Here is a 54,619-nt window from a genome sequence, read left to right as displayed (position 1 = left end):
GCTGCGCCCACCGCGCCCGGGAGCCGGCGGGCGGGCGGCGGGAGGCGGGGAGCCCGGGGCGGGGGAGGCCGGGGCAGGGGAGGCCCGCCCAGCCCGCGCCGCCGCCCCGCCGCCCCGCGCCCGCTGTCAGTGTGAGGCGGGCCGGCCGCCCGCAGACACCTCCCGCCCGCCCGCCCGGCGGCGGCAGCAGCAGCAGCAGCGCAGCCGCCGCAGCGCCATCGATGGGGTCCGGCGGCCGCCGCGGCGCGACGGGGGCGCGGGCGCTGCCGCTGCTGCTCCTGCTGCTGCCCGCGCCCGGCGCCCCCGCCGCCCTGCCGCCGCCCGGTGAGTGCCCGCTGCAGCCCCGGACAGCGGCTGCCCCCGCGGGGCACCGGGCGGGCGGCTTTGCCCTCGGGGCGCCCGGCCGTCGGTGCCGCCGCCAGCACCCGTGGCGGGCGGGCGGGGGGGGGCCGTTGGCGGAGGGAAGGGCGCAGGCGGTGGCGAGCGGCCGCCCCGGCGAGGTGCGGCGCGGGCGAGCGGGGACCGTTCCCGCCGGGGGGTGGCTGCCGCACGCCGTTTCCCAGCGGCTGGCGGGGGAGCCGGGCTGAGCGCCGCGGGCCGGGCACGGGGCTGCCGTCCCGCTGTGCCGCAGGAGCGGGGAGCCGTGCCTCTGGCGGCCGGGGGCCGGGCCGGTGCATCGCTCCTGCAGCCGCCGCCGGGGTCAGGGCGCCGATGTCCGCCCGCAGCCTCTTCCCCCACCAAGGGTCTTCCTCCAGCTCAGGCTGCTGGCCCTGCAAGTCCCTTGCTCCCTGTGCCTGCTGGTTTATTCCCCACCCCCGCCCCCAGTCCTCTGCTCTGTGCTTCTGTGTGCGTTAACGCTGGGGTTTTTGCTGCTGTTCTTCCCCGCACATCATAGAGGAATAGTGTAAAAATAAAATAGTAGCACGGCCGTTTTGCCAGCGGTGTGTGATCTAGTTGATATCTCAGTGTCATAGCCTTGAGGGAAGCCCCCTCCCTGCCGTGTGCCTCCTGGGTCCCCCTCGCCGGGGCAGGGGTCCCCGCTGCCCCCCTGGCCCGGGCAGGACTGGGAGCGCTTGCCGTGCAGGAGGCACGCTGCCAGCCTGGGCTGCTAACGCGCCTGCCCTCCCCTGCCTGCCCTTCCCTCCTCCCATCTACCTGCACCCCGCTAGCTGGCGGCCCCTCAGCAGCTCCCTGCACCCCTCCCTGTTCCCGCAGTTCACTGCCTCCCGTGTTTTTTGATAAGCCTGACTTTTCTGCTTGGAGACACGGTGGATTTCGCCACTCTCCCTGTTCGTTTTCCACCATCCCCCTGCTTTCTGGTGGGACCCCATCGCTGTTCCTGCTTCTGTGTGCACCTGAGAGCCTGGAGAGCACCGCTGCGCTAGCACTGGCTCTTTGCCTTGTTCCCCACTGCTGGGCACCGTTCGCAGTTAAACCCGAGCAAATACTTTCTGCAGTTGGCAGTTGCCGCGGTACCTACAGGCATATTTTGTGACTGGGGGAAAGGAAAAAAACCCACAAAAAAAAAAAAAGATGAATGCTGTAATTGTAAATGGGAGACGTGCTGGCTGAAATTCCCCTTTAAAAAGTGATCCCCATTATAAAAAGTGGCTGACTATTTAAGTAGTCACCTTCTGCTGATACTCCTGCAATTCCTCTTGTTTTAGGAGTCACTTTTTTATATCTGTGTGGGGTGCTGCTTCTGCAATTCTTTCTTTTAGCCAGTTACTGGAAATCTTCCTGTTTCTATGTTGGAATTCTGTTCTGCTGTATGAAAAACTTCTACTGATATCTTCTGCTGCCCTTAACTTTTTCTTCCTCTTCTCCTGTCTACGCTTCTTCATCTCCAGGACTTCCTCCTGTTGGTGTTTCCTTTTTTCCTCATTTCCTCTGCTCTGAAGTTTCCACCTGGATATTTTGCTTCAGTGTGCTGTGCTTTGTGATGGCTGGCCAGGTGATTTGGCAATGCTGCTCACCAGATACTATTCTTGTATTGAAAAAAATGGCATTAGTTATAAATTGTGCATCTGTTTAATGGTAAGTCAGTTTTTTAACGTGTTGATGGTGGCTTTGAAAGTATGTTTCCATAAACTCCCCTTGTTAGTTCAAAAATCTTTTGGCTCCTGAGGGTGATATCACAGATGTGATCAAGAACTCTTTCCATAACTGGTTTTTGTTAACCAGAAAGATTAACAGTCTCTAATGAATCTCTGTAAAACTGTCAGCTAAATCTCACGGAAGTTCTAGCCCATATTAGATTATTTTGGATGTGTTTATAAGTGGGTACAAAAGCTTAACGCAACCTTATCTGAAAGGCGTACAGATACATCTATATGCAGGTAGAACATAAATTAAAGTTCGGATACGGTCTCCATCGTGACTCACATATAACATGGCGCGCGCACACCACAAACAGGCACTCAGCCCTATGTCATCTGTCAGCGATGTGTACAGGAGACGTGCCCTGTTCTCCACCTTCTGACATCCCTTCTGAATCCCTTGTCTTTTCCCAGATGTGGATGAGTGTGCCCTGGGGCTCGATGACTGCCACCCAGATGCTATTTGTCAGAACACCCCGAAGCTGTACAAGTGCATGTGCAAAGTGGGTTACACTGGCGAAGGGAAGAAATGTGAAGGTAAGATGACTGAAACACTGTGCTCTGTGTCTGTCAGTGAGAGGTATTTCTGAGAAGGCAGAGCCATTAAAAATAATGGCTTAGAATATGGAGGACGATTTTAAATCAAAATAGCCATAATTTCTTCACCTGATCTTATTTACCAAACCAAAGGCAAATGGATTGCATGGCTTTTCACCTAGTAATATCATTTGGTCTAATAACTAGTTTGTTGTTTAACTAGCAGCCTTAAAAACTATAAGGTGAATTTACAGGGGAATCTCGGGGCATTTTGTCACTCTTTAGAAACATTCAGCAAATAATGTGTTAAGTATAGTCTATTTGCAAGACAATGGTGATTTTAGAAGACAGTTTCTGTAGCAGAAGTCGGGCTGGCAGGTTTACACAGTCGCATCTCTAACTGTCTATAACACTCAAGCAAGCAAGCATCCGTCATACTGACTTTTGCTTTATTCCTTAGACATTGATGAATGTGATAATGATTTCAATGGAGGCTGTGTCCACGAGTGTTTCAACATACCGGGAAATTACCGCTGTACTTGCTATGATGGCTTTATGTTGGCTCATGATGGCCACAACTGTCTGGGTAAGAAGCGTGTTCACGAGCGTTGTGAGTAGTGATGCTAACATAACCCTTTAACTGCATCCATGGGAGATGCATACTGATCTGTTGGGCTGAACCAGCTCAGCTAGAGAAGAATGTATTCCAGGTACTGATGCACCATCCCAGCTGGCTCTTTCCACCACAGTAAATGTGCTACATTTCTGTTAAGTGCGTTGGTTAAAATGTGTGAAATGCCATTTGTTGTTAATGCTAAATGAGTTTTAAAAACCACGTGCTGTCATCTTTGCTGTTCCAGAGTTAGTTTAGGATCAGTTTTCAGGTGTGTTTCTGGGCTTAGAAATCTTCCCTGTCCTACAGGTATAACACGTGGGCTTCTCGCTGTGTCCGAATACTTCCTGACATGCAAGCTATAAGGAAAGGACAACTAGGAGCATGCAGTAGCTGTATATGATAGAGGCCATTGGAGTACAGAGGGACTAAGCCAAATGCGTGGAGTTTCCCTGGGTGGTTAGTGGGGAGAAAAGTATGCAACTCTGGAAATGTGTTCATTGGCTCCCGTGACCCTGCATGCACACACTCTCTCTCACCCACTTTCTTTTCTTTCTTTAAGACCTTGATAGTTTCCTTCTTTTTGTGCGCCAGCAGGTGAAAATCCTTAACAATGGGTGACAAGACCTCGTGGTTTTACTGTGATAATATTCTTCAGCACACAGTGCAGCAGTGTACAGAAATGCATGAGTTGCCTGTTGGCAGTGCAGTATGTTGCTGGCGTTATTTCCCTGGGACAGAGCCTCACACTGATGAAGCTGTCCTGCTTCCATGACCCACACTGGGTACCCTGTGTGGCTCTGCCCTGTGCCGTGGTACCTGTCCCATTTAATTTTTCAGAGATCCCACAGATTAACTTTGTTACAGTGTAAGCGGAGGAGAGGATGAAGTCACTAAGTTCCAAGTATTTCACTAAAGAAAGTAGAGAGGGAAGAAAAATAGCTGCTGATACTTTAAAATAACAGGAAGGCCAACTTATTTTTCTCTAGTGCAGTTTCTATAAACACACAGTGGAGTTCAGTTGAGGTTACCGTGAAGGGCTGAGTGTGAACGAACACATTGCCTCTTACAGTGCCACCAAAGGGTGTATTCTGTTTGCATCCAGTAGCCCCTCTAGAGCATACTTCAGCTGACTTGTCTAGGTCTTGCTGATCACAAACATAACTTAGACCAAAATCTGCCACCTGCTGTGTAACTGGGAAGATGCTCAGTATTGCATGGCAGACTTTCTAAAATAAAAGAAAATGTCATTGACATACAATGCGGTTTTTAGTACTGACCTGCCAATTTTGTGATGTGATGTAAACGTTAAATAAATATTTTGGCATGCAGCAAATTGGATCACATCTTCTCTTAATCTGCTTATTTACTTTGTTCACGCTAGGGTTGCCCTCCTCTCACCCATATTTTTGAAGATCTCGGCTGTGTGCCTGGGTTTAAGCCAAATAGACAATTACTTGTTGGAAAGATGATTTTTTTGAAAGCTTTCCAAGGGTCTGTAAGACAGAAACATCTGCTGGAGTTCAAATCTGTAGGACTAAAGACTCATGGTGGCTGTTTATTCATGCTTGTTTGCACATTCACATCAGTGTAGAACTCTAAAATACTCAGCTGCTTTGTGATGGAGATATGTCAGCCGCTCTTTTTGCTACAGCAGGTCACATTCTTTTGTATCCAATGGGCTTACTCATTGCCTTCACTAGAAATTAAATCTGTTGTAATACTATGTTATGCTTCTTACTAAAAGCCTTTCTCTTTCTTCTTTTTTAGAAGACAGCTGTTTTATGCCAGAAGTGCTACAATGTTAAATTAAAAACATTGTACTTTTAGCACAGAAACAATGAACAAAACAGCGAGCAAACACAGCATTCCATATGAATTTGCGAATGAGACCAGTGCTTTGCCTCAGCACTGTTTTGTCCTCTTTTTAAGGGACCGAGCTTTTTTTATTTCTTGTTCAAATTTACATTTCTGAAAATTAGGGTAGGAAAATTCTTTTGCTGGTAGTGGTTACAAAAACCTGCGCTTATTAGGGGTAGAATTCCAAAGAATTGCAGGTTGGGGTGAGCATCTTGTTGTTCAGAGGCTTAGCTGAAGGTTTTCTATTCTTTATTTTTCTTGGTTATCTTGCAAGTAGAGCCCTTCTGTATTCTCTGGTATTGCTGAAGCTCTGAATATTGCAAAATCAACATTAAAACTATTTCAGAACTTCTGATCTTGTCCTTGACTGCAGTTGGGCAACACAGCAGCAGCCTTGATGGTAAGTGGTGATGACCTAGAGTTGAAGGAGAAGGATCATAAATCAAGCAGCATCAGAAGAGATGTCATGTGTGAATTCTACCTAGAGTGAAAGTAAGGAGCAGGGGACAGGTTTTAAGCTAAATTTCTTTTGAGGTTTTTATTTTTCTTGTTCCATCTTTGCTTCAGAATGGGGAGCTTTTATAGCTTGGATGGGTTCTGAGCCAAAGTTGTGTCCCACTGAGCAAGGCAGAGCCATGTATGGATGCTCAACCTAGATGTAAACGTGCTAGGCTGCTGGGTGGTAGTACTGTTCAGCTGCACTGAGAGGCAGAGTACGTTCACCTAGGTGGTGTGGGGCCCTACTTCTGGCTCCACCAAGGCGACTCTGCCTTAGTTGCAACCAGTAACTCTGGTTAGTTGGCCAGCATTTCTTGCAAGCCCTGTGACTGACTGGGCAAACTGTGAACAGGGGAAGAGCAGCAGCAAAAACATGCTTTCCCAAGGGTAACAACACAACAACAACAGGCTAGCCTGGGGTGTCTAAGCAGCCTGGGTGGTTACATGCCAAGTAGGTGTCTGTACTGCCTATTGAGCGGCTGCTGCCAATTTGAATGTACTGGTGTGAGCACAACGCTGATCTCTCTCTCTCTCTCTCTTTTAGATACAGATGAATGCATGTTCAACAACGGCGGTTGCCAGCATGTTTGTGTCAACACTGTGGGGAGCTATGAATGTCGCTGTAAGGAAGGGTTCTTTCTAAGTGATAACCAGCATACCTGCATCCACCGCTCAGAAGGTACTGACTGCTTCCCTCCAGGCACCGAGCAGGAGTTTTTGACAGAAGCTAACTTGCAAAAATCTTTAAAGCAGCTTCAAAAGTATTTTTAGGTTGAGTTTTTCAAAGCTGTAAAGGGTCTTGAAGTCCTCACTCTTTTTAAAAGGAACAGTGTCAGAGTCTTCTAAGTGACTTTGAAAGCATTACATCCCTTCTGCCCCTTTGATCTCACCTGTATGTCTGCGGTGCTGTGCTTGTTAACAGCTGTACCGCTGTACTCCCCAAGTGCTTTCCGCCCTGTTGTGCAGCTAAGCAGTGTCCTGATGCAGGGAAGGGCAACAAACTGAAGGACAATGAGCTCTGACCATTTCCATTGGCTTTAGTTGCAGGGCAATACCTGCGTTACCTTGAGGTACTTTTTAGATTCCCTGATACAGTGTTTAGGTTTCAGCTAAGAGATTTATTATTTGTCAGCCCCAAAGGTATTCTTACCGTGTTCTTTATTTGGAGTGAAACCTTTATGAAGCAACCTTTGAGAGATCACAGAGCCTTGGATATCTAATTAGACATTGGATTGAACAAAATTATTTTGGATGCCCTTAGGGAATACTTTAAAGTGGTCGCTCAGATCAGGGAGTTGTCCGTTGAACTGTACAGTGAATATGTTACCAAGAAGTATTTAAAGCTGCAAAGCTTTCTTTAATCTATGGCTTATCGTTGGCATGACTATAAGAGGAATCTGAGCATGAATAAACAAATCTCATTTTGAAGATCCCCATAGTGAAGAGATCGACATTTCTAGACATATATGGCTATCCATAGATGAGTGCACTGAGGTGGCTGTCATCTGACGTAGCTGAACTGATCTTTTGTTTGAATTAAGAATTTGTATTCTCAGCTTCTCTGGTACTGGGTTTGGTCTCACAGGGGTCTGCTGATGCGTGGCCATTTCTCAGGCCACGGCTCAGCTTGCCACTGCAGGAGCTGAGCCAGGTGTGGGGACAAGCAGGAAGGCTGCAGAGGTAGGCAAGGCATTTCCCTTCGTGTTGCCTTGCTAGCAGTGGGGGGGTGTGTGTGTCCATGGATGATGAATCTAAGGATGAAAATCAGTTGCTTAACTCCTTCTGATGCAAAGGGAAGAAAAACCTTCCAACTCTTTTCTTATTTGCTGCTACTGGAGTACCCTCTAATCTCCCGAACTAACAGCAGCAGCATTTTCCGTCATTCATATTTGTTCCCTAAATTGTACCTTTGGAACTCTCTCTCTGTTCTCTTTATTTTTAAAGATGCAGTTAATTTCTTCTAACTTGTAGCAAAAAAGGCCATTTTTCTGTTAATACCCATAATACCAAATTTTCATTTGATTTAGTCTTTTTTTTGGGGGGGTGGGGGTGGGGGGAAGGAAAAGCAAGAGGAGAAAAAGATGCCTTTTTTCCTAAAAACTATAAATGAAATATATTTTATAGAAACCAGCCTTAAGAAAAAAAACCCTTACTGTTCTTGCCTAAAATGCTTTTTTTCTTCATACTGAAATACACAAGTGTGTGTTTGTCTTTAAAAGCCATTTTTTCAAGTTGTTATGCTATGACTGTTTCCTTCTCCCCTCCCCACCATTACTGTGAAGAAGTACTCCATGGGATTCCCCACTTTTTTTTTTTTTTTCTTGGGTGGGCAGGTCTGTTGTAAGCCAAATCTCATTGCTTTATCTTTCCACTCACTTTGTTCTCTGCTTTTCTGCTCATCGCTACGTCTTCTGTTCTCTGTCTTGTGTATACATCTCTCTGTATATACTCTGTTAGTTCTGAGACCTCACAGCATTGATCGAAACAGCATTTGGCACCTACTGTCTAGACCATCCATTCAGTTTTGCTTCTTATCTATAATATAAGGGAGCATTTCCTTCCCTGTCTCCCACGCCAATGAAAAGAGTGCATACATTAATACTTGACAGACCTTCCTGGTGGTCTGCAAAACTGGTCTTTACATACACAGAAAACAAGTGGAGATAGGAGAAACAGAGAGGTTTGGGGCTGTTGTGCTCCTCCTGATGACCAGTGTAATGGGGGAACCCCGAGTTGTCTGGCCTTCCAAGTCTATCTGCAATTATTCTCTGGGTTCCATGTCACCTACTGTGACATGGGACTCAAAGTCAGGTAGGTATTAGAGGAGAGTTTCATAAAGTTGATGCTTCATCTGATATGACTGTGTTGGTCTGAAGCACAGAGGTGCTCTGAGGGGCTTGCTAGCTCTGTCTAGCCCCTGCTTTTACACTACAGTAACTCAGAGTGTCCTTGGGAAGTTGTGCACGGTCTTTTTTTTTCCTTGCCTGTCTGCTCTGAATGAGCTCTTCTTCATCTGTGTGTGGGAGAATGGATTTACTTTGGGAGATTGTTACAGCAGCTGGCAGGGCAGCCGTGCACATGTAGCCTGTTTCTGAGTTTAACTTGCTCCATATCACAGAACACAAAAATTTGAAGGAGAACAGTTTTTCATGAGTAAATATGTAGTTCATCTTGTGGCTGCTGTTGCTTTGGATGATAAATCTTGCTACTCTCCCTTGTGGTGTTTCACAGTCATAGCTATCTACTTGTTGGGCTGAATCAATGGGAGTGAATTGGACCTGCAAGTTGAAAGCCACATTTGACATCACAGTGTGCACTGAAAGCTTGTACACAGGGGACCATCTCAGCTGTTGCTTTTAGAGGCCTTCCAACTGTGGAGAGCAGCTGTAACTAGAAAGGTTTTTGGAAAAAGTTGCCTTAACACAAGGGTGTAGAAAGTGTGAAAAAAAGACTAAAGCGTTCCTGGGATGTCCTGTGCTGCTGGCTGTGCTGATCTTCTCACCATTTGGCTCTTAGAGGGTGCCTCTGAGGATTTCTGGTAATTCTTTGTTCAGTTGTATCCTCTCCCTCTGTCCTATTGAGCGCCTGTTTGAATGTTCCCTAAATGGAGCCTTAATGCTCTTAGCTGATGGATGGTGATGTCCCCACATCTTCTGTGTAAAAAAGACAAAGATTTAAACGCAGATCATAATGTAAGATACTGATTTAACATGACCTGTTAGGGAAGTACAGGGCTGGCTTTTTGCCTGTATTTTGCCGGTGCGAGGAGTGCTCGGAGCTCACTGAAGTTTGCTGGGTAACTTTGTGAAGGTCCAGTCATCAGAAGGGACTTGACCAGCTTGGGGTCTGCTAAGCCAGGCACTGGATTCTGCTCTCTTGGCTGTGAATGTGGTGATCAAGAGACTCATCCGTGCCAAGACACTTGTGTGTCAGTCAGTCAGGGCCTCCTGCAAGAGGAATTGTGTGTCTGGGAAGCATGTGGTGGGATCTGACCAAAATTTGTTTGGTTCTGGACCACGGTCTGCCATTGCAACAGCTCTGGAGCAATGTGACCTGGGAGACTTTGTCCATGAAGGAGTCTGCAGTCACACAGCAGCTGCGGTTTTACAGACATTTCTTTAATACAACCTTATAAAATGGTGCTGAATGGAAATCTTCTACCACATTTGGAAACAAGCAGCAGGTTCATAGTAAAAGCTAGAACGTGTGGATGTAGGTATCTTCTATGCACTGTCTTTTGGGTCAGCTAGATTTTGGTGGGTTTGGTCATGTGCCCTGTTACACAATGGTTACATCGTCATTAAAAAGTGCCCTGGTTTGGGAAGGGCAGTTTTAGCTTTCTGTGAAGACCTGATTGAATTCTGCTTGCTCAGAACGGAGCAACCAAATCTTTTGTCTGTTTTACCAAAGTACGTGCTTGAACAGAGCTTGATAGAGACGAAAGGGCAACTTTAACAGAAACCAAGCTGCTAATTCTCTTAATGCTTTCTAACACCTCTGAGCTAACAGTCCAAATCATATTGCATGCTAAGAACAGAAATGTCACAGAAACACTGGAGTTAATGAAGCTAATTTGTGGCCTGATGGGTTGTCCCCTTCCTTGAGCGTCAGCACAATAATGGATGACAGCTTTCTGTGGGCTCCTTGGGCTGTGTCTGTGCTGCAGGATTTGAGGTGTCATTGTCTTGCTAGACTTCTGGAGTCCTCACTGTGGGAAAGGAATCAAGAAGCCAGTAGAGCAGAATAATCTAGGCTCTGCAATATCCATTCTTTTGTGGCTGAAGGCTGTCTTAATAGAGAAAGGGTACTGTAGCTTGTGCTTCAGATAGCAGGAATAGTCGTGTGCAGAGCAAGGACCTCATGGAAGTGCAGTGGAATAATGGAGAAAAAGCTGACCTTGGCTTGCCAGCACAGTGGGTTTGTTTAATTTGGTAATAAGGCTGCAAAAAAGGCTGTGTAAGCATGACAAATATGTAGGGTGTTCACACAGCCCCTTTTCAGCAGCATGGTCACCCTTTTCGTTCTCTCTCTGGTGGTGCATCTGTTCAACTCTGCAGAAGTCCACTGAGGTAATGTGGATTAAGCCCTTGCAGCCAAAGTGCCCCACTTAGTCTTCTCAGATGAGATGTTCTCACCAAGGAGAAAGAGCATTTTGGTGTAACATGTCTTACAAAAGCCAAGTGCACCAAGGCAGAGAATTTGATGGCAAAGGTGTGTTCTCCGTATACCTGAGGAGAGCATTCAGTTGTCTTCTCTCCCAGTTTTGTAGCACTATAGAATATTTCAGCAAAAATCTATGGTGTACTGTTAGAAGAAAAAATATTCTTTTAATTTGGTCTAATGAACCCATTTGATAACTCAGCCCGCAGCTGTGTAGTTTTAACTTGTGTGTATACAATGCGTCACCATCTTGCCAATGGCAAAGGCATTGATTTGGCTGAACGGTGGGGCCAGGTGAAAGAAGTTTTTACAGTAACTCTGGGAATAATTTCTCCCTGTTTAATTTACTTTAACTTCTTGCACAAGCCAGACAAGACACTCGGGCAGTTGTTGAGTGCTGGTGCATGAGCAAGTTGTAACTGTTAGAGAGAAAAATGATAGGATGTTTTTAGGAGGTGCACCAAAAAGAAGGAAGTCTCTAGTGTCACATTGCTTTTTCATTTGGTTAAAACAGGCACTGGCCAGTTTTAAATTCTGTCCAGCCAGGAAGTTGTGTAGAAATATAGAACGCTGTGATAATCCCCAGTGGACTTATTTTGGGAGGTATTTATTGAAATCAGAAAAAAAATCAAAACAAAACAGTTACAAAAGAGAATTGACACACGGCATACGTACAATCTGCATGTCTACCCGGTCACTGCTTGGTCACTGCTGAGGTACTTATGACTTTGGGAATCTGCTTTGTAGGCCAGTAATTGAAATAGGGATGACTTTCGTGACTGTTGGCCTAGGCATTCCTGTGGCTGGTGGCTGCTCTTTTAAGCAGAGAGATAAGAACTTCATTTTAGGCTTTGATCTTGCCAGATATCAGCCACCTTGCAATTTCAATGAAAGAAATGAGGTTTTATAAACACTGGTATGAAGTTGAGAGCGTTGGATGAGAATGCAGATGCTGCACAAATCTAGGGATGTTGCTTTTTGACCTTGCAGTCAAAGAATATGGGCACAGAAAAGATCACAGATGGAGAAACCTTGGGACCGTTAACTTTGCAGGACTGGACTACCTGCCTTTCCTGTCTGTAAGCTTATACTTCTTGTTCTAACGCTACAGAGTCTTCCCAGAAGTAGCAGGCTGTTGTCTCTGCGTGTGTTGAACTGACTTTATTTGACTGTTGCCTGCATTCAGAGATACTGAGGATGCTGATGCTCTTGCACTTGTCCTGTTTTGCAGAAGGCATGAGCTGCATGAATAAAGATCATGGCTGTGCCCACATCTGCAGAGAAACACCCAAAGGAGGAGTTGCCTGTGAATGCCGACCAGGATTTGAACTGTCCAAGAACCAGAGGAGCTGTATTTGTATGCAACATTCTGCATATGCTTATGGTTTCCCAAAGTGAACAAATAGTGTTCTGTTTGCAGTGCTATGGGATTTGGTATGTTACAGCTAAACTGGGATGACGTGCCTAAATTGTGTGCATTTGAATTAAACTAGAATCAGTGGCTTTGCTGGACGCTACCACAGCAGTCTGTTGGTTGCTGCAGTATCTGTAGTTCAGGACTTGCACCATCATTCCTAGCGGTAGGGAGTTCAGCTCCGCAGGAGAGCTCTGCAGCATTTCGGTCTCAACAGAGTTCTTCGGGCAAGGGGCGTGTTGGGAAGGTGTATTGGATGGTCACATGGAGACAAAATTACACACTGTCTTTCGAAGGTGCTGGAAGTACTTGGGAGGTGTAACATATGTTTTCTTTCTAGTGACATGTAATCATGGAAATGGTGGCTGTCAACATACATGTGATGATGCTGATAATGGGCCTATTTGTGGATGTCACCCCAAGTACATCATACATACGGATGGGAAAACCTGCCTGGGTCAGTATACAGTGGAGGGAAGTAGTTTTCTGTTGATGACTGACTCTAGAGTGGTGTGGCATTGCTGTATGTGTATGATTAATGCTCCTCATAATAGTATTTCTGGAAAATGTCAAGGGATCCAAAAAGGAAGCCTGCTAGTGCACAAGTGAATTGGTTGGGTCCAGGCTACTTATGCTTCCCTGTATAAGTAGCTACCTAATACTAGCACAGCCCGTAACTACACCTGGTCCCTCTGAAACACAAGGCCTGTCACTAACCAAAGAAGATTCCCTTCCCTCTAGGATATTTTAGGTTCAGTTTCTTGTATAGCATAAGCCAGCGAGTGTATCCAAGCCGTACAGCTGTTAAAACCAGAACTCTGAATTCAATTAAAGTACAATTTTTGCAAGGCAGTTGTCCAGTAAAGAAGGCACTTAAAATTTACAAACCCTTTCAGACTCTGGAAGAGTTTGGTTTTTATTGATTGTAAAGAAATGATCAAGCATAAGTGGCTGGTGCTTGTATTAGTCCATGATAGATGATGACAGTGTGCTCTTAACAGAACAGTTCATGACAGTTCAGGTAATTCTTTCAGCTTGTTGCTGTTCACTACATCTGCAGCACATCTTCTGTTTTATTAAGAATACTGAAGCAAACATGAGTTGCAAGGAAGCAACAAAAGCAAAGGATTCTCATGGTTTTGACTGAAGGGTCTTAGTTATTTTCATTATTACTTTTTTTAAAAAAAAATATTTCTGCCTAGTTAGTTCCAACTGATAATTCAGCATGCGATGCAGCTGTTTGCATGTGTGTGCATACTGGATATCAGATGAAGCTTCTGGTCAGGGCACACTTACTCATTTGCTTTTTTTCATGCTCTTTACAGAGAGGGAAGAGGCTGCTGTTGAAATTTCTGAGGGAAACACTACAGCAGGAGCCGATGTGGACAAGAGGGTGAAGCGACGGTTGCTTATGGGTAAAAGTGCTTATTCCCAATTATTTTGCTTTGTGATGAAACCTTTTAGATTGAAGATTTGGGTTTGGTTTTTTTTTTTATTATAACCATCGTAGCTCTGGGCTGAATTCTGCCTGAGATGCTCCACTCCCTTTTAAGGAAATAATATTATTCCGTAATGTGTAAGAAACTATGTACATTGTTTGTGATGGTCAGTAGGAGGTGTCAGGAAGTTGCCCTTGAAGTAGTCTGTGTTTCCACAGTTCTAATTCATCATGGGAATGCAGTACAATCGCTTCTGTGCTACAGTTTTAGCCAAGTGATTTTGGAGGAAGCGGTGTTTTACCTGCTTCTCTTCGGTTGAAAGTGTACTTGTACATGGAAGAGGATTGGGTCTAGTGGTGGATTGCATCTAGGAAGCCATATTAGGATACAAGGCCATCTTCTTCTTCCTAGAGGTGTTCACATCTGGCCCAGAATGCCAGCCTCTGAGGGTCTGTCACTACTGGGGAGGCACAGGCATGAGAACCAGTCCCTGTGGTCTCGGGGCAGCTGGGTCAGTGGATGTCCACCTCTCACCAGCCCTTACTCCAGGCAATAAGGGTGATTTACTGTGCGTATTGACATTGCCACAGAGGTGGCACGGAGGCTGAGGAAGAAAATACCCAAGGTATAGGGCTAGCTCTGAGCTCCTGGGTCCGTATTTAGACATCTAAATGAATAGCCTCATTTTCCAAAAAATGGCATTTCTGTGCAAAGAGGAAGAAAGAAGAGGCACTCTGTCTTCACATAGAGGTTGGACACAGCCTCCCAATGTTGAATGTGAGAGAGACTGGGAGGGAATAAATCAGTAAAGGTCTTAAAACCTGAGAATAAGTAGCGTATGCTTGATGCTGCAGAAAACCAGGAGACAGAGCTAGAAAGAGAGGATTTTGAAAAGCAGACATAGAAAATTATCTTTGCAGCTGTCTGAATCGGTATGTGCTAGATAAAATTGCATTTGTCCAGCCAGTAAAAAGGTGGTTAGACTGACTACAAGAGGATGGATGCCAGAGAGTGAGTTATTTTTGTTTAGCTGGATGTGAAGAACTGTATTTTAGGGGTGTTTGCTGGAAAGATTTGGTGAGATCTAGGCACAGTTTGCATCGAGGGAAGTTACAGGAACGTTAGACTGAGATGGCACCTGGGTTACAAGCCTGAAGGAACACTCAGTGTGGTGTAATCCACCATGACTGGGAGCACAGGTAGCATGGGAAGTTGTGTTGGGAGGGATTTTAGAAAACTGGGTTGGTAGTGTTGATTGTAACCAGGTGTCTGAGCATTGGTAGGAAGTGTCAGAGGATCAGCCAGGGTTGAGTGTAGGCATAAGGAGACAGAGTGGCAGGAACAAATTAATCATCAAGGAACGGGAATCTGTGTTTAAGGACAGAATATCCAGAGACAGTATCTTAGTTTGTAGAGTGTCTGCAAAAAACTGGATGTAGTAGAGGCAGGGATTTTGCCAACACATGTATTTAGTAGTTGCTCATGTATACAGAGTAAATGTGGTTGAACAGCAGTGTGCTTGGAACTGCGCCTTGTATCGCATGATGTTTCTTATTACCGTTATAATATCCCTGAGCAAACTTTATCTTGTTGGCTAGAAACATGTGCAGTAAATAACGGTGGCTGTGACCGTACGTGTAAAGATACATCGACCGGGGTTCACTGCAGCTGTCCTGTTGGGTTCACGCTCCAGTTTGATGGGAAGACATGTAAAGGTGAGTTTTGTACTTAAGGACACATACGTACCAACACCTTGCTGTAAGATAGTCATCTCCAAGTGAAGGTCATCTGGTGTCCAGAGGAAAGCTGGTATGTGTAATCTGACCTAGGCAAGGACTGCAGCTAGGGGTAGGCGCATGGTTTCCATTGCATCAGGTGCATCATGTTCAGACAGTCTCTGCTGTTCTGTTCTTCCTCTTGCCGCTTCCACCCCTCCTACCAAGGTAGCCTCATTTTTCATACGTGAGACTTGGTAGGAGGTAATACAGGTCTGTAGTAAAGCAGAGGTTGGTATTGGGAGGGGTAGGGCTGTAGGTTCTTACAGGCATACAGACCTATAGTCTGCTATTTTAACAGCAGTCAGCTGGGTTTATAAGTATATATCAGTGTGTAAACAGGGATGTGTGAGTGGAATTACTTACGCTCGTCCAAGCAGCAATAATGAGAGTACTGGAAGGGAGCGGCGGGACATTTAGGTTATATGTTTTTTCCAGTAATTGGATGTTAACATGTTTGTGCTAGGCAAAAATAATGGAATCCCCATGCCTGAGTCAATTAATATTAGATAAAGAACTCATTCTAATACTGGCATGAAAAGAACAGGAGGTCTCCTCTGTCTGAGATTTCTGCAGGGCTTAGGAAGAGGAAACAGAGTGTTTAAAAAGCTAAAACCTGTTAGAGAGCATTTAAGTCAAAAGTGTTTCCGAACAGAACTTGGAGAAATGGTCTTTTGTGCATACCTGTACTCAAATGTATCTGACAGCAATATGTTAAATGAAAGCAAATAACACTGCCATGGGGCTGAGTGGGCCAGATCATTCTTAAAAGCTGGATCTGATCTTCCTTACAATCTGTAGTAGTCTCGCTAGATTTTGTTTCTGGGCTTCTCTAACCGATTGGACGTGACTGTTTTCTGTATCTGGCAGTGGAAGTACGTAGAAAGTACCGCGTTTATTTGCTGAAGTACTTTTTTTGTTACAGATATTGATGAATGCCAGTCCAGTAATGGAGGCTGTGATCATTTCTGTAAAAACACTGTTGGCAGTTTTGATTGCAGCTGCAGAAAAGGATTTAAATTGTTAACAGATGAGAAGTCTTGTCAAGGTATGTGCAGTGGAGAGGCAATAGAAGTAGAACAAATCAGGGTGGTTTGGACATCTACTACAATGATGAAGTGATAATGGACTCCAGAATAATTTCCATGCCTCAATTTTGTGGATTTTTTTTTTTTCTGAAACAGCTGTTGAGTTTATACAGTTGGCTTGATACTGTTGTAGGAGGTATGTTCAATGGCACCGTGAACTATTATCTGGAAGCGACAGAGATAGCATCATATTAAAAAGCTTTTTATGAGGATAATGCTTCCCCCTCTTCTGTTAATTATCGTGAAATAATTTACAGGCAAAAATAGACAGTATCTCTCTGTCCATCTTACTGACTAGTTCACCATTGCAGTGAACGAGACATTTAGATGCCATGAGTTCCTTATTTAAAGAAAAAAAAGATGTAACTCATGGTCTATGATATTATAGGCCTGTAGACAGTCTGGAATCAATATTCCCTAAAACATCATAGAGCATTTGACTTTTGGGATGGCATGGATTTCTCCTGTGGTCTTGCAAAGCCTATTTGCTTTTCTGTATAATGGTTTGTATGTATAGAGTTTAGCAATCCTGTTTAAGATGCTTAAATATATTAAAATACAAAGATCAAAATGGTCTGTGGTTTTGGAAAAGCTACAGTATGTAACAATGTATAGCCAGCTGGGGAGGTGAAGAATTACATTTCCTAGACAACCAGCTGACATTAATGATGAATTTCAGAAAGCTGAACTGACCAACAGAAAATAATTTTCACCTGGGTTTTTGGTGCATTCTTGTCCTTTTGAAATCTGACAAAGGAGGACAACTATTTATATGGGACAAACTTATTATAAAAATGTAAGATTTTCAAGGTAGTTTGTGGTTTGTTTGGCTGGTTTTGATTTTGGGTTTTTTTTAAGGGAATCTGTTTACGAATTTAAAGACTTGCATCTCCCTTTTGTCCCTGTGACTTCTTTTGCTTTCCCTAGATTGTTTCAAAAGTGGTATCTTGAAGCATGCCAAAGCCCAAGAAAAGAGTGATGTAAAAAAAGTGTCAGTGATGATGTTGTGAACTTTTTTGTAACTTGCAACATTCTTACATATCATGCATAATGTACTAGCATCAAAGTTTTAGATGCTTTTGATGATATAATAAACGTTCAGCGTCTTAGAAGGTGATGGGAATGTTATTATTTTACCATGCAATTCACTGAGATCATGATTAGGCTGTTACGCTATGCTTTACAAAGAAGGTGGGTGCAAAGTGATTGTAATGCCAAGGAAAACTTTCAGTGGAGAGAACAGGTATCTCAGCAGCTTTTAGAGGCAGACACTGAAGCCTAAATATACAGTATAATTATTCCAGTCATCTGTCTTCAGATGTGTCTCGGAGAACATGATGATTGTCAGCAGACTTAAATCAGGCACTGCATATTCATGTAGAGTTGAAACTGTGCTTCCATTTATAGGAAAAAACAAAGCTAATACTTTCTTTTGTAAACCTATTTCTTCAGACCTTACGTAGACTTTTCCTAATGAAATGAAAGTTTTGTCAGCATTTTTTTTTTCTTCCATAGAAGAGAAAGATTTTTAAACATAATTGTTAAAAATGTAGTAGCACTTTTTCTGTTTGCCAAGAAAAATCTTGTTTGGCAAACTAATTGTTCTTTTAAAAGTTGTCATTTCATTATGTTACATTGTTTGCTTTAAAAGAATTTGCTTAGTTTACATAAATCCGCACATCTCTGTGTCCTAACTTTGTTAGTTCACCAGTGCTTCCTCATCAGGCTGAAAAGATACTGATGTATCCCTTTAAAACTTGCAGACATTGATGAATGCTCTTTTGAACGGACGTGCGACCACACGTGCATCAATCATCCAGGCACCTTTGAGTGTACTTGTAACAAAGGATACGCTCTCTATGGCTTCACACATTGTGGAGGTGAGTTATAAAAAGACTACAGGCAATGCTGGTAGAGTGCCGTTGTCACAGGTCTAATGAGTGTCTGTGAAGGACACAAGCCTATGTATGTGCACTAGGTGTATCAAGTAAATTTTACTCTTTGCCATGATATGGAGACACAGCAAAAGCAGAAACTAATCCTGCTTGTTTCTGTCATTGCTCAAATGATTTCCCCTTCCCACTCTGCATCCAGAAAGCACCTACAACTATTAGAACAAACCATTGCATTTTGCACTTGGGTATGAAAGCCATAATGTGATAGAATTTTCACATGCAGAAGTCTCGTTGACTGCAATGAAAAGTCAGTGTATAAGACCTAAAGAACAGGAAGCTCTGGATGACTTAGAAAATTATGGTTTTGCAGGTTGTCCTTGCACATATGTCAGACCCTCATGTGACGTAGATTGGAATTTAGCTGATGAACTACTGATTTATGTTGGCCAAGATTAATACTCTTAAATCTTTTATGCCTTTCCTGTAAGAAAAGTTCAAGGAAAGAGAGAAAGATGTTCACAGAACCTCAGTGTATGCCAAGTGCAAATATTTCCTTGACAGATTCCTACAATTAACATGAGGAAACATGAACAACTGGACATTAAGTGGAATTAAATCTGTTTTGTGTAAGCTCTAGGCAAGACGTTACTGACTCCATATGCCTACTTAATTCTGAGTAAGACCTCTTTCTGAGGCAGAAGGAGCACACTTGAACTTGGAGATAACATTTAGGACATCTCTGTGAGCCTGACCTGTTCTAACCTCTGCCTCTAGAAATTTTGCAAAGAAGATTACAGGGCTGCAGCATCACTGTGTCTGGGTGGGGAGTAACACTGTTCATGTGTTCTACTTGCTAAAAGAAGTCTCTTCTCATGAATTCCTTTGCATTAATTCTATTTCTTGTGGCCGCCAGGAAAGGAACAGGGGAAAGGAACTGTAATTTTTTGTTGGCTGCTAATTGGCCTCTTCGTAACATACTTCTGTGCAGAAGATGCTAATCCTTGTAACGTAGGCAGGCCTTTATTTACTGGCAATCACAAGATGTGTCAAAGCTGATAGGGATACTGTGTCTACACCTTCTGACCTATATGGAAGAAGTTAGTAAGTGCTGCAGATAATGAGTTGCCATTGCATGCAGCGTCCTGACAAAAGGTCAACGAAAACCAAAGATTTGGGCTGATTTTGTGCTATGTTAGGCAGCAGTACCAATTTGAGGTGTTCCCTTCTTTCTCCGTTATTCCTCTGCTGCTCACTGCTACCCCTGCTGTCTCAGTTCTGTTAGTAGCGTGTCTTTCCCCTGAAGTCAGCTCAGTTTTGTAATCTGTTTCATGTTGTGTTCTACCAAATTGTTACCTGTCTAGAGGGGGGAACAAATGGTTGGGGACAGCAGTGACAAGAACTTCTTATTACCATTGAGAAAAGTATACGTAGAAGTGGGTACCCTCGGTTGCACAAACTTTCTGGAATTCACAAGAGATTTCTTGGTGGCAGCTTTCTAGGTTCATGTATAACAAGAATTGCCATAAAGCTACTGGAGACAAGTAAAGCAGTCACAGGGTAGATCTGAGAAGCAGAGACATAGAACTTTGCATTTCCCTTTGTTGAAATTCATGAGGTTCCTGTCAGCCCACTTCTCCAGCCAGTCAAGGTCCCTCTGAATAAGTGGCACAACCATCTGGTGTGTCGGCCACTCCTCCCAGTTTTGTATCATACACAGACTTGTGGAGGGTGAACTCTTGTCCCATCATCCAGGTTTAATGAAGAGAATAAATAGTCTTGGCCCCAGTATTGACCCCTGGGATACACCACTGGTGAACGGTATATTCTGCATCAGCGTGCAAGTTTGCACCAAAGGCAGTATGTTGTGTTGCCAGGAGTTTCTCCTCCTGATGGCATTTATTGGGCAGGGCAAGGCCCCACAATTGGAGAACTGGTTAAAAGGGGCAGTGGTGATACAATGGCGTTATTTACCCACATGGAGTCACATAGTGTTCCGAGTAGTTGTATCTATCTGAGCACTTTGGAGGACTGATCAGTATGAATCCTGCTCATGTTGTCTGTTTCTATTCCAAATTAGAAATATTAATGAACCAGACACACAGTGCAATGCAGACTTGATTTGGTCTCCTTTTCTTTGACGTAGTTTGTTGTCATATTGCTGAGGCTGGATTTTTTTAATTGTGTGGTGTAAGGATGTACCTAACGTCTCTCTTCTGACAACATTTAATCAGTTTTGACATTTATCAGAGGATTTCTGTGAAAATAAAACTATTTCAAGGTGGGTGTCCAGCATTCCTAAGATCTTTTCCAAACCCTACTAAGCAGTATTTGTGTACGTGTTTACCTAGTGGAGTTAGAGTACAGAAGTTTGGCAAGAGTAACTTCTTAAAAGTATTTTTACCTTTCCTTTGTAGATATTAATGAATGTAGTGTCAACAATGGTGGTTGCCAACAGCTGTGTGTGAACACGCTGGGAGACTACGAATGCCTGTGTCACTCTAACTACAAATTACACTGGAATAAAAAGGATTGTGTTGGTAAGGTGCCTAATAAATACATTTCTGCTCCTGATGTGTCTGATGGCCATGTGGTTATACTCAAATCCCAAAGTCTTGATCTGTCCAGTTAAGTTGCGTGAGTCATTGTTCCCAGTATTCTGCTTTACTTTACTAGTGGGTCATGATGGTACTGATGTTGTTGAAACTGGTAAAAACAAGCGAAAAAGACCCCTAAACCCCCAAAACAGGAGATACTTTGAGGGATTTTGATACTTTCTTTCCTGTGCTTTTATCTAGCTCATTCTTCTGTTTCCTTTTGTTTCTCTGCATGAGGTTTGCTAATGATAGCTTTACCTGAAAGGGAAATATTTGTGTAGTGTGATCTTTCAGTGATTTTATTTTGCTTTGATTTTCTGTCTAGACAGCATATTAATTGCATGGGTGCTGTCGGGTACCAGCTACGAAAGCAGCTGCATGCTGATTTATTGGTAGTGTGTACGTAGATGTTTTACTTCTGTGAGTATTTGTTTTATCCTGTTTAGAGACAAAGGGTCCCTTGCCTGATAACATGTCACCCAAGGTGTTGCTGCACTGCAGTAAGAGTGGTGGGAGTGATAGATGCTTCTTAAGCTGCTCTTCAGATGTCCAAGCATTTTCTGGTAAGTCAAAAACAAGCGTATGATTCTGTAGAGAGTGTAAAAGTACCAAACCTCCTAACTCTCATGGAAGCCCCAAGAAGTAGACAATCAACAGGGACCTTTCCTCTTTCACTATAGATAATAAAGGGCTGTATCCCTGCCAGTGTCCCAAGAAAACCCCCATTTCCTTGTCTTTTATAACTACTCTACTCTCAGATTCCCTTCTCATGACAACTGTCTTTTTGAAGCTGGGGAGGACAGGGCAGAATTCTCTGTGCTCCCTGGGCCATTCCTTAATTGGCCCTGAGAGCCGCTGCTGAATGGGGTGAAGGCATTCCAGCCCTGCGTGGGGTCTGAGATTTTGCCTGCACAGCCCCTCCACCCCACAGGACACAGCTTGCAGACTTGGCCGGTGTTTATGGGATGGATGCTGCTTTTCTTCCTCAACCCTTTAAAATGCTTAGGAAGAGACAAGCCCTCATGTGGAGTATAGGATGAACAACGTTGTTGAAAAAGGTGAAGGTGATGATGCTGATCAACAGACGAAAAATGTCTTTTGTACTACAGGGGTCTTCAGTCTGTGCATAGTGCCTGTGACTTTACTGTCTGTCTGTCTGGTCTGTCTGTTAGGAACACAAGATGCCTACACCCTCACCTGTGGCAGGTCATCTCAGCTTAAGAAAAAGCAGCAGAATACAAATGCATCCAGCTGGCTGGGTAATCACTAGATTTCCTGTTGCATGATTTGACTGATTTTTTTTTTTTACTAGGTAACTGTGAAATAAGGGTGTTTCTGTTGGCTTTCTGGTTTCCCTCTCCATTATACTGTCTTTGGTTTTCCTTCTTCTTTATGATTGCAGTTCATGATTACAGCAGGAAAATCCCCTTGTACTGCTGCATCATCATCACTCAAACTAAGACTTAAAAATCAAAGAGAAAAAGATCAGTAGTGAAATAAACAGCTAGGCCAGGAGGGTCATGCCTTTTTTTTAGATGTCCAAACCAGACAGTGTTGGCAACATACAGCATGTTTATGTTGAGCTGTTGGACCATAAAATTTAGAAAGCATTTAAAGCTAAACAGATAAGAGATGCTATTTTATATAGACTTTCTGAACTGGTTTGGAGTATCTCCTTTGATTTCAACTAATCTTTATTTGATTTACACAATAGCAGATCTGGACTTGATCTCGTTCTTTTTTTAAATAAAATTCTGTCACACTTGGTTCTAATTCCAGTTGTGAACCAGCTTCGCAGCAGGAGAAGGTGACACCTCTAGGTTTTCTGTCATGACTGCTTTTTCACTTTATATCAGCATTTTTTTTAATGTCATCATTATGATGTGACATTAGGGTTATCTAAATTTTTTATTCCTTTTTTAAAATAACATGTCATTGTTTCTTCCTGAAGATACTTCAGCCATCAAGATAAGCGTAACCTTTAAATTAAATGAAGGAAAATGTAGTTTGAAAAAGACTGAGAAGTTTCAAGGAGGTCTGGAACAGATGATACCAGGTATGAATATAAAAATGCAGGTAAGCAGGTTAGAGCCATAACTCAGGGGATTGTTGAGTGTTTTCCAGATATGAAGTACACCATAAGCAAAGCATATAGGACTGCAGACTTTCTGCTCTTCACTGACCTCATGAATCACACTCCTTCCCAGCCGCAATTATTGCAATAGTTATTGCAGATCACAGGACTTCCCTGTGACAACCTTACAGTCTTGCTAGGAAAGGCCTTCTCCTTTTTTGTTTGTACCACTGCCAATAAATTCCCAGTAAAATCAACCTTCTTTTCATGTGTTTGATTTCTTCTTTTCCTTTCTCTCTCTATCCATTCTTTCTGTGCTTTCTCACCTGCTCCTTACTGTCTGATGCCTCAGTGAAGAATCTCCTGGCCTTCTATGCTGACTCTACTGCCAAAGGGTTATTTCTCTTTTCTCTTGTCTCCCTTTTGTACTTCAACAGCCCCAGATAGACACACTGAGGTCAACTCTTTCATCTGTTACAACGCAGAAAGTATAGCCTGGGCATTTACAAAGTCAGCAGAAAATGAGGAGGAGTACGGTTAAAAAAAAAAAAAAAAAGAGCTGGGGGAAGAAGACACTAAAAAATATGGTGAATCAGCATGTCCATTTGTTTGTCCTTGGAAGAGTAACAGTGAGAAACCACTAAGATGCTCAGTGAAGAGTTACATGCTCCATTACCAAAGCTTGTTCTGGGTGTTTTTTTTAACTGAATCTTATTTGCTCATTGAAACCTTGACAGAGGTCTCCAAGTGTCCTGTGTACGCAGCCACTACTTAATTTAGTAAGCTAACATGTTTTTCACACGCTTCATATGAGTGTAATTTTTTTTCCCCTGGAGTAGCCTGCCTGGAGCAGACACTGGCTTGGTTTTAAGATGCTTTGCATAGTGCAAAGGCAATTCATTAGAACTTGCTAGCCAAATCCTGGGGAAGCAGGCTGGGCACTGCAGCCCGGTTCTCACCCTAGCTGTGAATAGTGCCCCAGAGCCGCTGCAGTACCCGAATCTCAGCCTGACAGCCTGTAGGTGCACTGGAGTCTGAGTCTGTGGTGGGGTGTACCAGCTGAGAAACTGGCCAGACTGTTTACTGGCATGTGGAGTTAACCCTTCGTGACAACGTGTGCTGAGCACTCGTGAATGTTCAGTAACAGAGCTGGCCAAGCTTTTGCTTCCTTTAATTTTGTTCATACAGAGAGACATAATTCAGTAATGGAGAGCTTCCACTATGTAAACCTAACATGCAACTCTGGCAAGAAAGTTCACGGAGCCCTCAGTAGACTGACAGCGACTAGAGAAATTTTTATCACTGCGGACTTTGAGCTTGAAACAAGCCGAAAGGAGGTAACAGGTTGGTTGGAAAGTAATCCCAGGTGCGATTTGAAGCTTCTTGCTGTTTGCTCCTTAATTTCTCTGTTTTTTCATTTCTATCTGTATGCAAAATAATAAGAAAAAGTATCTCCTGTTTTGAAAATGAATTTTACTGCTTCAGAAAGACTGAGGGATGGGGATAGTTTGAAAGAACTGCACAGAGATTCAAGTCTTGTGATCTGATTAATTTTCTTCTAGCCTGGTGTGTCCTTAAGGATTTCAGACTTGTTCACAGAAGTTGCTTTCTCGGTGATTTTCGTTGATTGGTCTTTTGATTTGAGTGCATTTTTGTGCGTGGTCACTTATAGCACCTTTCATCCTTGATACTTTTCAGACACATGTGATGTACGCTGTGCTCGGAAAAAGACTGAGAAGAGATTCCGTAAAACTATTCGAACCTTACGGAAGACAGTCAGCAGGGACCAGTTCCGCATTCGCGTCTCTGACGTGGACCACGAAGTGGCCAGAAAGCCTCTCAAGCTATCAGAGCCACAGCAGTCTTGTGGCATGGGACAGATGCATGTGGGTAGCAGATGTGGTAAGTAAATGTAAATTAGGAACAAACCATCACATGTGTTTTACTGTTTTCCTCAGGTCTGGTGAGCTTGGGGAGATCACGGGGTGCTTGTCCAGGAGAGAGGCAGGCTGCGTGTGAGGATAGGGTTACTATTTGTGCTACTGAAGTGTGCCCTTCTGTGTATTTATGGTGGGCAACAGCTGTGTTACAGAGTGAGAACAAGGGCTCAGTGCATTGCACATCGTTATAGTTGATGCACAGCCTACAATAAGCTCAAAGGTAGAAAATGTGGGAATAGCATCAGGCACCGATGGCCGTGATGTCACCAGTGTTATTTTTAAGACTACGTTTAATATTCAGTGCAGCACTGTTTTGGAAGTTGTGAACTTTTCATCTCTCTCTTGTTCCAAAGACAAGGCTGAGCATGATTTGATACAGTCACATTCTCTTTGCTGATTAAGCTCTGAGTCCCAGAGAATCTTTGCGATAGAGTTTCAAATTCATGAAGAATAGGGGTTTTATAGGCCAGTGCTGAGAAAAATCTTAATTATTGTGGCACTGGAGGGCACCACCATAATGCAGCTTGTAATAAATACTTCCAAAGCACAAAAGTTAAGGAGAGGGGTCAGATGTTATCTTAACAGGGACCTAACAAGCATGACCGCCAATTCAGGCTGCATAGGGTAGGCAGCATGTAGATGGTTTTGTGAATCAGCAAGCCTTTAAAATGCTTGTCAGATTGAATTAGTACATCTTCCAGCAGCAACCCATTTGGTCTAAGAATAGATTTTCCAATCTAGTTTTGCTAGCTCTGGAAAAGCTTGGATTCATAGAATAGAAAAATGAATAAGTGGTGTTTAAAACATCTGTGGAAGGGAGCAGACTAGGGAATTACTCAGGAATCCTGTTGGAAAAAGTGGTAAGTTTTCTTTTCTTTTTTTTTGGTAACATTGTAGTAAATCTGAAAAACTTTGGAGAGTTCACCGAGATGAGCCTGCATGGTTGTTTACAAGCTGTTGTGTTGGATACTGAAGGAAGGCTTTGAAAAACTGTCTCAGTTCATCATACAGAGCACAGTACGGCTTTTGAGCCAATATTATCTCATCTGGAAAAAATAGCAATGAGTAAGGTAACAATACTACAGGTAGAGAAAGCAATGTGAGTTACAGTTAGGAACTGGAACAACAAAGAGGCATAATTTTTATTTTTTTTTTTTTAGGTAGCTGCAGAGCCAGCTTCATGTCTCATTACAAATGAGAAGCTCACACACGTTTCTGTGCTAGTTCAGGGAGAAAGGGGTCTTTTGGAGAATGCCTGGAAAACCCTTTGGTATGGTGCGCATAAATAGCCTGTCCATGGTTAAAGCTGAGACACTGAGCATACAAAGAAAAATGTTTTAAAGAGCAACTTGTAAAAGTCAGGCCTCTTCTGTCGCTGAATTGGTGTCACAGTTTGCTCTGGACATCTTAACAGGTGCTGCTGTGAGCAGTGGAACTAGTAAGATGTGATTCCCTGTGGGTCTCATCCTTACGGTTTGATTTGCTCGTGCAATCACTAAATGAATCTTCCTTTCTTCAGCTGGAGTATTCAGACCATATCCTTGTGTAGATCTGCTGTGATCTAACAGGAGATGGAACTTGCACCGTAGCCTTTTACTTGCAGGGGTGCTAAGATGAACTCTACTCCACTGGCAAGTTCCTCGCTTATTTACATTAAATGTACGGAAACTTAGTATCTTTGAAACCTCTCCGCATCCTTTGTCGGATTGCTGGAACTTGGACAGAAAGTTCACTGGTTGCTGAGGGGGCATAAGAGTACGCCTAGAGGCAGTGTTGTTAGGTACGCCTCATTTCCTTAGAAAAAGCCGATTGTCCCCATGTGTGTGTGGTGAAGGCAGCACCAGGCAGCTGCTGCTGTGGCTGCCAGTCAGAAGGAGCAAAGGAGTACACTGGGGAGAGGAGAATGGAGTGGGAGCAGTTTGGAAGAAGAAGAAGAAGAAGCTAGCTCAGGGGGGTGTGGGAGAGTCGGGGGGGTTTCTTTGGTTTTCATCTGATTGTTTTGCACAGCTGCTGGGAACTTCTGGGTAGGATTGGGGCCCTGCTCATCTAGACATGCTAATGAGTCTGGGGAGAAAGTGACTCCATAGCAAGAGATACCAGGTTAGCAGGTGGATTCAGTGCAGGTGGCAGATGTGGTCTTTGGACAGGCAGAGAAATTTGGTAAAGGGATTTTGCTCAGTCTGACCAGAGGAGCAGGAAGTAGTGAAGGAACGAAGTCCAGGGATTTATACGTCTCCTGTGATCCAGATAGTGAGTGAAGTGCAGGTTTCAGTTCATTGTTTTCAAATACACTTTTTAAAACAAGATACTTGGAGTATGGCTGGGTTAGATACGGTTTTATAGATTCAGATAGTCTTGTACTGCTCCCCTTCCTGTGGTAGACTTCTGCAGGCACAGCACTCTCTGAAATATTAGTTGTAGCTGAGCAGTGTAAGAAGGAAAGTCCAGCTCCTGCTCTGACAGATTTTGTCTTGAGTGACTGGCCTGCAGTTGCAGCAGTAAGCTAAACTTCATTCGGTTTCATGCTGTCGGTGAGGTGGTATTCTTCTTGATGTTCCCCTGTTAACTCGTACTATTTGCAGTGGGGCACAGCACAGGAAAAAAAAGCTCCAGAAAGGCACCAGGAACAGATTAGATGTGATTTTCAAGATATTTCATCATTCTTAATATGCTGAATGGTTACATGTGTGTGTCTGCTCTTCTTTAAACAGCTATTGATGCTAAAAGGGAATTAACTGTTAATTCTGAGCGGTAGTGGTGTGTTTTATTTCCAGTTTATTCAACATACAGTTCTGCCTGGGTTTTGCTGATGCTTTAGATGTTCAAGTGTTGCATTTGTCTACCTTGTTTTGTGTGAGCTCTGTATCAATGAGTAAGCGTGTTTAACACTGGCTGATGTTGATTAATTCCATGAAGTCTTGTGAATGGCTTCCAAGGAGCAACCAGCAGTAGGTCTCTACTAATGTATATCACAGGAAATGCATATAGCAAAATGAAACCTTCATTGACTTTCCCAGAGAACTGGACTCTCGTAGCAGGAGTGTGACCTTTCCATACTGAAGTAGATCTTCTGGTAAAAAACATCCTTATTTGAATGACAGTGCTTTAAGACTGGATCAACCATCTGAGGATGCTGGAAATATGCTACACGCTTCTTCCAGAGATTTGTCTTGGGGAGAATGCAGTTTCGTTCATTAACCAGGCTACGAGTATTCCTTCTCCAGTGTGAGCTAGGCTTTAGACAGATCTAACAGCCAAAGACCAAACTGTTCAGGTACTAGCAATTTCTTATCAGAAACTGATTTACCAGAAACCTCCATACTGAAAGAGAAGTTGGTATCTATTGAGACGCTTTTGCCTTACTCTCACTGAGGGAGAAACAAGCAGTTTAGCTGCTTTTCCATTGCTTAAAACTGTCATACCCTGATCACATCAGTATCACAATTCAACATCAGTTGACAGTACACCTTGCCTGTTCTATTTGATATTTTTTTGTGTTGGATACATGAATCCTTTGAGAGATGGAAGGAGACAATGAAAAGTACCATTCCCTGAAACTGCTGCATAAAAGAAGATGTGAGCATGCCCTTGCTTGCACGGTAGTCGCAAGTGGATTCATCCAAACAGCTGTCACTTCAGAGAACAGCAAGCGTGAGCAGCACTGGTATAGGCAGTGCTCTGATGTAAATGCTGAGCACCTTTACCTCGTGTGGGAAGTGTTGATGCATTTCATTGCTCAGCATTCATCAGGTTTTGTCCCCTTAGGTAAGGGAATGCAAATAAAATCTTAACGTTTCAGACAAAATTATACTAGTATTGTAAAAGTATGAGAGATATTCAAAGAGAAAAGCAAAGCGTTGCCTTTCTTTGCAGTTGTTACAATTAATAGTTGTGTTACACACAGAGAACTGCATGTTGCTTTTTTTATTTTTAGAATTTCATAAAAATCTGGCAAGAAGAAATTAATTAACAGATGGGAGAAAAGGTGCTATTTTTCTGCTGATGTTCTTGCTCTGACAATCATAGATCTAAGACATAAATCCTTGGGTTGTGTAACCATCTCATGTGACCTAAATCTGTGAACCGCTAAAACACAATAACTTAAAGGATGCCACTTCAGAATCAATTTGCATCAGTTGTTGGTGATTTTCCTTATAAAGTCAAGGCATCATTCTTAAGGAAATGGTGAATTGGTGGATCATGACCTCCTTTATGAGGTTCACCTTCTCAGCCACTGTGGTACTGCAGCATTTGTCTATAGGAGCAAATGCTGAAAGGCTAACTGTTGAAAAGAGGGGAAGAGCCCTTCAATGTCTTTGTAACTGTTAATCCTGATTCCTTGTGGGCCCCTCTCTTCTCCCCCCCCCCCCCCTTTCTTCTTGCTTTTGCATCAGAAAAGCTTTCACGTATTTTTTTTTTCTTTAAAACAGCTGCATGAGCCTCAAGACTGGGTTTTTAATGCGTATTGAAGACAAACAAAGACAGCGGCTTCAGAAATGAAGTCTACTAGAGGCAATTGGTTCTTTTGTTCACGTGGAGAAAAACAATCAGGTTTCTGAAAAAAAAGCAAAGCCAGCCACTGGAATTCTGATTTAATGCCATTATTTGCAAATCTTCAGATGTTGTTTCAGCTGGGTATTTTGCATGTGTCAGGTGGGACTGTGCCATTTCTAGTTTTGTGAAATGAAGCTCATGAATTTTTTTGATTTAATTTAAACAGATGACAGGAAAAGTTTGAACTCTTAGAGGTGTTTCTTTGGTTTTAGGTTTTTTTTGTTTTGTTTTGTGTTGGTTTTTTATTGTTCATTTTGGTTTGTTTGTTTTTTCTTAGAGGGGATTCATTTGTGTCATCCTAATTTCATGCACAGTCCTATGGATTTCCGTGGGATGGTTTCTGTGTCGATATAAAGTCACTAAAATTAATGTTACTATAGTTGAACCTAACACCAAGTCTGTTTGTTATGCTAAATTGGGCCCTGGTAAGTGCTGTAAACTTCTGAACAGGCTTTCCTCATTACCCCTGCTCTGCACTCCCATGGGGTTAGATAGGCGGTCTGTGTTGGAACATTTCTGCATGGAAGATGGGGAGGAACTGGGAGCAGTTTACAGGGAATGGGTTTCTGAATGCTTGTACCACTTTGAAAAGCTTAGTTTGAGGTAGTCATGTGAAGAAACTGATATATTTAAGAGGCATTAAAGCTTGGGCATCACTTCGAGTAATTTTAATATTTGCATTGAGTAAGTATTCGTTAGACTGTAAACAGCTAAATCTGTATCTGGATGTCTTAACCTCTTTTCTGATATGCATGTAGGATCTGTAAAGGCTTGAAGGATTTGATGTGTTTCAGAAGTCATGGGGGAAAAGATAGGGTTATGCATTTTTCTAGGCAGTTGAATATTTAAAACTTTAATTTATTTTCCAGTCTCTGTATTTTACATACTTTATAAACATAATCTGGAGTTGCTTGCTTTTTTCAGGTCTCATTGATTTCAAATTGAGCATGGGTGCTTAACACCCTTGAGAATAAGGCTTATTATTGCATGTAGTAACATCAGATGTGAATATGTGTGGAGCACTCTTAGATGTATCCTTCTAGCCTAGTCCCTCCAATTCCAGGAGGCACGCTGGTTCATAAACCAGTGACTTCTGTTGTAAAAGCAGCTGGCGTTCCCCTCGCCTGCGCCGTCTTGTAAGGCCACTCTACACACTGGGGCTCTGATAATGATGTGATTTCTGAGCAGAGAGGCGGCACCTAGGGTGGTGTTATCCTGTGAACCCAAATCCCATGGGCACACAGAACCAAGCCCATTGCTTGTCCAGCTGGAATCCTCTGTCAGCCTGGCTTGTCTCCAGCAAGATGCCGAGGAAGCTACAGAAGGTGGAAGCGAGGACAGGTAGCCTGGGAGGAATACAGAGAAATTGTCCGAGCAGCCAGGGACCAGGTCAGGAAAGCTGAAGCCCTGATAGAGTTAAATCTGGTCAGGGATGTCAAGGGCAACAAGAAAAGCTTCTATAGGTAAGTTTATGATAAAAGGAAGACTAGGGAAAAGGTGGGCCCTCTCCAGAAGGAAATGAAAGACCTGGTTACCTGGGACGCGGAGAAGGCTGAGCTATTCAATGACATTTTTGCCTCAGTCTTCAGTGGGAAGTGCTCCAGCCACGCCACCCAAGTCACAGAAGACAAAGGCAGGGACTGGGAGAGTGAAGAACCGCCCGCTGTAGGAGAGGATCTGCTTTGAGACCATCTAAGGAACCTGAAGGTGCACAAGTCCATGGGACCTGATGAGGTACATCCACAGGTCCTGAGGGAACTGGCTGATGAAGTGCATAAGCCACTATCCAGCATATTTGAGAAGTTGTGGCAATCTGGTAAAGTTCCTGCTGAACTGGAAAAGGGGAAATATAAACCCCATTTTTAAAAAGGGAAATAAGGAAGACCCAGGTAATTAGAGGCTGGTCAGTCTCACCGCTGTGCCCAGCAAGATCATGGAGCAGATCCTCCTGGAAACTGTGCTAAGGCACATGGAAAATAAGGAGGTGGTTGGTGACAGCCAACATGGCTTCACTAAGGGCAAATCGTGCCTGACAAATATGGTGGCCTTCTACAACAGGGTTACAGTGTTGGGGGATGAGGAAAAAGTGATGGGTGTCATCTGCCTGGACTTGGGCAAAGCATTTGACCCTGTCCCGAAGTACATTCTTGTCTCTAAACCGGAGAGACATGGATTCAGTGGATGGACTGCTCGGTGGATAAGGAGTTGGCTGGATAGTTGCACTCAGCTGTGGTCAATGGCTTAATGTCCAAGTGGAGACAGGTGATGAGCGCCATTCCTCAGGGGTCGGTTCTGGGACCAGTGGTGTTTAACATCTTTGTCGGCGTCATGGACGCTGGGGTTGAGGCACCCTCAGCAAGTTCGCTGAAGGCACCAAGCTGCGTGGTGCAGCTGACACGCTGGAGGGAAGGGATGCCATCCAGAGGGACCTTGACAGGCCGGAGTGGTGGGCCCGTGCAAACCCCATGGAGTTCAAGCAGGGGCAAGTGCAAGGTCCTGTATGTGGGTCAGGGCAATCCCAAGCACAAACACAGGCTGGGCAGAGAATGGCCTGAGAGCAGCCCTGAGGAGAAGGACTTGGGCCTGTTGGTGGGTGAGAAGCTCAACATGGCCCAGCAATGTGCGCTTGCAGCCCCAGAAAGCCAGCCCTGTCCCGGACTGCGTCGAAAGAAGCGAGGCCAGCAGAGTGAGGGAGGTGATTGTCCCCCTCTGCTCTGGTGAGACACGCAGCCCCAGAGTACTGCATTCAGCTCTGGGGCCCCAACATAAGAAGGACGTGGACCTGTATGAGCAAGTCCAGAGGAGGGCCATGAAGGTGACCACAGGACTGGATTACTACTTCTATGAAGACTCCTATGAGAGAGCTGGGGTTGCTCAGCCTGGAGAAGACTCTGAGGAGACCTTACAGCCGCCTTCCAGCACCTAAAAGGGGGCTCCAAGGAAGCTGGAGAGGGACGTTTTATAATGGCAGATAGTAATAGGACAAGGGGTGGTGGCTTTAAGCTGAAAGGGGGCAGGTTTCGATTAGATATTGGGAGGAAATTATTCACTGTGAGAGTAGCGAGACACCGGCCCAGGCTGCCCAGAGCAGCTGTGGGTGCCCCATCCCTGGCGGTGTCCCAGGCCGGGCTGGACGGGGCTGGGGGCAACCTGGGTTGGTGGGAGGGGTCCCTGCCCATGGCAGGGGGTTGGGGCTAGCTGATCTTTAAAGTCCTTTCCAACCCAAATCATTCTGTGATTCCCAGACAGGTATTTCTAAGCAGCAGTCTGCACTGAAAATGCTGGGTAGTCGTTAACATGGCTTTCTCTCCATGTTGGGTCATCCTGTCCTCTGTCCTCTCGCCTTTCCTCTCTCCAAGCTAGTTCACAAAAGTTAGGCACTTTGCTAAATAACCCTGGAAGATTTTAACTCAGTTGTATTCCACAGGGAGCTCTACATGTGGTTTCGAGGCAAGCAGTGTGCAGAAGATCAAGTTGTCAAGAGAGATCTGATAGGATAAGTTCTCAAATGTAACGTTCCCACATCGGCGGTGGGTTTGGTTCCTGCCTGGGACAGGCTCCCTTTGAGCTCTGTTAGCTGACCTGGCGTTATGCTGGACTGAGCAAGTTCAGGAAACCTGAAGTGAAGTTTTAAGGTGGAATTTGTATGGTTTTACATGTGCCAGTGTAAAGTAGTATTCTGTTCAAAACAAAAACAATACAGACACACACACACACACTCTCTGCAAAAAAAGCAGAGCACCCCAAACTTGACGTATGATTAGAATGAAGGGAAAAAGGCAGGTTAAGGGGATAGCAGAGAGCAGATGGTCTCCAGTGAGGCCACTCAGAGCATTGCTTTCTCATAGAGCCATGGAGTTTTTTGAGGGAAGGAGATTTGCAGTGGTTTTTCTGGTGCTTCTGGGTTTCTGAAGTCAGTAGCCACTTCTCAGAATCACCTTTACTAACCTTGATTGTCTTTCCTTGTCACGGAATTGTAAATAGTGCTCTTTCCTTACCTTATTAGGAGCCTTGCAATGAAAGCCTTCATTCAGTCTTGTTTGTTGAGTTGCACAAGAGCACAGAGATGGCTGTTCCATAGGAATGTTTATAAAATGAAGAAAGACTTGAGAAGTGTGGGAGCAAATGAATGTGTGTCCTTATGAGAGCAGAAGTAACATGTGGCGGCAAAAGTTAGAACCAAGACCGAAGACTTCTTTACTAGCTTGCATTGATGAGCTACAGAGCATTGCTTAACCTGCTGTATTTTATTTTTAAGCTAAGGAAGAACACTCACTATTCCACTCAGTGTATCGGCCATAAACAAAACTCTTCATCATTGATCATGACCAGTAGTTAATGCCCTGCTTGTTGTTAGTCATATATCCTGAAATGAAGCCAAGGCCAATTTAACTTCCTAACAAAACAGCTATTCACCGAGTGATTTATTGGCACTATAAACGAAAACTAGCAGTTTATTATCGTAACAGGTCTTTAAAAGGACAGAATTCTTCAGCACAGCTGAACAACTGCAACAGTGTTTTGTGCCTTTCCAGAGCAGGGTAATTATTAAATACTGGCACTGAAGCCAATACTTTTGTGAAAGGTTTGAAAACGAGAATTTTTCAGAGATACCGATAAATATTGCTGGGCTTGTTAGATAATATTGAGGTGTGTGTTTAAGTAAAATCAGTTGGTTAGTGCTATCTATGCACCATACAGAACACAGCAATCCACTGCACAGATAATCATTATCAGAGGAATGGCAAGAATATTTCTGCTTTAAAAGTCTTAGAGGCATGCATGATGTTCAGTTCAGTGAATTTGCGCAATTAGTTGTTATGCTTGAGGTTTTCACACACTTCAGTAATGCCAGTGGTTATGAAGTATGAATATTCAATAATATTAAGATTGAAATACCTATCTGGATATACATTTTTGGCATCTTAGGCTCAGCGCTAAATTACTTCATTTGGGAGGAGTCTGAGAGCCTTTAGCTATAAGGAGGAGATAATCACTATATAATTGCATTGTACAGAATGACAGGAGATACTGGACAGGTCTCGTGTCCAGCGTAGCCTTGTGACAAAATGTGAAATTCATTTCCAAAGAAGCTCCAGAAGTTGTCAGTGTCTATTTCAGTTTTACAGGGCACATTGCATCTATCAGTTGCCATCCTGAACTCTGGCTCCCACTTCCCAAGCGAAGAGGAAAGCAGTTTCACCACGGGGTTTCAGGTCCCGTGCAGGCTCACTGACTTACCTTCACCTATAACGTACAGGTTGAAGCAAGTGTGTTCTTCCTCTCCCAGATCAGTGCTCACCAGGTGAATATTCTCCTGATGGCTTCAAACCCTGCCTACCCTGTCCCCTTGGAACATACCAGCCTGAAGCTGGGAGAGTATCCTGCTTTCCCTGCGGAGGAGGTCTAACCACAAGGCATAGCAGTGCATCCTTGTTTCAGGACTGTGAGACCAAAGGTAAGGTCAACATTTATTTGATGAACTGCGTTGCTCCGAGGCAAAAGTAACTGCTAACTGCTACAAGTGGGTCATTCAAAGAAGGGTCATTTTCCTTTTTGGGATCAATCCTTCCAGGGGTCTCGTAGTTGGCTGGCCTGGGCTGGCTGCAGGAAAACTCAATAAAGCTTCAGTTCTTTCTATGAGTGATTTTTATGCAAGACTTAAGGGGTTGGGAGATACCTGAAAGTTGGTCAGTGAAGTTGCTGATGTGTGAAAAGTCATATAGAGGAACAGCAGGAAGAAAAAAAAAAAAGTCTCAGAAAAAACAATCCAGACTAGTATGCCTTACTGACATTTGGGGTTTGAGCACAGCAGCAACATGAAATTGTGAAGGAGGGAATTGCAGTCCTGGAGGGTAAGTCAGAAAATAGTTTCTTCACTTTCATAATGAGAAAGTGGCTTGGATGCTTTGGGATATATCCAAAAAGCTAGCATTCAGCTTAGCCCTGCAGTACCTCAGAGAGCACTCTACATCTGATCACAGTGAGCTGACTTGTAGTCAGCTCCCCAGGTTTTCCTCACAGCAGTGAAAATCAGGTGGGGATCACATCTTTAAAAAAGAAGGCATTTTGTTAGCATCTTAGTTATCTAAAATGTAAAAAGATGAAAGACAGCTACGAAGTTGTCTTTGAAAATGCTGATAAAAATGTGTGTCCATGGAGAGAGATGAAATGTTAATCAGTATAATGATTTGCTCAATGTCTTAAAGCATGGGTAAAAAACCATCACTTAAACCAAAATCACCTGAAGAAAAAGTGTTAATAGAAAATCTCCCATAGAGCAGAAATAAGGGGTAGAAATAAGGTCTTGATGCAAACATTTGGTAGTGGTTTGGATTAAGAGATTTCTCTAGTGTCAGTTAAGATATGTTTACTATTGAGAATTGCAACATGATAGAAGAATTTTGCAGTATGGTTGAAGAATTAATATTACTGGCAATAATGTCATAGCTAATAGATTTCTTCAGTGAAGAATCACTAAATCCACAGATGCTGTTGTTTAATACCTAATTTTGCAAAGTTAAAGCACTAAAAAAACCACGTTAAAAACCTTGGATCATGATAAGAGGAACTGATTTCAGTTTTATTTAACCTAAACAAAAACAGGTCTATAAATGAGGTTCAGTTTTTAAATTAGAGTGGCGATTAAAGGAATTTTTTGTATTAACTGGAATGAAGAGCTCGGGGATTTGCATGTGAAAGAGGCCACATGAGACACGGAATGACAGATGTAAGAACTATTTGGAACTTGTATCTGAAGCATTTGCGTTGGAGGGTGGAGCGTGTAGGGAGGGACTGCAGGCTGAGCTAGCTTACAAAGCTCAACAAGACTAGAGTTATTTGTGAGTAAAAGTACCTTAAAAATGGGACTGGTGCAGCACAGAAAAGTACATTTGAAAAGCAAGGTAGTATATTATTTTGATGTTGAGCTGAGAAAGGTAAACTTGCCAAATGAGGTAAAAGGAATAGGAAAAGATTTTATTTTGATTATTTTTTTTCAGTGCCGCAAGGAAAAAGAAGCAAGGTGGTGATGGAGTTAAAAGCAAAGTTAATACATGGCTGATGCTCTTGACTGCTTCCTGTCAGGTTTCAGTACAGATGGTGATGGGTATAGGTGCAGATGCAGAATAGCTAAGCAAAATCAAATTAGAAGAAGCATATCAGAGATGTAAGCAAAGATGTTTGGGGTGCTGTATCCTCAGATTGTAACGAGAGAAGGAAATCTTCCTGTCTGTATGCAGGGACCTAGAAAAAAAGTTGTGAGTGTGCTAGGAAGGATTTTTCCCCTATGTCTATCTCATGTCTAAAACTTCTGTAAGATCTGTTAACGTTTATGAAAGAGTTTGTGTGTCAGAATGGGATCTCACTTTGGTGATGCAGGAGGTATTCCCAGCAAGCCCTGGGAAGGCTATAGTTGATGTGTCTAGCTAACATGATGATTTGCATGACATCATGAGATAATGTAGCAGCAGATCTGGTGGAGGTGGCTGTGCCCTGGGTCATCATCTGTTGTGGCAAGACAGGGTGTGATCATGAGAGAAGGCAACGTACCAGTTCAGTCACTAATATTGTTGCAGTGTGACACTTGTAGAAGGCCAAAGTCTTTCACCTCTGCTTGTGGTGAGCTGATCACAGGGATATACTGGGGTGCAGCAGCACTGCACAGGCTGCTTGGCATGAGCTGGCAAAGAAAGACAGTTTTTAGTATTTCCACCTACAGTTCATCTTCCGAGTCAAATGTCAGTGTCTAGACCATTTGGTAACACACTGTTCTACCTGGTGGCCTGCTTACAAATTCATGGTGGTTATACTTGCCCCCCAATATCTTTTGTTACTGCTTCCACACAGAACTGCTCTATAGTGTTATGTTTGGGACTTCTGAACTTGCACAAAGTGACCTGATAAATTAAAATCTGTTCAATTAGTTCTGCTTTATTACCCTTGTAGTTTATGAATATGGCGTTTCAGTTACTGAAATTGTAGTAAGTCCTATAAAAATGTATAAAATCACATTCTAATGTGCTATTGCCACTTCTTTAACCATGCTATGTATTTAATTACTGTCCAGTTCAGTGCTCACCTGGCCATTTTTATAATACCACAACTCATCGGTGTATTCGCTGCACAGTTGGGACATACCAGCCTGAGTTTGGACAAAATTACTGTATTTCATGCCCTGGAAACACCACTACTGATTTTGATGGGTCAACAAATATAACACAGTGCAAAAGTAAGTATATTAAGATGGTTTTGATGATCTCTTACAAATAAAAAAACTGGCCCATTAAGGTTCAGAGTGGCCCTAAGGGCAAAATTTAGCTTTGCTCCAGGGAGCCTGGAGAAAGGGCAGTGGTATTGCGTCTCTTTTGCTGCCTGCCTGCATCTCATCCCACATGGCTTACTGAGGTCCATGAGAGTCCATTTTACAGACTGGTTCCATCATTCTTGTTAAGGTAAGTGGTGATTGTGTCTTGCCAGTTGGTGCTGGGTCACTCTGGGTCTTGCTGTTAAATCTTGTCCCCCATGATATAGCAAAGCTTGTGTTCTTGGCACCCTGATTTCTTTCCCTTCTATTAAAAGAAATGGAAGTTGGCTCACAAAACTCAATAGCTCTAGTAACCATTTCTTCTTAATAACAGCCTTTGAAAGAGGCTATTACAAAGAGAACCACTGTTCTAGATTACGGTAGCTGTAGCGTGAGAAGCTGAGGGTGAACTAAAGAGGGAAAGTGGAGGGCAGAGAGGCGACTCTTCAGAAGAATCTCTGGAGACGCTTGTGTACACGCAGACGTATACATACACATACCTACATAGACATATTTTCCTGGGAGCTGCATGTCTCTCACTTAAAGAATCCATTCCCTGGGCACGTCACACTGGTACATCACTGTTACAGTGCTGCAGTGCCCGGCTGGCAGCTCAGGCAAAGCATCCTGCACCGGAGTTCACCCTCTCTTACTGCCCGCAGTGCTGATCTGTGCATAGGAAGGGCCGGCTGTACTGCCTGTTCTGTGCTGCTGCAGGCATGGTGCCCGAGCAGAGCGACTCAGACTAGGGTTAAACTTCAGCTGATACTTCTGTAAACACGTTCTGTCTGGTGTAAGTACGTGGAGCATCCTTGCTCTACCATTTCTGTCTCCTCTTACAACGGCCTTGCTGCTCGGCTGTGACTTGGTCGGTAGCCCCTGCTCTGTTAACTGGAGCTAGTCGGTATTTTTATGTCTCAACGTTGCTTCAGGCAGAAGCAAGCAGCAGTGTGCAGCGAAGCTGGCAAAGAGAAGTGTACCTGCCTCAGATGCGAACAGAGAAGTTTGTGTGTCTCACCCGTGTGCTGTTCTGACGGTGACGGCAGAGAGCTGCAGGTGACCTCGCTGCCTAGCCTTGCCTACTGTATTGCTTTTTCAGATAGGCAGTGTGGAGGTGAGCTAGGAGATTACACTGGATATATTGAATCACCAAACTACCCTGGGGACTATCCTGCAAACACTGAGTGCACCTGGAATATTAACCCACCGCCAAAGCGCCGTATTCTGATTGTGGTTCCAGAAATATTTCTACCCATAGAAGATGAATGCGGAGACTACCTGGTGATGCGAAAAAGCTGTAAGTCTGCAATATCTACTGAGGCATACGGTATCTATCTTGGTGTGCAGCACAGGTTTCTCACGTGCATTGCTGTTTACGTAAACTAAATGTAGCCTGGCCGGCCTCTACTTAAGAGTAAAAATTTCTTTAAATGACAGATTGTCAGGTAACTGCCTGTTGTGTGTTTTCTTTGAAAGCTTCTTCCAACTCAGTGACCACGTACGAAACCTGCCAAACCTACGAACGCCCTATAGCTTTCACTTCGAGGTCTAAGAAGCTGTGGATCCAGTTCAAGTCGAACGAAGGGAACAGTGCCAAAGGATTCCAAGTTCCTTATGTAACGTATGATGGTAAGTGGCTGTGAGCAGCTGGGCCCGTATGGACTAGTGCAGCTGCAGCACTGCAGAACTCCTTGCGGGCTCCTTGACCCTGCGAAGCAGCAGGGTAACCCCGCGCTCTCAGCAGCGTCGCTATGAGACTACTTCCAGTGGCTTTTTTTCTTTTAAAGCTAATTTAAGGAATTCTGCATTGCATGGCCATCTTAAATGCCACCATATTTCCAGTCTTCCAACAGACCTAACAAAGAGCTGGGATTCTGGGCTCCAACCTGCAAAACGCGGAGCTCAGAACCAGAATCTAGGGCTTGTGCATTTTTGTGCCTTCCCAGTTCTGGGTTTCTTCAGGTGCCAGCGGATTGCCCCTAGTTAGGAACTGGGGAGAGCCCAAGTGCCTCTGATTTATTGTGTTGCTGCTACCATCTGTGATCTAGTATCAGGTAGCAAAATACCTATATTGAAAAGAAGCTTGAGGGAGCAAGAGTTTCAACCCTATCCTTGTCAGAGTCACCAGGAGTGAAACTGGAGCTGAGGCTTTGGGCTTCAGCATAAGCAATATCAGAATGGTAATGGCTTCTTTCTGTTCATGCTGGATTGATTGTGAAGGAGCCATCCTCGCCCCGCTCTGCAGCGTTTCATCAACAGTGGAAAATTAGTTTTTCAGGGGAGACCTCTTCTTCTGAAGCGTTTCAAGTTTTGATTGACATGGGGGGTTGCCTTTTGAGAAAGCTTCCTCTTCTCTTTTTTTCTTTCTTACTGGAGAAAAAAAGTCAGTAACAGGTTGTGGGTATTTACAGTTTCTGCAGCGCAGCTGGTTTGAAGCCGGCTGCTTGGTTACAGTGTGCACCCAGTCCTACGTGCATTATGATTTCTTTTGCTTTTGACAGATTGGTGCTGAGCAGCTCGACAGAACACACTGTTTTCTTAGTAAACAGTATTTGTAGCTTCTTTACAGAAGAGCATTTGGAATATTTTCGGACTGCTAATATGAGGGCCACTGGTTTTTCTGGGGGTAGGGCTTACATGTGCAACCGAGGGAGGTATTGAGTTTTAAGTGAAGTGACCCTGCAAATTGCTCTCTTGTGCATTCCCCGTAGAGGACTACCAAGAACTAATAGAAGACATTGTTCGGGATGGCAGACTTTATGCATCTGAAAACCATCAAGAGATACTTAAGGTATATTCCTTCCACTAAATGTGTTGGTTTTGATTGAAAATGATTCTGTTTTGTGCCAGTGAGGTTGCTTCCTGCTCTGCTTTGGATCTGTTCCTTGGTGCACTAGACACTTGCTGCTTCAGGGTAGTGGGGTGAATCACCACACCCTGATCATGCAGAGCAGTAGAAATGAGACCCCTTGTCCAGGGGGATTAAAGGTGGATCGGACCTGCTAGTGAAATCTATGGTGAAGATAGCCTCTTGAGCCTCAGGCAGGCTGTGGAGGAACCAGTGGAGCAAAATGAGGGATGTGGGATTTAATCTGTAGGAGAAGCACTTGGTGCCACTACTTGTAGCCTGTAGCTTAGCATGGGCTTCTGCTCCCTGGGCAAAAAAAAAATATCTCATTGTGGATTTCCCTTCTCTGACCTGGGTTAGGGGACAGTTGCATGGGCAGATTGAATGGCTGTCATCCCAAGTAAACCTTTCTTTTGCCGGATATCAGATCCAGCTTTGTGTTTTGTTTTGGGTTTGGGTTGCTGTTGGTTTTGGGGGTTTTTTTTTGTGTTTTCCTTTTTCTTTCTCCCCCGTGTTTGCTGCATTTGGAAGTATGAGGAGGGGAGAAGTCCTGGTGCCACTGATGACAGAAGTGAAACTCGAGTGACTTCCCTGGGGCCTGAATGTCAGCCTTGCTCCACTAGTTTCTGAGCTCCTGAAACATTAGTACTTGAAAAACAAAATGCCCATCATCTTTTATGAGTTCATCAGTCATTAAGCTTGGTTGTACTGACCCTTACCCCTCTGTGCAATTACTGAAAAATCTGCTTTCCTCCTTCTAGGACAAGAAACTGATAAAAGCGTTGTTTGACGTGTTGGCACATCCACAAAACTACTTCAAGTACACAGCCCAAGAGTCAAGAGAGATGTTCCCAAGGTCCTTCATTCGGCTGCTGCGCTCTAAAGTTTCCAGATTTTTGAGGCCTTACAAATAGTTGGCACTGTACTTCAAAAACGAACCAGCCCTGGGCATGCACGGAGGGGTTGTGGTAGGTGGGGCTGCTTTCTGTGTTTTACACACTGGCAGAGAAACTCCAGGGAAGCTTGCCAGCTCCATTCTTGGCAGAGTTTGGCTTTCTCAGCTAATATAAATATTTTGGCGAACAAAATTTTGATTCCTTTCCAGATAATACCTTTTGGGTACCAAGGATACTTCATGGGTCTCTGAATTAGAGACTACCCATAATTTCTGTAACTGAATGGTGCCAAGCAGAAGTTTGTAGAGCTCTGCCCTGTTGCTTCATCAGTTACTCTAAAAGCTAACGACGATAGACAGGCTAAGTAGTGTGGTTTGGGACAAACTCTGGGCTGCCATTAATGCACGTTACCTCAACAAGGCTGGGTTCATGTTTGGTCTTGCTGAAAGTGAGAACAAGATTGATGTCTCTCTTACCTTTTGCTATGCAGGAAATTCAGAGCTAAGATTGAAACAGTTTTAGTCCAAACCAGTGAGTCCAAAAATTGCACAAGGTGTAAGTTTTCTCTGAACTTTGTGTTGTATGAGGCATATGGAGGAATAAGCAAAGGGCTGAATACAAGCTTGAATGCTCTGGGTCTGGATCACACTGTGTTCTTGCGAATGACCTATTGGTTTAAATGGAGTGATCCCAGAATAAAGCCAGGGCACCACAGTAATGGAAAAGAGACCCTGACCCACTGGACACTTCCATTTTGGACTGGCTGCAAATGTTACAACAGAACAGATTCTTTGCTAAATTCCAGTGCTGTCCCTGTGCATAGGCCTGGGGCAGCATGAGGCATTGGCTCTTCCAGCTGGTGTAAAATTCTGTCCTCCAGGCACCTGCAGCTGAACACACAAGCCCCATTTTAAATGCAGGCTTTGCATAGATTATGCTCTTGTACATCACTGTTTACACCTGTATAAGGTTCTTATATGAGCCTCAATCCTTATATTCTTTATCTTGCCTGAGCACCTTGTGATGACCTTGTTGAGCAGAGAAGAGCTCTTTTCCCTGTCTTGCTGGAGAGAAGTAGGTGTACAAAGATACTCCTCAACCAGACTGTGCCCACAGAAGTCATCTATGGCAAAATGCTTTCAAGATTCCCAAACTCTGTGTCCTTTTCCTCAGGTTGTGTTTCTTATGTGAGATAAAGCTATTCTGGAAAGGTCTGTAGGGAGAACTGTGTTGATCTAAATGTTGTCTCAGTGCTTTCCTGTCTGCGCTTCAGACTACATTGCTGTCCTCTGGCCACACAAACTGTTTCTTCAGTGTAATGTGCCTTCTGGGCCTTCTGTCTGGAAGGAGATGGCTGCAGTCCTGCTTGGACTTGGGGCCTCCATCTTCTGGTCATTGGCAGTGCCCCGTGGTGCGATGGGTGCCAAACTCCCTCTGCGTGCCCCCTTAGGAGAGGTGCTGAAATTTCTTACTGCGGCCAGGACAAACGCTGCCTTTCCTAGGCTGCGGAGTCAGATCTGCCTGGGTTTCATTGCATTGGTATGTGGTATTTGGCTGCTGTGTGTGAGTAATACCACATCCACAGTGTGACAGATGAAACCCTCGGTGAGAGCTGGGGCCCGAGTCTCTTCTCTGTGCTGTCAGGAGCACAAATGCTGCCAAATGCAGCCTTGGGGAACTGCTGTGCTGTGGCAGCCCTCTTCTGTGGCATGCGAGGCAGCCTGTCCCGTGGCGAGGACGCGTTTTGGTCGTGGTGTGATGGGAAGAGGCAGTGGCCTCAGGCCACGGCTGGGGAGCAGAGCCTGGCAGGATGAGGCAATGTGATGCTGTGTTCCTCTTGCTGCTGCCCCGCCAGATGCCACGCTCTGGGCGGAGGTGGGAGAGGCTGGTGTCGGTGCCAGGAGGGAGAGCTCTGCCCTGGCCGGCTGCTCTGCAGCTCCTGCTCCAGCTCAAGAGCTGCTGGTGGGTGTCTGTGGCGGGGTGGTGGGTGCCCCTTCCAGGAACGGGGCTGCCAGGCCCGCGGAGGAGGGGAGCAGACAGGCTTGGGGGCGGTGGGAGAGCAGGGGGTGAACTGGCAGAACAGAGCAAGGAGCCCAGGTCCTCGTGCGTTCCTGGCTGGCACGCTTCGTCCGGAACGGGGTCCCTGCCGCCCTCGTGGGGAGGGAGGGCAAGGCTGTCTGGAAGAAGGCACGAGGCGGTGTGATCGGCGAGAGGAGTGGCTAAGGGGTGCCAGAACAAGAGGGAGGGTGGTGGGAAGGGCTTGCTGCCTTTGTGGTGAAGCGTGCTGTTGTGCTGAGATCCCAGGCACGTATTTGAAGATGGTTTCCCTCTAGCTGGACACCCCCTACCTCTCCACTGTTGGTGGCTTCCCACGCCAGATGTGGTGTGTCAGTGAGTGGCAATGACCCACCACGCGTCGCTTTGTGGTGGTGGAGCACGCTGACAGCGATGAGATGCTGCGGTTCTGCCCCCAGTGCATGGCTGAGCTAGAGGGCTGCTGGTGGGGCGCTGGGAGGAGAGGACCGTGGTGTGCCAGCTTCTGGGCCAAGCCCAGCGGAGTGGCTTCGCTGTGCCCTGTGTGCCCTCTGCCAGGGAAGCATGCCAGTTCCTGCTGTGTTCCCTCCCAAGAAGGCTGCAGGTCTGAACGTTTCTGTTGCGTGTTGCTGACCAACACTTAAATCAGAGTGAGTGGTTTCAACAAGGGTTCCAGAAAACAAAAGTGGTGAAACATCCAGATATTTTTAACTGGTGAAGTTGGGCTTTCATGCTCTGTGCGTGGGGTACTGACCCGGGCTCTGGGTTTGTTGCACTGCACCTCGTCTCGTCGGCACGATGTTGTAGCTCTGCACAGCTGCTCCGGGGCCAGCAGCTCGCCTTCGGTCGGTACCGTGGACCTCAGCTTTGCCTCTCCGTTGCCCCCGTGTGCGCAGGCCATTTTCATTGTCATCTGTGCAAGGAGAGGAGTAAGTGTGGTGTACAGTCCGAGGCTGAGGAGGAAAGCCTGCCCTTGAAGAAGAATCCTTTTTTGCTCCGCAGCCCCGTTTGTTTCTACATAATAAGTACGTGACTCAGAAGCACTTCTCTTACCCTTGATCTAATGTCATGAACCAAAATTTTCCCTTTTACTGTAGATCCTATGTGTGCAGTAAAAAGCGAAGAGGGATTTTTTTTGCAGTCTTAAATATTGGGAGAAGTGAAAACACTTGCAGAATGTTGTAACACTTGGCATTGTATCTTCATAGCGATGGTAGCAGCTCTGTAGAAATTTTAATTTCTACTTTCTGTGTGGTTGTAGACTGATGTTATTTTTTGGCAAGAAATTACTCAAAAAATGCTTAACCTTATAAAACAGGATTTAACTTTTGAAATAATAATTAGCGTTAACTGGATGACTTCATGTCACCTACATGAGATAAGCATAAGGATCTTTTTCATGATTGTAAATTAATGTAAAATGTTTCAGACTGTTACTCTTAATAAGAGAAATAAATCAGTGAACTTTTAGTTGCATGAAAACCTCGAGTAATATTTTTTGTTGTCTTTGCTGTGCTAAATAATACTTTCGTGACAAAACTAATGCTTGTCTAGCAAGTTACGGTGCATCAGATAGGCTTTACCTTGGGAACGTCTGCTTACCATAATGTTCTGTTTCATGTAATATACTGTTAGCCTGCACCTATACCCATAAAGATACAATTCTTCATATATTTAGTAGTGCGCATATTTCTGGCTAGTAGAATACCAGAATTATCCTGGTATTAATATTAATTATGCTAAAAATGTCTCCTATATGATGAGCTGGAGTCAATTGGCCTGTTGCAGCCAGCTGTATGAAGGTGGAATAAACTACTTAAAGTAAGTCCAAAGTATCTTATTACTTTGTAGATTGAGCTGGTTTTTTTCTAAAAAAAATAAACACACACAGCCCCAAACCCCCTTGTTTAAACTTAATAATAATAATAAAAAAAAAAAGGTAAAACCTGTGTTAAGTCACAAGTTCCCAGCATATTTTTAAGATCACACTAGTTTCATGAGACCTTTTCCTTAAATCCGCTGGCTTCAGTTTTTAGAATTAAAAAACAGAATTAGGTCATAGGAAATTATAAATGAATTGATCGATAACAATTTTTAATACTGTTTTCCTGTATTTGTTTCTGTGCTATAAAGTTGAGATTATTAGTTGTAGTCAAGCTATCAAACTTTCATAAAAATAATCCAGCTATCTTCTCCTTAATTTATTAAATGGTTTGTTTGACCCTTAGCTTCCTTTGATCACAGGACTTTGGCAAGGACTGATTTGTATTAAACTCAGCGTAGCCATCCAGGTTCATTTGGTGCAGTTTTGGAGGATACAACTGTGTAATTCAGCTGTTGGCTGTAGAAGGCTACAGTGGTTTATATGGTAAAGGCAGCAAAGTAAATGATGTACAGGAATACAGAGGTCATGGAAAAGTATGATGACTACAAGCTAATCACAGCAGAAAACGGTGGTATTCAAATATTTCTCCTGATACTGTGAAGGTTGTCACCTGCTAGATTGCAGTGATGGACACGAGTGCTCGGATACCCTCCAGGAAAGGGGATGTCAATATGAACTATCTTGTCAACTCCCAGAACAGTGGGAGCTGAAATTCTGACTGGGACCTCTGGGTCTTTGCATAATAGAAATAAGTAGTAGTGGAATATAGAAAGCAAGACTTGAAGTTTATTTAAATCCAAGGAATCAGAAGAGGTCTGATGCAGGTAAGGAGGAAGGAATGGTATTACAACAATCCTTGGGAACAGAATGCAAGGATAGTGGTCCACAAATACTTCTGAATGAAACAAACTTAAATGCAAATGCTTTTTCTATCATGCATATAGATGACAACCTATAAATGCAACAAGTGCTGAATGTAAAACTTGTCACAACTAAAACGTACATCTACTTTCTATCTTGCCTTTAATGCTGCTGCATTCAAACTGTGTTCATGTGAGGCTGCTGCTGGAGGAGACAAGTAAGTCTTAAAGAACTTGAGCTAAATTCAGGGCTGGTACAAATAAGTTTGTTTCTAGGCATCCCTGGAACCAACCTGTCCTACAACACATCTTGCTACTGCCCATTTAGTTTGAATTATTCTTTTGCTCATAAGCAGATTTTCACTCTCTGTTGTGGAGCTCTGCTTCCACGATGTGCATTCTGCTGTCACTGCAGAGTGCCCGCGAGCAGTGAGACAAATACAGCACCTGTGGGGAGAGCAGAAGGTGTTTGAGTATTCAAGGGACACGTTCCACTCTCAGAAGGTAAGTTCGTCTAGTTTCTTTCCACGTCAGTGCAAATTATGTGTGACTTTCTGCATGATGCTCTTTTAAACTACCTTGTTAAACCACTTTTAAGTTTTTAAAAAGAAAATCGGTAATCTCGGTTTAAATATATGTTAGTGCAGTTGTTGCTCTGATTAAATACTGAAGAGTAATAAAGTTTTTTATAAGTCCGTGTTTAGTATACAATAAAAAAAATCGGTCATAAAAGATGATCTTGAAATCTTCTTTCTTATTGCATATGTCTATAAATATAGAATTCATTAAGGAAACTAAGCTTGATCTAATGCAAGCGAAGCCTGCTTTTTTCACTGGGAATTTTATTCAATAGGCAATGTAGACTTACAAACCTGGATACTAATCATATGCCATAAAATTTCCCGTCTGTGATGATTCTGGGGATCATGAAATAGGGGTTTTGTAGTTTTAAGGAGAGAAAACGTTGCATTGGCAGCGAAATATTCTGAAGTGGTCACTTGAGATGCAGTTTGTTGCTTAGTCTTGGTATAACATAGAATACTTGAATTAAGAACACTAGAAACATCTGTGAAACACTTGTGTACAGAGCAAGTTTGTGCTAGACCAGGTTTAGAGGAAGCTTCATCTTCTGTTCCTGAATCTGATAGAGCAGCGGTGGCCTGAATGTGGGGTTTGTGTGTTCTTTCCCGCTTGCTGTGCTAAAAGAAATGGAACTAAATACTAAGCATGGACAGGAGCTTTGATGTGAGTTGGATGGAGAATCTCTATCTGGAAGTAAGTTCAGGTGAAGTGTAGAGGTGTGCTAAATACATGCATGTATATGTGTGCGTGTGTCTGTATGTTTATTCTGTATGTGTTTGACAATAAGCTAGCCATGTGTGCAACATAATCATAGCATGGTTTGGGTTGGAAGGGACCTTAAAGATCACCTAGCTCATGGCAGGGACCCCTCCCACCAGCCCAGGTTGCCCCCAGCCCCATCCAGCCTGGCCTGGGACACCGCCAGGGATGGGGCACCCACAGCTGCTCTGGGCAGCCTGGGCCAGCGCCTGGCTGCCCTCACAGTGAATGGCTGTCATGAAAGGAGAAAGGCAAAAATACAGTTCTGGAGCATAAATAAATGAGTGAAAGTTTTTAAAAAAGCAGGAAGCTGGCCTGGGAGATAAACTTGGGAGGAGTGGGATGCCGGGCAGGGTGTGTGCAGCGGGCTCTGCGTGTGGGTGCCTGGCGGGGTGCAGCACTTGCTGGGGGCACTGCCTCTGTTTGCTTCAGTGCCTGCCCAGGCTTCTGCGTGGCGTTCTCAGGGGCAGGCACCTGCAGTGCGACAACGAGGGGCTTTGCTTCCTACAGCCCTCCTGGGCCCCGGGTGCCTTGTCCCGGCAGCGGGGTGATGCTGGGGGCCCCGCATGAGCAAGGGCAGGGCTCCCTGGCGCCCCGTGCTTGGTGCTGGGGCTGTGACAGTGCTGGCACAACCAAACCTGTGCCTGGGCAAAGGGGAGAACAGGAGGTCTCAAAGGAGGGGAGCCTTCGAGGTGTGTGAAAGGGTGGGCAGGGCAGGGAGCAGGCAGCACAGAAGGGAGCAGGCAGCACAGGGCTAGGGGGGCACCCCGTGCTGGCTCGGCACAGCCCTCGGGGGTTGCCGAAGGACCTGCAGGGGTGGGCGGGTGTTATATGTGGTTTTCTGCATTTGTCTACGTGCCCCCAAAACAGCTGGAAGGAGTCAGGGTTAAGCACAAGAGCAAATGAGGCTTCAAACATGAGGCTGACGTTTGCATTTAGGTACCAGAAGCCCTTTTAGTGCTGACAGCAGCCGAGCCACAGAGGCTGCTCTGGGTTTAGGGCCAGAGGTTGGGAGTTGCTTCCCACCGCGTTAGCACTAGCATCTGCCTCACGCCCTCTGTGTGACCAGGCTCTGTAGCTACACATGTCCCACCACCAGCTGGAAGACCTGTAGCAACATGCCAGCTCTGCTGGCTTCTGGAGGTGCTGGCTGGGGTAAAACCCAGCCATGGAGAGCAGCTGAGGGCAAGAGAGGGGATCATGATTTTTCTGGGGTTTCATGTGGAAATTAAGGAAGCACTCCATAAAACTGGGAATTCAGCATCTCTCTGTCCAGCAGACAAGCCGGACACAACCCTGCTCATGAATTTGGGAGGCGCCCAAGTTGCTGTTACTGAGCTAGAGCTGGTGTGTGGGGCTGTGTGGAAAAGCTGAGAGGTACCAGTTATTAAAAACAGGACTGGCAGAGAAGTGCTCAGGGGGCCTGCCTGGTTTACAGAGCGTAACTATTGCGCCCCAGCTCCTGTAGGTGCTAATTCTCTGAGCAAACTTACAAAAATAAAACCCTGAAAAGGCTCATCCATGCTGAGAACAGCAACTTCATTCAGTGCAAGAAGGAAGCTTAGCTCTAGGAACTGAATGCTCAACACTGCGGGCATTGCTGTCTTCCTCGGCTGGTCCAGAAAGCCCCTCAGCCATGTCCATGGTGCGAGGTGGATGCAGCAATGCCTAAAGCAGCACATGACAAATACCTGTCCCAGCACATGTCCAACTTGACCATTTGCTCTGAGGGTGTGTGACAAAGGCCCGTAGCGCTCTGTCCCAGCAGGATGCATTTCCACTTATGCTAATGGAGGAGTAAAACCTGGTGCAGAAGATGGTCTGGCTTAGGGATGCTGTGGGCATGTGCGCTGGCACACCTTCGTCTGAGATACTAGAGCCTCATCCCTCCCTCAAACACCTCTCGGGGTCTGGTCTTGCCTGGCGTGTTGGGGAAGGGCTCAAACAATGGGATTTCTGAGGATCTGGGTAGCTGTGGTACCAAGGCACAGGTGGTGGTGGCCCACACGAGGATGCTGCTCCTGGGGGTGTTGGCAGACAGCAGCTCCCTGTGTCCTTGCCCTGGTTGTGCTGTGTAGGGCAGCAGGGTCCCACCCCCCGGCCGGCACGTGGCCCTGAGAAAGGGGACGAAGCTGTGAGACCCACGGTGACAAACAGCAACAGGATAGGTCATTGGTAGCAGAGAGCTTGAACTAGCTGGAACCTGGGGGCTTGGCTCACCCAACAGCTCGTGGCCGGCTCCTGCCTTCCTGCCCCGGCGCGGGGGCGAGCGGGGAACGCTGCTGGCTGTCCTGGGCTGCCTTCAGCAGCTTGGCTGGAACCAAAGGAGTATTTCCCGGTCTGCTGGCAAGTCTCTGCAGGACAGGCATGCCAAAGCACGAAAGGCTCTAGCGGGCAGCTGTAGCCAGCTCCAGGCAGCTTTTCTGAGAACGTTGGCACTGTTAGCCAAAATACGCTGTTCAGATTTTCTTTTTTAGCAGCTCTTGGTCCCAACCACTGCCCCCAATCAATCTTGTTGATGAGGAGGGAGTGGGTTTGTGTATGACCTTATATTTTGCATTACTCTGTTTTTACAAAATGTAAAGACAGGGCCTAGAAAGACCCGTGCTGCTGGGCCAGGTATTGCTCCTTCAGGTGACAGTGGCAGGAGGCCCTCTTCTGAACTGAGCTCTGACCATCGGTCAAGGCCATCCCCCTTCTTTCCCAAGTTACTGGCGAGGAAACATGCAGGTTGCCAGTTGTGGGCTTCCAGGCAGAACAGAGCTCAGAGGAGGCCAGAGGGAACGGGCTGCAAAGGCACAACTCCAGCTGCTGTCACTTGCTTCCCAGAACAGCGAGTGACCCTGGCACCCTGCCCGACCCCATCCCTCCCGCCACTCGCTTCTTACAGGTGAGAATCATGGACCCTGAACATTTGTCTTTCCAAATAAAATTGCGTGTATAACCAGCTACTGATTTCCTCAGTCGTTTCAGGGAGGCTGCTTGGCTGGATCACGGCTTGACTCCTGTCGGTGGCCGGACGGATGCTCTGGCGGTGAGTTACACCCAAGGTAGGGCAGGAACACCTCAAAGCGCGGGGCATCAATAGCGCCGTGTGTCTCGCTGTCCGCGCCCGCAGCACAAGCTGAAGTGCCTTTCAGTGGAGCAGACCTGGCGGTGGACGCATTTAACCAAACCGCAACATGGCAAACACAACCTCTGTGTTAGGAGAGTTACATGGAAGTACTGTTGACTATTCTGCGCGTTAGCAAACATTAGCACGGAGTATCCAGTAACGTGTCTCATTAAATCTTACCTGTTATGAGCTGCTGCCGTTTTGCGTGCGCCATGTGGAGGGGAATACAATGGCAGCTCACTTACACTGCAGCACTTGAGAGCGGAGAAGCGGAGTCTTGGCTTCATAAAATAAACATAAGAGCTCCACAGAGGTGAGAGATCCTGTGTTTGACTAACACTGTGGTGACCTCCCCTCTAATGTTGATGTAAATCATATTTTTATCTTAAATGGATACTGTAAAACAACCTAGGCTCAGATTTTGATTTATCTTAAAGTTCCAAAGTAAAGGTATTTAGATACGTTTGATGGACTCAAGGTTTGAGTGCTTTAAGTTCCAATTTTTTTCATATGTGTATATATATATATATACACACACGTATCATTTTTTTAATTATTAAAGCATTCGGATCCTGAGTTCATTGACTATCGGTCTGTTGGGAAACCAGTGCAATTCCAGACGTGATAGAGAACCTGTACAAAACCATCTGCCCCCTCTTCCACTCCCCTGAAGCTGGAGTGCAAAGCTGTCCCAGGTCCGAGCTCCCTAAGCAGGAGGAAATATCTGTCAGACGAACGCCCTCTATGAATACTCCTTTAACTGGCGGAGGCAGAAGAGGTGCACAGTCAGTCTTTTGAGAAGTACAGTAAGAATGTTGTTCGCTGGTGAATCCCGCGCTGGCAGGAGTTGAAGCGAGCACCTGTTCTCAGGGCTTCTGCAGAAGAGCTGGGAAATTCCGACTCTGCTCAGCTCGCTTACTTCATCACTGGAGATGCTCTGTCATTTTTGTCACCGTCACCTGGTAAACTGGGCGTGCCACACAGGAACCTTTCAAAAGGCAAAAAGGCAACACTGTTTCGGGGCTGACCCGTACTAGTCCTGTTCCAGAAACAAAACGATCATTTTTTTGGAGGTAACTTTCACAGAGCCTGCCCGAGGAGTTCCCTCTCCCCGGGCACTGCTCTTCAGGAATCACACCACTCCAAAGCACCTGGAGTGAGAAATGCCTTTGCAGCGGCTTTGTACTTGGGCAGAGGAGAGCTCTCTAGCTAGAAAACAAGAAAAAGCAGAGAGCTTTGAGAGGTTTGTGTAACTCCTTCCAGGACTAAGAGTTCCCCCCTGTGGCAGGGAGCTTCCCAATCACTGCTTCACAGCAGCTGGATGCTTCACCACAGCTGGATGCTCCAGTGCCAGCTCAAAACTTGTCACCCAAAGGCAAGAGATTTGGAAGGTCCCGTGTGCTGTGTAAGGTACTGTAGTTACCTTGCTCCCGCTCAGGCCACCTTTGCTTGCTCTGACACCCAGGTGAGGCTCCAGCAGCGTCCTCGCTGCCGGTGCTGCATGGTGAGGGCAGGGTGCTGCGCCTCTGCCTCTGCCAGCCCGTGCCTTGTGCTGGTGAAGTCCTGGCGTTCCAGGGAAGATAACCCTGGGCACAACAACCGTGGCTAAGAGGAGGCAAGGTGCTTTCTTAGATCCCGGTGCAAAATAACGAATGCGATGTGGTCTTCTCCTGGCCCATTGAAGGCACCTGCCCGTGGTGCCGGTTGTTTCTGGGAATACCTTGTTGGTGTGAGAAGAAAGTACAAGGGAGAAAATGACAGGTTACTGTTCCGTGTTTGCAGCAATCCATGGGTAAATATTTAAAATTCCTTGCTGCCAAGTTAGGATCAGGTTAGTGAACTACTTCCATGACTGTAGCTAGGCAAGGATGTCGTTCTGGGCATCGTCTGTCCCCACTGCATCTCCGCTAATGTTCAAGGTGTTGACTCAAGGAAAAATTTGGCCATCTGCCTGGTGATTAATTAGCCATGCAGATCTAAAAGCAAACACCCATCTCCTAAGTTTCCCAGGGTAATGTACACATTAAGCACTGAAAAGGCTTCGCTTCAGTGCCGTCCGCTCTAACAGATACCTCACGCAATTTTGTGTGCGTGCTGACATTTTGCTTGCAAAGGAGTGGGTTTTCACTGTGCTGGGAAGGAAGAGTTTTGCCCAGAGAGCCTCTGCTTGTATTCCCCGTTCAGCACAGCATTTAAGCAGGTACTTAAGCATGTTGGTGGATGGGAATGGATTGTTGTGTTGGAGTATTTAGACCCAGAATGGACTCCTTTGTATCCACGAAACACTGAAAGATTGCTGGCTGCCAGCATAACTGGGGCTGTGTGGTGGGCGCTGTGCAGAGCCTTTGTCCCTTGGCCTGAAGAAAGTTTGCAAAAAGTGCTGATGGGGCAAGGAAAATACATGGGGGGTGAAAACGATGGCATAGCTCTGTTGGAGCAAGCACGGTGCTGTTCTTGTGCTTGCGATGGCTGTTTATCGGCGTCTTGGATACTCCGCTTTTTAGGTGTCGTTAGTCCGATGGCTAGTGACAGCAAAAGCACCTGGCAGCTCTCTGGCTGTGGGGAGCCCGCATCCCTTTGTTGGGGCTGGCTGTGAGCTATGGTGGGACGTGCTGGGAGCAGTGGGAGAAGCGGGCAGCAGCGCTGGGCAGAGGGTGCCCCCCCTGCACCCCCGCAACTCCGGGGTTCCCGGCTCGCTGCCAGGCTCTGCTTTGCCCAGGTGCTCTGAGCTGCGTCTGTGCAGACCCTGCACCTAGCACAGCCTTCCCCTGCCGCTGGCACAAGCCAGGGCATCCCATCCGCACCCTGCGATGGCAAGCGTGAGCTTTCTCACTGCAGAACCCAGCTGCGAGCTGGGTCTCCCTGCCCTCTCCCGCCCCCCCCCGAGGCAGCGTGTCACCCACCAGCACCATGCTGTTCGGGGAGCAGCAGCAGGCCCCCCGTTACTCCTCAGCGGTTCCCGCTGCATGGTGGAGGACGCGATGTGAAGAAGAGCAGCGCCCTCTTCATCCTGCCTTCCAGCCCCCGAAACCTGGAGCAGCAGCGGCATTCCCACCCCTGCTCCCAGCTGGTGGGGGTCGGGCTTCTGGAAGGTTAGAAAAGGAGCGAGAAAATGGTGTTTGTGTAGCGTGACATGACCTACGCTCTTTTAGCCTTAACAAGATCCCTCCTGTATCTTTAATGACCTAGATGGAAAATTTCTGGCGCGGGATGCCCCAGCAGCTGAGGAAGGCTGCAGCACAGAGGCTGCATTTTGCAGGGCAGGGCGAAGGGAAAGCCCCTGAGGCTTGGGGACTCTGAATGACGTACTTATGGCTGGCACTTTGAGTGTAGGTGTAGCTTGCTTCAAAATAAATATTTACTGTTCAACTCTAGCATACACGTGGGAGGGTGAGAACTAGCAGGTATTAATGTTTCTTTAAAATTAATAACTTTGAAAATTTTATACTGGAATAATCTTATTCTTGCACAAAATAAACAGAAGTTAGCGTGGAGGAACATCCCCTGCCCTTGACGTACACCGGTTCCTGCCCCCCTGCCCAGGTGGAGGTCCTGAGGAAAGCCATGCAAGGGACATGCTGGGAGAGAAAGGGGTATGGATTTGTCTTTTTGCTTGAGAGGAAAGTCCCTTGGTGTCTTCAGCTCCATGGAAAGCTCTGAAAGACCCAGTGACCACGTCTGCTCCTGTGCTAAGCTGTAGCAGCAGCATCTTCTGAGTTGCGCTGGGATCTCACCTTGGAGGAAGCAGCCAGGGAGCGATGGGGGGGGCAGCATCAGCCCTTTTTTCCCCGACCT

The 54,619-nt window shown here is 45.2% G+C and overlaps 1 protein-coding gene across 1 annotated transcript; it reads left to right on the top strand.

Moving 5' to 3' along the window:
• The first annotated feature begins 2,461 nt into the window (after positions 1 to 2,461).
• On the top strand, positions 2,462 to 41,781 carry SCUBE2 (signal peptide, CUB domain and EGF like domain containing 2). The gene is made up of 21 exons (XM_037403032.1): positions 2,462 to 2,636; positions 3,097 to 3,222; positions 6,152 to 6,286; positions 11,999 to 12,124; positions 12,522 to 12,638; positions 13,507 to 13,596; positions 15,219 to 15,335; positions 16,321 to 16,443; positions 18,247 to 18,363; positions 20,793 to 20,915; positions 21,419 to 21,535; positions 22,145 to 22,231; positions 22,924 to 23,028; positions 24,235 to 24,390; positions 24,745 to 24,948; positions 34,831 to 34,998; positions 37,609 to 37,770; positions 38,945 to 39,142; positions 39,322 to 39,474; positions 40,557 to 40,636; positions 41,455 to 41,781. The coding sequence occupies exons 1-21, from the start codon at positions 2,594 to 2,596 to the stop codon at positions 41,605 to 41,607; spliced, it is 2,700 nt and encodes an 899-aa protein (XP_037258929.1). The 5' UTR covers positions 2,462 to 2,593; the 3' UTR covers positions 41,608 to 41,781.
• The last annotated feature ends 12,838 nt before the right edge of the window (positions 41,782 to 54,619 follow it).

This window comes from Falco rusticolus, chromosome 10 (assembly GCF_015220075.1).
Source record: "Falco rusticolus isolate bFalRus1 chromosome 10, bFalRus1.pri, whole genome shotgun sequence".
Taxonomy (NCBI): domain Eukaryota; kingdom Metazoa; phylum Chordata; class Aves; order Falconiformes; family Falconidae; genus Falco; species Falco rusticolus.
Note: the sequence above shows the minus strand (reverse complement) of the source record. Positions and strands in the feature narration are given on the sequence as shown.

Coding starts and splice junctions, on each gene's coding strand:
- SCUBE2 (XM_037403032.1), top strand. CDS start 2,594: ATGTGCAAAGTGGGTTACACTGGCGAAGGGAAGAAATGTGAAG. Junction 6,287..11,998: donor CTGCATCCACCGCTCAGAAG/GTACTGACTGCT, acceptor CCTGTTTTGCAG/AAGGCATGAGCTGCATGAAT. Junction 12,125..12,521: donor GAACCAGAGGAGCTGTATTT/GTATGCAACATT, acceptor TTTTCTTTCTAG/TGACATGTAATCATGGAAAT.